This window comes from Myxine glutinosa, chromosome 6 (genome assembly GCF_964187855.1).
Source record: "Myxine glutinosa chromosome 6, kmMyxGlut1.1, whole genome shotgun sequence".
NCBI lineage: Eukaryota > Metazoa > Chordata > Myxini > Myxiniformes > Myxinidae > Myxine > Myxine glutinosa.
In genome coordinates, this window is record NC_136266.1 from 59235112 (window position 1) to 59307200 (window position 72089).

The window sequence follows — 72089 nt, forward strand, 5'->3', positions numbered from 1 at the left end:
ACTGTTCAAAAGTGAGTACATCTATGAATTATGCACTATTGTAAAATGAGTAGGTCTATTACTTTCGTACAATTAGAACACGAGTATGTGTATTAGTTGCGTACTATTGAAACGCAAGTATGGCGATTACGTGACATTTAAATGTCTACATACAGTCGTGGCCAAAAATATTGGCACCTTGCACTTTTTTCAAGTAATGCACCATTTCCTCCAGAAAATTGTTGAAATTTAAAAATATTTTAGTATCCACATATGTATTTTCTTGGTTTGCAGTGGAACAAAAAAAAACAACTGAAAATATTACTAAATCTTAGCTTATTCCACACAGAAATCCTGAAATGGCCCGGACAATATTATTGGCACCTTTTAGAAGTTGTTAGAAATAATAATTAGATTTCAAGCAGGGGATTCTCCTTTACTTTGGAATTGAAATCCCCTATGGTGAGTTGCAGATGCCTGCAATATAAAAATCACTCATTCAACCAGTTTGAATAGAGAAAAGGAGTCATTCTGTTGTTTTGTGTCACTGTGTGTACCACAATGAGAATGGAGAAAAGAAAGAAAACCAGAGAATTGTCTGAGGAGGTCAGACACAAGATTGTAGCTAAGCATGGACAATCTCAAGGCTACAAGTCCATCTCCAGAGACCTTGATGTTCATGTATCCACCGTATGCAATGTTATCAGGCAGTTTAAGGCCCATGGCACTGGAGCCAACCTCCCTGGATGTGGCCGCAAGAGAAAACTTGATCGAAGATTGCAGTGAAGGATTGTTTGAATGGTAGAGAAAGCACCTCGCTCAACTGTCAAACAGATTCAAGCTGACCTCCAGACACAAGGTACGACAGTTTCAACTTGCACCATCCGTCGCCAACTCAATGAAAGGGGATTCTGTGGTAGGAGACCCAGGAGGACTCCACTGCTGAGAGAGAGACATAAGAAAGCCCGACTGGAGTTTTCCAAAACACACCTGAACAAGCCAAAATCCTTCTGGGAGAACGTCCTGTGGACAGATGAGACCAACTTACAGCTTTTTTGCATAGCACATCATCTCTATGTTTACAGAAAACAAAATGAAACCTTCAAAGTAAAGAACACCTTCCCTACAGTCAAATATGAAGGAGGTTGTGATGTTTTGGGGTTGCTGTGCTGCACATCATCTCTATGTTTACAGAAAACAAAATGAAGCCTTGAAAGAAAATAACACCTTCCCGACTGTCAAATATGGAGGAGGTTCAGTGATGGTTTGGGGTTGCTGTGCTGCCTCTGGCACTGGGTGCCTTGAACGTGTGCATGGCATCATGAAATCAGGAGATTACCAAGGCATTTTGGAGCGCAATGTTCAACCCTGTGTCAGAAAGCCGGGTCTCTGTCGAAGGTCATGGGTCTTGCAGCAGGACAATGACCCCAAACACACTTCAAAAATCACCCAGGAATGGTTCAATGCAAAATGCTGGACTGTTCAGAAGTGGCCAGCAATGAGTCCAGATCTAAATCTCATTGAACACCTGTGTGGAGATCTGAAAACAGCAGTTGGGAGAAGGCACCATTCAAATCTGGGAGAACTGGAGCAGTTTGTACAAGAAGAGTGGGCCAAACTGCCAGTAGAGAGGTGCAGGAAACTCATTCATGGCTATAGGAAGCGCTCAACTGCAGTTATTTTGTCCAAAGACTGTGATACCAAATATTGTCTCGAGTGTCAATAATTTTGTTCATGACAGTATATTGATTGCATGTTGTAACGTATGACTTGTGCAACACCGATACACAAACACCACACAAAATTCCTAGCAAGGGTCTGCATTCTTTCTACCTCAACTTTCTACCCGATTCAAATATGATTGTTCTTTCTACCTCAACTCGGTCATTACCTCCACCACTGAAGGTGGATGGAGGTTATGTTTTCACTCTTGTCTGTCTGTGAGCAGGATATCTCAAAAAGTTGTGGATGGATTCGGACGAAATTTGGTGGACAGGTTCGGTGTGTGATGAGGATTAATTGATCAGATTTTGGTGAAGATTCAAATCTAAGATTTTTAAAAAGTGATTCTTTATCATTGAGAGATAGGGCCTTTCAAAAACTTATGAATGGGTTATGAAAAAACTTGGTGGATGCGTTGGGTCTGTGATGAGAACAAACCGATTAGAGGTCCCGATGCAGATCCGGCCTATTGGTGGGATACAAAACAAAGTATTCAGTCTGGTGGAGGTATGCGTTCTTCCACATACCGTTCTAATGTTCTTTCTGATTTGTTCACTTCAAGTTAATCAATGACCTTGACTGGTGAGCTGGTGTTTGTTGCATTTGCTGTACGAGTGAAGCTATTCATGCGAGTCTGCTCTTGTTTACCATTTCATCTACACATTCAACATACTGTAACTTGCACATCTTTGCGAAATATTGTCGATTCCAAAATTTCACTTTTTAAATGATTCAACTCGAGACTCCAGAACATGCGATTTGAGACGCGGTATAATCTATCTTTTTCTGTTCCCCTGTGCCGGCGAAGGAAATCCAAGAGGTAAAAATCTTACACCTGCTCTGAGAAAACTTTTCCCCACTACCTCACATGATACGAGTTTCCTTGGTGTGTTTTTGCATGTGGAGATTGTTCATGCAATGCATCTGCAATGTGTTGTCATAAAATCTATGCTATTCCATCAAATTTTGATGTGCAAATACCACCATAATAATCAAGGTCACATGACTGCTTTAATGTAAATTACGTTTCTTTCGTTTTTGTCCTCGACCAACAGTGGCAATGCAAGGTGCACCAGGGAGAGCAGGATTTTGAAGCAATCTCCAAAACCCTCCGCAAAGAGGTAGCCCGTATTGAGGTCAGGACTCCAATCCATCTCCAAGACTATCGTTATGCATTGCTTGCTTCAACTCTCAAACCAAGCTACGTTTCTCCATGTAAGCCATGCCAAAGGCTCACAATGAGCTGGGGTTGTACCCGCAGGTGGAGCGTGTGACAGATTTCAAGACTGCGGTGGTTAAGTACCTGGAGTCGCTGATCCACACTCATCAGCAGGTTTGTGTGGGACATTGGCTCGTTATGGGACTGGAATCTTGGGAAGGATATATTGACTGAAGGAATACTACTTTAAGCTTGATGTTAGTATGAGAGTTGCCTTAAAAAAAAAAAAATTGAGGCTCATGAGAGGTGTTCGTACGAGAGGGAGAGAGAAAGATATATAGATATATATATATATATATATATATATATAATGTATATATGTATATATATATGTATATATATATATATATATATATATATAAATGTATATAGGTAGGTATATAGGTATAGATATATAGGTATATCAGTCACTATGCGACCTTCACATGAAATTCAGATTACAGATACCATATAGGTATATATACACAAAGAATTAAGTTAAGCACCCCCCCCGTTTTTTTACAACCTCGCACATTACAAGTTTGTTGTCGTCAAAACAGTGTAATATACCCATGATATTGCTATATTTTCTGGAGAAGTGATATTATGGTCACATAAAAACATAACAATCATGCCGTTTTCATTATTTTATTCTGAATAATTTCAGGTGAAATTTTTTGGGAATTTTAGGCATATTTTCACCTCAATTTAAGTATGGAGCTATAGGTCCATCACGGACAGTGTGGATGACGTATATGTTTTCTAACGTACAGTCATTGTTCTGAGAAGACCTCTAGCGATCTTTGCGTCAATAACGTGTGTAGGACCCACGTGATCGGATCACTACTCAACCCAACTCAACCCTACGAGTGCACTCCTCTGCATTTCATCAATGGATAATTGCTAATGTCATACCAATCATTATTTGATCTCACATACCTTAGAATATATGCCAATGTATACATATACACAAAGAATATATATTAGGGGGTGCTTACCTTAATTCGTTGTGTAGGGGTGCTTAACTTAATTCTTTGTGTATATATACAGTCACATGAAAAAGTAAGTACACCCCATGTAAAGTTTAGACTTTTTCAACACATTTCAACATACAGCTATTTGATCTTCATTTCAACAATATTGATAGATAATGGTGATATAATATAACAAATATCATGAAACATTTACATTTTCTAGTCCATTGTATAATTTAAATAAACATAAATGCAAATGTCGCAAGTGGAAAAAGTAAGTACACCCTTGGCTCTAAGAGGTGGTATTGCCCCCTTTGGCAGAAACAACCTCAAGTAGGCGTTTCTTATAACTGTCGACCAGTCTCTGACATCGACTGGGAGAAATATTAGCCCACTCCTTCATGCAGAATTCTTTCATCTGTGCGATGTTTGAAGGGTTTCTTGCATGCACAGCTCGTTTCAAATCCCCCCACAACATCTCGATGGGATTTAGATCCGGGCTTTGACTTGGCCATTCCAGAACCCTCCATTTCTTTCTTTTCAGCCATTCCTTGGTGGATTTACTGGTATGTTTAGGGCCATTGTTATGTTGCAAGGTCCACTTTTGGTTGAGCTTCAACTTTCCGACAGATGGCCTCACATTATCCTCAAGCACCCTCTGGTACAATGAAGAATTCATAGTGGATTCTATGATGATGAGCTGCCCAGGCCCTGATGCAGCAAAGCTGCCCCAAACCATAATATTTCCACCACCATGCTTTACAGTTGGTATCAGGTTCTTGTGGTCAAATGCTGTCCTTGGTTTTCGCCAAACATGTCTTCTGGTACTGTGGCCAAATAGCTCTACCTTTGACTCATCTGTCCAGAGCACATTGTTCCAGAAGTGCTGGTCTTTGCCAAGGTGTTCATTGGCAAACTTTAGTCTTGCCCTGATGTTCTTTCTGGACAGCAAAGGTTTCCTCCCGGCACACCTCCCATGTAGATCAAATTTGTGCAGCCTCTTTCGAATGGTAGACTCGTACACTTTGACATCAACAGTGGCAAGAGCTACCTGTAGGTCCCATGATGACATTCTGGGGTTCTTGGAGACTTCTTTCAGCATCTTGCGGTCTGCTCTCAGGCTGAACTTGCTGGGGTGGCCTGGCCTGAACAAGTTGGCAGTTGTTTGGAATCTTCTCCACTTGGAGATGATCTTCCGGACAGTCGAATGATTGATTTCAAATTGTTTGGAGATCTCTTTAAATCCCTTCCCAGACTCGTAGGCATCTATAGCCTTCTTTCCGAAGGCCTCAGAGAGCTCTTTTGATCTAGGCATGGTGATGCCGCACACTTCAACAACAACTAGAACGGGCACTCGGTAGAGCGCATACCTTCGCCGCAGCTACTGTTCTGTACTTGGCATGGGAGTGTAGGGAACAGAACAACAAAAATACGATTTTGACCTTTTCGTGACCTTGACCTTGACCTTTGACCCGATTGCTCCCAAAATCTAATCAAATGTGTCCCGTATAATAACCAATCATCCCACCAAATTTCATGCAATTCGGTTGAATACTTTTTGAGTTATGCGAATAACATACACACACACACACACACAGACATACAAATAAATACACAGCGATCAAAACATAACCTTCCGCTTTTGCGAAGGTAAAAACGCACATTTTGCAAGGTCGTGACCCCCCTGACCTTTGACCCCCAACCGCTAACAAGGGTAATGTCTTCACTGGGTCATGTCGTATATCACAAGATCGGGCATTGAATTCTGAACATTTTGGCATTAGTTGCATGCCAATTGGATAAAAATTGACCGTGCTATGGTAAAAATACGATTTTGACCTTTTCGTGACCTTGACCTTGACCTTTGACCCGATTGCTCCCAAAATCTAATCAAATGTGTCCCGTATAATAACCAATCATCCCACCAAATTTCATGCAATTCGGTTGAATACTTTTTGAGTTATGCGAATAACATACACACACACACACACACACAGACATACAAATAAATACACAGCGATCAAAACATAACCTTCCACTTTTGCGAAGGTAAAGAGCAAACCAAACGAAATGTCTGAGGTTTAAATAAGACAGGTTCCTCCAAGATCCTCTCTAACTATGTTCTAATCATTTGCACCTGAGCTGGTGTACCTGATTCTAATTTTAGGTATTTGAAGTAGTGATAAATGTAGGGGTGTACTTACTTTTTCCACATGCGAAATTTGCAGTTATGTTTATTTAAATTATACAATGGACTAGAAAATGTAAATGTTTCATGATATTTGTTATATTATATCACCTTTATCAATATTGTTGAAATGAAGATCAAATAGCTGCATGTTGAAATATGTTGAAAAAGTCAATACTTTACATGGGGTGTAATTACTTTTTCACGTGACTGTATATATATATGTATATAGATATATGAAAGATTGCATGAAGATTTGAGCAGAGTTGAGATAAGTAGTTCATGTACGACTCTGGAAAGCAAATTTTGATCCATATTTTTAACTTGCTCTCCACTGTGGGCAAGGCCTTCAAACAATCACTATGTGGTGGTATGTCCAGGTCTAACGTTTCCCGAAACCGATTGACCTTTTAAATTTTTAATCAAAATGTAGGCTGACAGTTGCTTTGATTCAATCACTTATCCATTACATTTAATGCAAATGTGTTTTAACAATCCCCTGTGTTGTTCCCACTCGTCTCGCTTTTCTCTTTCCTTTAATTCACCCCCTCCCTCACCCCCCTGCCCCGCCCACTCGCTGGGCCTCTTTCAGGTACTCACATGCTGGGAGATTTTTCTACCTGAAGCAAAAGCCATTGCCTGATCGTGTTGCAGATTGCGATTTAGTGATTCGTTTGAGGTTCGTGTTGTGATGGTTATGGAATGAGTGTTGGAGTTATAACTACGGAAGTTCCAAAGGAAACCAACCCCACTTTAGTAAGGGTAGTGTGCACTCCGATCATGAACCAAAAATGGATCGTTTTACATATTAAATAAAGTGGCATCATGATGACACGTTATTGCTGCAGCGTTTTTATTTTTAGTGGTTTCACTGAATTGTGTTTCAGCTGGACTGGAGTCCCAAATGGATAATGTATTGGCTTTAGTTAAATTTGGACTTGAGGGCCACTCCACTAACAGTGGGACTGGCAAGGCTCAGGTCACTACCTTTTGTAGCTTCAAAGTTGGTTCCATTTTTATTTTTATTTTGTTTATAGGGAGGCAATCACATCCCTGCCTATGAAAATCAATGTTTTCTTTGCTTTTCAGATGGATCCGTTGGGTTGGCTGGAGACCCTGTGCATAAAACTGCTGGTACTCATGATAACCTCCATCACTGAAAGTGGACGGAGGTTATGTTTTCACACCGGTCTGTTTGTTTGGCTGTCTGTCTGTCTCTCTGAGTGGGATGTCTCAAAGTTAAATTGATTCGTTTGAAACTTGGTGGACAGGTTGGGAATGTGACAAGGATGAATCGATTAGATTAGTGAGGTACCCGTGCTACGCATGGGTGGGAGGCCAGAAGCAAACAGATAATGCAGAAATGGCGAATGCTAAAGCATGAAACCAATACATTCCACATTCCCGTAACACCTTCAGTCGCATGTCAAACATGGACAGCAAGTTCGTGAAGGACTTCCATGAAAAACGTACCCGTTCACAAACAAATGGGTACGTTTGTTCCATACACAGTCAATGGCGAATCTGCATATGGCGATCCGCGAATTCACGTTTAGAAAGTAGAAACCATCATGGCATTTTATCATTCACTTGAACTCAATATCTTTTTTCATTCCAAACAGCATAATTCCAATCACAAATTAAATAACATTAATATAAAAAAATTAACTTTTAACAATATTCGTGACATAAACAAATATTTAAATCCTGATGTGAAGTTCCATAAGGTTGGGTGAACACAATTACGAATTCAAAATCGTAATTGTATTCACTCAATTCCAATTGTTAATTGATACTTTAACAAAACGATTAACACGATTAACGTTTAACGATTTAACATTATGATTGAATGACGGTTGTATTGGGATATTAATCAAACCCGCGCATTGCGTAGTCTGTCCACTTCCGGATTTGCTGCAGGTTCGTAATTCTCATCAAAATCTAAACAGTATTTGTAGAATTTCAATAAAAGCCACATCACTGTTCATATCGGTAAATATTATTCCATTGTGTTTGGAAAAACTAGAAAATTGGAAAACTTGGAAAAACAATATAGCCTATTTTACTCCAGGGCATCCCAGGATTGCCCACCCAAAATATCGTTGCGATCGGTTGAGCCGTTTTTGCGGTACCTGCGAACGTACAGACGGACAGACATTTCGTGAATTATAGTAAGATTTTGGTTCAGGTCCTAATCCAAATCCGACCTATCAGTGGGATACAAAACAAACTGTTCAGCCTGGCAAATGTATGCTCTCGACCGAATCCCGTTTTAGTTTATTATGTAAGTGACTCAATATTAATGGTCCTTTTCTTCATTCCAGGAGGCCTGATGACTGAGACTGAACTACAGTAATGGGAAGAAATCTAGTTAATAAGGAGAGAAAGTTTGAATCTCACTCGTCAACATAGGCTGGGCAAAATGTCTCGAACATGGAACGGATGATGGCACATTAAAATGTCCTGTATTTGGGTTATAATTTGAGCAAAAAATAATGAAAGAAAAAAAACGCACCACATTAAAAAATCTGCACACACTGTCAAAGCTCAACATTCACTTTTGAAATGATGGGAGAACTGACATGAATAACGTTGATGCAAAATTTTATTTTAAGGCAAATCCAACCTCTGCCGTCCGATGTTGCACCACCATTTTGTGGTGCGTGGTATTATAAGTAGCTCAGAGCCATTGGCTGAGTGAAACCAGAAATGCAACACAATTAACCTTTAAAGTCCATTAAACCATTTAAAATTTAACCTTTCCCGTAACTAGGGACGGGTAGTTTTGCTAGTTATTGATAAAGACCAAATGTTTATCAATACAAATTGAGCAACAAGTTGTTACTTTTTGTCAACACAACATTGCAGTCTTGTCAGCCATACAATGGAAACTCAGCTCTAAACTTTGACGCGAAGAGCCAAAGGTTGCATCTTAGTAGGAAGTGCCATTCATTCCCATAATTGTGTTCATAAAACGTGTAAAAGCTACAATGGCGTCCTGAAAAGAAAAAACAAGTTCACACTAATAAGTTATTGAAAAAAAAATATTAAGTGTTCAAGCAAACAATTTAATGTCAAATTGAGAACAGTGTTAGTCTAACATCTCTGAATGTTAGTCTAACATTACAAAATAGATATAGGTTCATGTCTTTGATAACATTAATATTCTTATTTGCAATAACTCACATACAATCCCTGATAAATCTATACATATGCTTTTAACAATAGCCCTTTTGTATACATGTAAATCTATAGAAATATCACAAAGTTTTTTTGTGGTAAAGGCACTGGAACATCTACCTATTGCTTTTTCACCTCCCCCACCTCTACCTTCATTTTTGTTTTCAAAGCAATATCAGAAATAATGAAATAACTCAAATGCGGTAGAGCAACATTAATTAGGAACAAAATAGAGTGACAAGGTGCATGTGAGTGCAACAACAGAACTAATAGAAATGTCAGATGATCAAAATCGAGATGTATAGATTTACACGATAAGTACTCAAAGTGGTGGCATACACCTCCGATGGATGTAGCTTTGGAGGTAGATGGAGACTTTGACTCGTAGTTTAAAACCCTGGTCCTTAACCGCAGCACTCGTGGCTACCAATCTGGAATTGGAGCTATGAAGGGTTGGGTGAGATGCACATGTCCACTGGCCGATATGACGATTTCCTTGGATGGGGAGTTGTTTTTGTCCGTCGGCACGTGTTCTATAGCGTGAACTACAAACTGGAGGAAACAACAGAAATATGCCATTACGCAGGGGAAGAATATTGAGAGAAAGAAACGGAGGAAATTGGGGAAAATTCTCACCATTCCCTCAAGCACCCGCCCAAAGACAACGTGCTTCTCATCGAGCCAGGAGGTGCGCACGGTTGTGATGAAGAATTGGGATCCATTGGTATCGGGACCAGCATTGGCCATGCTCACCCAGCCTGCCCCAGTATGCTTCAGGACAAAATTCTCGTCTTCAAAATGCCCACCATAGATACTCTTGACTACAAAGGGTTAGGAGATAAACATTGAGGGAGATGGTGAGCGGCTGCTGAACGGCGCACCACTATGCTTCGTTAAACTCACTCCAATAAGGGTTATCTCATACTGGTTCTCAAAATATCATTAGAAGAGGACAATTACACTTCACACTTACCCAAAATTATTAATCCATGATCTGCACCCCCTGGGAATATACCCTCATCTCATTCCTCTCCCCAACCAAAAAGAAATGAATAAAAACAGACATGACACGTGTTCTCCAAGCTTTTTTTAGAAGCAATCTGAAAAACATTTTTAAATTCATTGTTTTTCCACGAGTTTAGATTTTGCATATAAAATCGACTTGTGGAAGAAGAGAGATTTATATTTTGTTCAGGGTGTCGGTGATAGCTCACCTCATCTTTGCAGATACCATGGGATCGAACGGCAGACAGGACACCAACTAATGCTCAGGTAGATGGGATGCCAATTTAACGTACATCCAAGGGACGGCACACACATTGCTGCTTCACCGTACTTGCGAAACGCCAGGATGATGGTTTATAGTTGGGCCGAAATTCGAAGTTAGGCTAGACAGCTCAAATTGCATACCTCTCGGGCCTATGCTATCCTGCCAGTCCTTTAGAAGCACTGATTTAATGTGTGAGAACAGCATGCAATGAGTGTGACTGTGATTGTGTCTCTAAGGATGGCATAAATCAACTTTCAAGTTTTGCATTCCCTTATTTACGATGCTGTGCAAGATGTCAAATTTGACAAACAGAATCGGTTTTCTAGGCACACAATTTTAACCACATAAGAGTAGCTCGACTGTTTTTAAAAACTGAGGAAGAAGAAAAAATATTTAAGGCTTTTCATTACAACAAGCATTCTGAATATTGCGCTGCAATACATGTCCCCTACCGGCAGTCTGTCGTCCGGAAAACTGTTGGGGAAATTACCAAGGGTTATTCACCCACAGGTTCTGAATCGTTCCCAATCGCTAATTACCTCAGGACGGGCTCACCTCCGATTCGCACTCGGGACTTCGATTTATACACCTTGCAGACAGGTCAGCAGAAGCACGAGAAAATAAGTTGTTGATAAAGAACCTTTCGAGTCGCTAAATATCAGTAATTTATTATATTTCCGGTTCATGATCAATGATCGATGTATATACTACTGTGTTCAAAAAGTATCCGACCTTTATTTTTCGTGCGTAAAAAAAAAGAAGCTAGGGAGGCGTTGATTGGTGCACGTATGTAGGCGATCCTAATGCGCACGCGTGAATTTTTTCCCACCTGCAGAAGCTGTCATTTGACGGCAGACCGCCGATGAGTGAGGACATGTAAGTGAGCGCCGTCGGATTTTCGTTTTTGACAAAATGACGGAAAAACTTGAACAACGCTACTGCATCAAATTTTGTGTAAAGCTTGGCGATTCCCAAGTGGAAACGATCCGCAAGATTCAACACCGTTCATTCCATTATGAAGGAGGATTTGGGCTTCAGGAGAATCTCAGCGATGTTCGTACCAAAGCTGCTAACGATTGAGCAGAAGCAACTCTATTTGGAGATCGCACAGGACATGCTGGAGACTGTGAACAGCGATCCCAGCTTCCTCAACACAGTGATCACTGGCGATGAGTCCTGGGTTTATGGGTACGACCCAGAAACCAAGTTGCAGTCATCACAATGGAAGCATCCAACATCCCCGAGGCCAAAAAAAGTTGTTACACAAAGTTACCCAAAATTTGATGCAGTGGCGTTGTTCAAGTTTTTCCGTCATTTTATCAAAAACGAAAATCCGACGGCGCTCACTTACATGTCCTCACTCATCGGCGGTCTGCCGTCGAATGACAGCTTCTGCAGGTGGGAAAAAATTCACGCGTGCGCATTAGGATCGCCTACATACGTGCACCAATCAACGCCTCCCTAGCTTCTTTTTTTTTTACGCACGAAAAATAAAGGTCGGATACTTTTTGAACACACGACGTATATATATGTTGCCTGGCTTGGCTCCGCCCCTCCCGAAAGCGCGCGCTGTGTCGCGCTTTTGACGTTCACAGACGAGGCTGAGGGCGCGCAGTGCGGCTTGAGGAGAACTCGAGAATAAACAAGAGATATCCATTTTAAAAAATATTTTCGTTTAATTAATGATATCTGCCAAACCACGTGACCTATCGCAAATTCCAAAATGACATTTTAGTAGACTGACATGCTGAACAGATGTGTGAAGTTCCCCTCGATTGGATCAAAAATGAGGGAGGGGCTCGGTTTTAAAGGTTCATGCTTAAAAACGTCATAACTCTGAAACCATGTGACACATGATGTCATGCTCGCTGACTTTTTTGTTCGTCATGGGTATGCGATTCTGTCTGCAAAGTTTGGCCTCGATCTGTTCAGCCGTTGCAGAGAAAAAGGGGTTTTCGTGTTTTCACGAAAAATAATATGGCGGCCGAACCACGTGACCTGTGACGTCATAATTACCATTAAAATCTTCTACAGACCGAGTCCCCCCTACGGTGAAAATTTGATCTCAATCGGTCCTATTATTGCAGAGAAAATCTTTTTTAAAGGAAATTAAAACTTAAAATGGCACTGAGTTAAGGATCATCAGAATTATCAGAATTCCCAAAGTTCAAAGTGCCATAACTTTGTCAAAAATGATCGAAACGTCGTGAAGTTCGAACTCGATCTGTAACTTATCATGAGGAAACCATGTGCCAAGTTTGAAATCATTAGCATTAAGAGTTTAGAAAAAAAAGTCCGGAAAACTGTTCTTTGCATGACGGACAGACGGCGTGCAAACCTATAGTCCCCTCCGGTGTACACCGGTAGGGGACTAATAACAAGCAAGATGTGTTACATGGTAATAAACAAGAAAGAGCAATCGGATTGCAAACCCTCGCCAGGATGTATTTTCAGTGGTTTTAAGGCTTTTGTGTTAAAACAAATATGGCGGCCGAACCACGTGACGGATGACATCATTTTTTTTTTCTCCACTAGTTTTATTTTTAGATTATGCTCAAGAAATTTCATCTTGATCGGATAAAGTTTTGTACTTGTCAAATTATGACATCATAATAGAGGCACCTATAACATCATTTAAAAAACCACCTTTAGAGGCCATTTTTCCCCGCAAGCGGGGGTTGGCCTTTTTCGGGGACCGTGGTAGTTGTTGTTTTTTTGGTCCCCTTTTTGAAGCAATGTTTTACGGCCGAATGCCCTTCCTGACGCCAACCCTTTTTGCCGCCTTTAACGACAAACAGGGAATTACCAGTGAACTGGTCCTCAATTAGCCGACCTCGGAAGGATGACAGGCTGAGTCAACCCCCCTGGCGTTAATTCAGCGATCGACCGGGATTCGAACCCAGGATCCTAGGATCCTAGGATCCTAAGCTGACACCCTAGCTGCTAGCCCAACACCAGGGTTCTTAACATCATCATTAACAGATGTTATTCCACATGGAGAGTTCTTTACAATGAGCCATGTCTCAATTTTTTTTCTATGCAGCGTTTGAGATATAAAGGTGCAAATGTTTTTGGTTTTTCCAAGATGGCGGCCGAACCACGTGACCGATGACGTCATCATTTTTTCTCTTCACCAATTTATGCCTACATGACGCTCAAGAAATTTCATCTTGATCGGATGAAGTTTTGTACTTGTCGAATTATGACGTCATAATGGAGGCACCGATGACATCATTAACATATTTTATTCCCCATGGAGAGTTCTTTACAATGAGCCATGTCTACATTTTTTCTATTCAGCACTTTCCGAGATATAGAGGTGCAAAGTTTTTCGGTTTTTCCAAGATGGCGGCCATACCACGTGACCTACGACGCCATGATTAACATGCAAAAAATTCTTCAGGTGGAGTTGCACCTATGGTGAAAATTTCCTGTCAATCGGACCAATGGTTGCATATTTATTCTGTGCAAACAAACAGACAGACAGACAAACGGATTCAAATGCAATACACTCTCCTCAGGCGAGGGTAATAAATATAAGAGCCATTGGTCTGTGTCGCCATTTTTCTCAGAGATGGCTGAACAGATCTTCGTCAAACTTTCAGAGGTTCATCAGTGGGTGCCTGGGAGTGTTTTACACAAAATAATAATAATAAATAAAAATAAATAAACGTTTTTTGGGATTAAAATAAAAAATATACAGAATTCATAGAACACCTTACCCTACCCAATATTAAATATATAATTAAATTGAAATAAAATAAACATTTTAAAGGTCGTATAAAAAATAATTCCTGAAGGTTACCACCATTGATTCAGCGTTTTTTACCCCACCTAATAAAACGCGTCACATTAGTTATTTGTGCCTGTTCTTTGTGTCCTTCATGACGTCCTTAAAACAGCAAGTCTCCTATTTGGAATGATTTTCAATTCTGTTTGACTGCCAGACAAAAAAAAGTATCTCGCTCCTCAAGTGCAACCAGGATGAATCCAGAGACAAAATTCTGTATAACGGCAGGCTCGTTTTCCGATTTGTGTTCAAAGTACAACATTCAATTAGAATAGAGTTGTTCCTCGATCAGAAACTAACTTTTGTGGACAGACATAAGTGAACCTATAGCTAAACCCCGCTTTTTACTTAGTGTGGGCGAGGTAATTAAAGTGATCGTACATCGTGATCAACAACTGCATACAATACCCTTTAAGTAAGTAAGACATTGTTCCAACTGTTAGCCAATAAGAGCCAAGGATACCTCACCTCCGGTCCCATCACCAGCTGTGATGTCGCCTCCTTGTACCATGAAATCTTTTATGACGCGGTGGAACTTGCTTCCCTTGTAACCATATCCTTTCTAGAGGGGAAAAAGGAGCCATTGCTCCTAATTATATCAGCACAGGCCTTAATTCCCAATTGTTATTCAAGAAGACATCTATTTATTATGTATGGAAATATGGCAAATTTTGACCCCCACCAAAAATACTGGTCTGAACCCCTCCACACTTTCCGCCACCCGCAACTAAACTCCTGCTACACAAACTATGCATTAACACAATGTCACATGAACAGAGCATCACTTGCAATAATTGTTAAAACTTTGGCCAAAAAAGTACGGCATTTGTTTCCAATAATAGAGCAGAGCACCAAGCGGTTTGGGTGTTCTTCTTCTTCTCTTTTTATAGGGGGTGAAGTCCAATGGTATTAATCTTCTGCCTTACATTGACCATGATACTCCTTCCTCTACTACCCTTGTCCTCAACCAACTCTCTCTGTCCTCAAAAAAACTCTCTCCACTTTCAAACCACCCCCACCTTATTGATATCCCTTCTCACACAATCCTCTCATCTCAACTGTAGTCTACCTCTTTTCCTCCTACCTAGTTCCTTCAACCTACTCACTCTCTCCTCTCCCATGACAAGCCAACCTCAGCCAGCCATTCATTCATCAATCTCTCTTTACACCAATCTCCTCCCTTGGTTCATCCATCCATCCACCCTCCACTCCAGCAAACCCTCCCAGACAGGCAACCTCCATTTTGGTCTCTGTCAGTGCCACCTTTTCCAGACCGCAAAGGTAAGCCAGCATTACATAAGACACCAGAACTTTCCCTTTCAAGTTCCTGGATATTTTTCTGTCTTTAGCAATCCCTTCCACCCTCATCCACACATTCACACCCACCTGGATCCTTCTCTGCCTCTAACGTACCATCCCCGGTCACTTCCCACCAGATATTCAACCGACAGTCTCTTCAGAAAGTATTCATACCCCTTGACTTTTTCACATTTTGTTGTTACAAACTGAATTTAAAATGGATTTAATTGAGATTTTTTTTTGTCCCTGATCTACACAAAATACCCCATAATGTCAAAGTGGAATTTTTTTATTTTTTACTGTTTATCTTTATATAATTATACATACTTGTACCAAGTTTGACTAACTTCCCTTCAGCCATTCTTAAGTTATTGCAGTAACGAAGACCAATTACAGACTCTGACCTTTGACCTCTTGACCCCAAAATCAAATCAGTTCATCTTTGCATCATAACACATACTTGTACCAACTTTGGTCAAAATCCCATTGATGGTTAACAAGTTATCACGGTAACGAAGACCTATCAAGGACAGACAACACAAAAACATAATGCCTCCAGTGACAGTCGGCGGAGACATAAAAACTTGACGCCAATCTTTATCCCTCCCTCACCCCCCAACCCTCCTCCCAACATACATGGTAGATGATCCTAAGTTATGTGTACATTGATCCCCCTAACCTCCCCTTTCCTCCCATATGCATGTGCTCAAACCTAGCAGCCCCCCCACCCCCATCCCACCTCCTACCCACCCCTCCCTCTCCCACCCCCACACCACACAACCCCTTCCCTCTCCACCTCCAAATGTATGTGATGAGTAGATTATCCCTCAAATAAATCATTGCCACATACCTCTCCAGTAGCCAGGACAATGAAGTTCTGCACGGTCAGTGGAACAACCTTGCTAAACAGCCCAATTACAATCCTCCCTACAGGTTCATCACCGATCGTGATATCAAAATATACCTACAGACACAGGCACGAGATGGCAGATTATTTCACAATAACATTAGCATCAACAGTGCCTGGAAAGTCATCTTTCGCACTATAAATGATGCGCCACAAATGTGCTTCAGAGTTCAGGGTAAAGGAGTAAAATGAGAGAGGGGGATTCTGTTCGAAGCAGCAATAAAATCATCGATGAGAAAAATTCAAACCTTTGTACCAGTAATCAAGGGCAAAATGGAGAAGATTGTCATGGGGACCGCAAGGCTAACCCCCGCTCTAGCAGGGAAAATGGCCTTTAAAATGCATGTTGTGTTGTATGTTGTACCAGTAATCAAATGCTGGGTAATAATTTCAAAGCAATTCCAGTTGGTCTGGTGAAATGGTGTAAAATAAGGTGAGAATTTGAAAATATGAGAAGTTTACAGTTTTCAAACAAACAATGAGCATAAGTCATGTGGCCTGCAAAGACATTGTGTACGGTCTAGCTCCCATCCAACACTTTAAAATTCCTACTATTCTCTTAGAAAACAATTTTTCACTCGGAGAAATACGAATAGATCGTGGACTTAATGATACAAGCATCAAATTTGGCACTGAGCTAGGACACGTCCAAAGAAAGGTTTTTAGCGACAGGGTCATCACACATTTTTCCTGTACCAGCAATGGCGGCCATTTGCCAAGATGGCCACCAATCCGACCTATTCTGCCATGTTCTATTGTTGCAGTGATTCTTTCATAGACAGGTTAGGTTTGTGCACATTCTCCACAACATTTACAAAGAGCAATGCACGGAAGAGCTGCTTTGAGGCATTTGCAACGTCCCTTGCAGTCCTTCTTGCAGCTGCACCGCACGAGTTCCCGATATGCTTATGAAGCTTCTGGAAGAGTTGTCCGGCCAATTTCCCACATTTGTCAACCTTCTACCACTGCCAAGCACTTGGAGATGGAACTCTCTCCTCAAACACTACTCCATCCCCACCAAGTTGCTTGGGCTTGGTTCAACGAGGGCCGAATTGGCAGGGACATCCCGTATGTGAACTGATATGCAGATTGGAGTGTTGCGAGACTCCGCCCCACGAGTGGTGCGAGACTCTGTACAGACGCCGCCTGCAGGCAGAATCTCACATCCGTCATCTCATCGAGCATTTTCAGTCCGTTTTTCTGCTAGTTCTATGGCGTGTTTTTGGACGGAATGTAAAATGTACTATCGCACATTTTATTACCTCCGCCACCAAAGATGGATGGAGGTTATGTTTTCACCCCTGTCTGTCTGTCTGTCTGTCTGTCCGTTTGTGAAAAAAAATCTCAAAAAGTTGTGGACGGATTTGGACGAAATTTGGCAGAGATGTAGCGTACGTGACAAGGACGAAATGAATAGATTTTGGTGAAGATTCGGATCCGGATACTATAATTTTTCAAGTGATTCTTCACCTTTGGGAGATAGGGCCAAAAATGATACATAGCAGGATATCTCAAAAAGTTATGGATGGGTTTGGACGAAACTTGTTGAACAGGTTGTGTATGTCACAAGGAAGAATCGATTCAATTTTGTTGAAGATCTGGATCCGGATCCAGCTTGTAGAATTTTTAAAGTGATTCTTCACCATTTAGCGATATGGCCAACCAGGCGGAGGTGTGCTCTCAACTGAGTGCCGTTCTAGGTTATGACTGTGATTGGCTACATATGTAGGGAATGTGGTTTCTGACACTCTTTAAGCCCTGAAAAATGTGATCAATGGATTTGATCAAGCCTGTTGCCATCCCATAGACACCTTCAACCAATAATTAAATATATAGATTTGAATTAAATATACATATTGTTGCGGATATGAGGATTGAGTTTTTTTTGATTGTGTTGTATTGTATAGTAAATGGTTGTGAATTATTGGTTTAGTCTGAGCCCTCCTTGCTCCAGTGTGTATAAAGGTCAAAGGGCGTTCCGGTAGTTAATTCCATAAAGCATACATTGAAGGACACTATAATACCCTTGTTCAGTAGCTTATATCCTTATTATGTGTGTTAGGGTAAGGCTGTGTCTCCCATTAATTTAAATACTCCATTGCACCAAGTGAAATAAGAATAGACCCCCTTTCATTTCATTTCAATGGCCAACTGCATTTTGGGCGGTTTTCTTCAACCACCATTGGCCACGAGGCAAGGTTGGGGAAGAAAGGCGTGCCCGCCCGTCGTCATCAAGGGCGGAGCCAGAGGGTCGCGCGACCAACCAGGGCCGAGGTGAGCACACCGATGGGCGTGTCCTGAAGGCCGGCGGCTTGATAGCCGGGGCGTTATAAAAGCGCGCGCGCAAGAGTGGTCAGTGGTTGCGTAAAGAGGTCCATGACAAGAGTTGCGGCGAAGAGATCACCGAGAAGAGAGTTGAGTAAGGGATCCCTGAAGAGAGCAGCTTGAGCCACCGCGGCTGCATCAACAGCAGCTTGAGCCACCGAAACTGCAGCCACAGCAGCTTGGGGCCTGGACGGACGTTTTGAGCAGGACCGAAAAGGAACGGCGGCTGCCAAACGCGCCGATCGTGCTGCGGTATCCGTGGACCGGCCTCCCCCCCCTCCAAGCCATCCACCTCCACCATTCCTATCATCATTCCCCGTGTGAGTCGTCTTCGTTTGTTCTGTCCTGGGTATTAATTAAGTCTGTTTAGATAAGCTAGCGATTTTCACTGTGTCTCTAAAATCTTCTGTATATTATTTTCTTATCTTTCCTTCTCCTTGGTTATTTTGAGCCTGTAAAATGTAAATAGTAAATAAATTAGATTCGTATTTCCAACCTTTTTGTCTGCTTCTTCTTCACATCCGTGTCGCCTTAGTCTTTTCCCTATTGAATATCTGTGGCACGATCCGGCCAACATTCGGGAATCGGGTTAGTCGGGGTAACTGTACGACCGTGGGGCCATCCGCTCGGCAAACACAACATCTTATCCGCGGGCCGTAACAATATAAATACATAGATACATATATACACATATCTAAATATATATACATTATATACACATAAGCCTGGTGTTGGCTTAGTGGTTAGGGTGACGGCTTGGGATCTTAGGATCCTGAGTTCGAATCCCGGTCGATCACTGAATTAACGCCAGGGGGGTTGACTCAGCATGTCATCCTTCCAAGGTCAGCAAATTGAGTACCAGCTTGCTGGGATGAATGATCCTGGTGTGTACCCTGATTTAGAATCGATACACCATATCCTTGCGCATCGTAGGAGGTGACTAAGGGTTGGCGGCCCGCTCACTCCTGGCTCCGTGCGTGAAGCGAACGGCCTTGGCGTGCAGCTCGCTCTTCCATAAAAACATTGCCTGAAAAAGTGAACCATGAAGTCATAGGGCCCCCACAAGGCTAATCCCCACTCTAGCGGGGAAAATGGCTAATCCCCAACACCAGGCAACACCAACAAAGTCCGGACCCAAGAGATCAAATTGCTGCCGCTGCAATTGTTTTGAACGCGAGGCTCTGACGTCATCCCACGATGTCTCCATCTCCACTCCTATCAGTGAGCCTCATCTTACCAGTCCTTGTGTCAATCAAATCCCGGACCAATCACAGGCTCCTCGAGGTGTGGCCTCATGAACCTGTCTGGGCTTGTGTGTTCACCAAGTCGGTGTTATCAGCAATAGTGCTTGATGCCTGGTCCCCAGTTGGTTTTTAATTAGTGTAGTTAATGGCCAATTTCTTACTAGGTGTCTGTAGTGTAGTGTCATGAGGAACACAGGAAAAGCTAACAGCGGCATTTACATACAGGGGATTAATTACCCGTGTGTAATTGTTCGGGAAACGGCAGTTCTTCTGATTTGAAAAGAGTTCTTTGGAACCGCATGAAGCCACGCCTCGAAGAGCAAAACCGCATAAATTACCCATAATCCCTTGCTCAATAACAAACCCCACCCCTCTCATGGGGACGAAGATACACTTACACGACATCCGGTCGACACAAATTTCCTACTTATGATACATCGAGGTTTTTTCTTCTTCTTCACGGCAGTCGGAGCACACTACCTATGCATTCTACCTGGACTAAGGTATCCCTACCCCCCCAAACGTAACAATATATACACATATATAAATATATATATATACTACAACAACAACAACAACAACAACAACAACAACAACAACAACAACAGGCATTTTAAAGGCCATTTTTCCTGCAAGAGCGGGGGTTAGCCCCACCCGTTTTATATAAATATATATATACACATATAAAACTATTGCTATCTTCAAATAACTATACCCAGACTATTTAGACAAGAGAGTACACGTACGTGTGTACGCACACACACACACACACACACACACACACACACACACACACACACACACACACACACGTGTGTGTATATATATATATATATATATATATATATATATATATATATATATATATATATATAGCATGGTGTTGGCTTAACGGTTAACGTGGCTGGCTTAAGATCACAAGGTCCTGAGGTCAAGCCCATGTCACGCTGTTGAATTAACACCAGCTGTGTTGACTCAGTCTGTCATCCTTCCGAGGTCGAAAAAATGAGTAGTACCAGCTTTCTGGGATGAATGAGCCAATCGAGTATCCTGGTCAGAGTGGAGATCCGTCCAGGATCATGCCCAATAGCCAAGAAACTGCTTCGGCAGCCCTATGCACCTGAAGATGCAAAAATGGTGTGTGTGTGTGTGTGTGTGTGTGTGTGTGTTTTGAAGAATCAGTGCAAGTTTACTGTAAATGCCAAATATCAACTACACAGGAGTATACGGATCACGGACGTCTGTGCTCTTTCAATGCAGATCGGGCAGTGTTGGTGAGATATGTGACAACAAATTACAACAAACAACACCTCACCAACTAATGTCCAAGAAAATGGAGACGTGTCCAAGGAGCACGAGGGACAAAACATGACATGTTAATGGCTTGGAGCCGTTTAATAACACGTCACACACCCAGAACCAATCCGTGATCTGTGGGCACGACTTCGCACCCACAAACGTGTACTCACAACACCTGCGAAACTTTATATTTTAAAATAATAATAATAAAATAACCTGGCTACCTGGGCGCCAGGAATACCGGTATCTTGGGAGTTGGGAAGAGACCTATTACCTTGTCCGTAACCAGGGGTCCTCGCTGCGTCTTGTCCCCCGCAGCAGAGTGTTTGGGCATTAGCAGGAACACCACGAGGGACACGAACAGCGCAGCCACAAACAACAAACGCATGGTGCTTCCGGCAAGTCGAGGCGGCCACATCGTGCCACGTATTCCTCACACAACCGAACGGGAATGCGAGTCTAGAACGTCCGGCTGACCGTTTCCCTCTTTCGACAACGACGCCGCCAGTCTTGTCGATTACTGTCGATGATCGTCATTAAAAAGTTGGGAAACACGCCCCCCGACCGGACACCTGCCTTCACAACGTTTCAGTAAAGCGGGAGAACGGGGTGACGTCACACGTGTCGTCATCATCATCATAATAATCAGAATCATTCATCATCATAATAATCAGAATCATTCATCATCATAATCATTCATCATCATAATAATCATAATCATTCATCATCATCATCATTATCTGTACGGAAGCGAAGCTAGTCCTGTACATCTTCCGGTCTGAAAATATAAATGCCACACATCTTATATTATAATAGCCGTAGATGATTCTGTCTGTCTGTCTGTCTGTCTATCTGTTGGGTGTCTGTCCGGGGTGTGGCTTACTCGGTTTGCAGAGTAGCTCCACCCATAGCTCCACCCATTCTGGGAGTGGCTATAAACAAATATCCACCATTTTATTAACTCGCATAGCTTTGAGATTGAGTCCTGTTTTGTAGGCCCGTGGTGTCTTGCTCTCCCCCAGTTTTATTTCAAATCAAATTCGATAAATCATTTCATTTTTCACAGTCGCTAACATAGTTTTAGACTCGGTTGAAAAAAAACGGGAAGAAAATCCAATGAAAGTTGCCGTTTATAGAACGAAATGAATTCTCAAAGGCCTGTAACTTCAAGGCCATTGAGTCTCTCTCACGCCTTTATCTCCAATCTAACTCACCATATGATTTCATTTTTATCGATGGTTTTACTTTTAGACTCGGTGTCAGCAATAATTGAGAACAATCCACACACGCGGGAAAATGCAGAGATATATTTTTTTAAATCGCGTCATGGTGTATCATACACCGCCCAACATGACACCGCCGGCAATGTGTCGATATATATTAAAAATTCGCTTTTGCTTTTCCGTTATGATATATTACTATTTCGTTTGATGATAGTCGTCACAAAAACGTCAACAATGATGCCGACATATATTTCTTCGTTTTTATTTCATTCAACATATTAGCCGGAAGTAAAATATGTTTCAGGAAATTACCGAGAGATATTTCTTCGTTTTTTTTATTAGTTATGTGCGCATACACTTTAAATAGGTTTATTTGAAATCTTTAATTTTCCACAAACATTCCACACACGCGGGAAAATGCAGAGATATATTTTTTAAAATCGCGTCATGGTGTATCATACACCGCCCAACATGACACCGACGGCAATGTGTCGATATCTATTTTAAATTCGATATATCATTTCATTTTTCACAGTCGCTAACATAGTTTTAGACTCGGTTGAAAAAAAACGAGAAGAAAATCCGATGAAAGTTGCCGTTTATAGAACGAAATGAATTCTCAAATGCCTGTAACTTCAAGGCCATTGAGTCTCTCTCACGCCTTTATCTCCAATCTAACTCACCATATGATTTCATTTTTATCGATGGTTTTAGAGTCGGTGTCAGCAATAATTGAGAACATTCCACACACGCGGGAAAATGCAGATATATTTTTTAAAATCGCGTCATGGTGTATCATACACCGCCTAACATGACACCGACGGCAACGTGTCGATACATATTAAAAATTCGATTCCACAATATAATTTACTTGCCATTTATCATTTGATGATTACGAGACAAATTCCTCTTGAGGATCGTGACAATTCATGCGCTGCGTGGAAACTTCTATTTCCAAAATGAATGAGACGATCGATGAAGAACGCAGACTTGAACAGGATGCAGCAAGAAAACGAATGAGACGGGCGAACGAGTCCATCGACGAACGTCAATGCAAACTTGCGGGGTCACCCGTGGGAATCCCACGGGCATGGATGTGTGTGACATTTCGACATATTGAGTTAGATGCTGCACATTCATTTTTACAAAATGGTTACTGGCAAGTCATCAGATCCAGAAATGGTGTAAAAACCACCGTTTAGAGGCCATTTTTCCCCGCAAAGCGGGGGTTGGCCTTTTCGGGGACCGTGGTAGTTGTTGTTTTTTTGTCCCCTTTTTGAAGCAATGTTTTACGGCCGGATGCCCTTCCTGACGCCAACCCTTTTTGCCGCCTTCAACGACAAACAGGGAATTACCAGTGAACTGGTACTCAATTAGCCGACCTCGGAAGGATGACAGGCTGAGTCAACCCCCCTGGCATTAATTCGGCGATCGACCGAGATTCGAACCCAGGATCCTAAGCCGGCACCCTAGCCGCTAGCCCAACACCAGAAATGGTGTCATGAACACAATTTATTTACGCACAAGCACAAAAGCAAGACGGGCCGATTTCCGATTCCGACGGGCCGACGGGCGAGACGGGCCGATTTCCGATTCCGACGGGCCGATTTGGAGCAAGAAAAAGAACGAGACGGGAGAAAAAGGAGAGAAACGAGACGGGGAAAGCCGATTGGAGAGGCGAGTGAGGCGCGATTGGAGAGGAGTGTGAGGCGCGATTAGAGAGGAGTGTGAGGCACGATTGGAGAGGAGTGTGAGGCGTGATTGGAGGGGAGTGTGAGGCACGATTGGAGAGGAGTGTGAGGCACGATTGGAGAGGAGTGTGAGGCGCGATTGGAGAGGAGTGTGAGGCGCGATTGGAGAGGAGTGTGAGGCGCGATTGGAGAGGAGTGTGAGGCGCGATTGGAGAGGCGTGTGAAGGATTGGAGAGGAGAGGAGTGTGAGGGATTGGAGAGGTGAGGGATTGGAAAGGAGAGGGATGTGAGGGTTTGGAGAGGAGAGGAGTGCTAGGTGGAGAGAGGAGAGTGTCAGGTGGAGACAGGAGAGTGTCAGGTGGAGACAGGAGAGTGTCAGGTGGAGAGGAGTGAGGGGTCACATATTATGTGAAATAAATAAATTGTGTTCATCACACCATTTCTGGATCTGATGACTTGCCAGTAACCATTTTGTAAAAATGAATGTGCAGCATATAACTCAATATGTCGAAATGTCACACACATCCATGCCCGTGGGATTCCCACGGGTGACCCCGCTAGTTGTATTATAATAATAATAACATAGTACACATTAATATAAAATCTAATTAATTTTGTCAATTTATCACAGAGACGTTAAAGTCTTGATAAACCCCGAATTCGTTTCGATACTTCACTTGAGCCGTGTGAACATTGTTCCTATGTTAGACTTCAAGACTTGTTCATAAATCAGTCCGGACGGACCAGTGGGACACGGACACCCAATTAGGGGTTAGGATTAGGATGACGGGAACCGGCCAAAGAACTTGGTGCGTCACGTGACTATCGATGGCTGTCTGAATAAACCGTTTCCTGTCGAAGTGTCGAAGAATATATATAGTAAGGGAAACATATGAAAATCTGTTAACTAAATTGTTACCAAAAAATTTCTTCACCAATATGTTTGTAAAGGTGTGTAATAACATGTGTTAAAATGTTGAAGGTCAACTCCCGTGGGAAACCCAGAAAAAAAGCTGTTGAATTCGGGTACCGAAAAATTATTTTCGAGAATTTTTATTTTTTTTAATCGGCCCTTAAGTAACTTATGAGGGGTCAAATAAGGGTTTTTCATGATTCTGAGTTGATTGTTAACATTTATATTTCACCACAGACACTCCTTTGTGGAAAAATAATTTCTAAATATATCTCATTTTCTACTTTGCAGGACATGGAGTCTAGCAATATGGATGAAGACGTTACTCCACCTGTGCTCAATTGCTTCATCTGTGCACGCTCGGATACACCAGCTGAAAGGCTCATACAGGCAACTCCAAAGGGATACTCAACTTTATTGAAACAAGCAGAAACTGTCGAAAATGTTACTGTTGTGGAACGTATGAAGGAGGCTCAAAAGGAAGGAAAACTGAGGTACCACCAGAAGTGTAAAAATGGTCTGTACAACAACTTTGTTGCAACCACCAAGAAGTCAGCTCAAGCATCAAAGGCAGAGAAAGAGTCATCAAAGTTGAAGAGAAGACGCACTACTTGTGAGTTCAGTTCATCAACTGGCTGCAGTTCTAGAAGATCACAGTCAGTTGACCTCCTGTATAAGGATGTATGCATTCTTTGCAACCAACCAGCCCAGCTCTACAAAAATAATCCAGCACAAGCTAGAAAGAAATAGAGTGCCAGATAATTTGACTGCAGATACACTGAAGGCAAGCTTGCTGAAGACAGCACGGAGTCGCGGGGATGACTGGGGCACTGAAGTCACTGGATGCCTGGAAGGGATCAACGACTTGGTAGCAGAAGAAACACTGTACCATTTGCGATGCAAACTTATGTTTGCGAGAGGTGACAGTTTGTCCAAGACTGATGAGGAAGGAAAAAGGAAGAGAGGACAGAGGAGTATTGATGAGGAGCGAGAGGCAGTTTTTATTGAATTCTGCGAATGGTTAGACTCAGAATTAGAGCATGGGGTAATGAACATGGACCAAGTCCATGAAAAGCTGCAGGAGTTTGATCAGTCACCAGAGAAGAGCCTTTCTTATTCAAAGCATTGGCTAAAGATAAAACTTCTAGAGAAATACGAAGACACCTTGTATTTCACAACACAGGAAAGAAGGGCAGATGTACTCTGTCTCAAAGATGGCACCGACAATATTCTGCGAGCGCATCATGCTAATCTTGACCATGGAGATGAGAAGACTCAGATCATAAAGACGGCACTCAAGTTCATATCCAATGATATTGCCTTGATTGATTTAGGTCCAAAGTCATACCCCACCACACACAGTATGACTGACATCGATAGTCAGCTGACACTTGTTCCTGCAAGCCTTCAGATGTTCTTGAGACCGATTGTCAAGACAGACGAAAGAGTTGCCGTTTGGGGGCAGAATTTTATTAAGGCCTGTCGACCTCGGTCTGGAGTATTGCCACACCAAATGGGGCTTGCCATACAACTTGATCATAGATTTGGGTCAAAATGGATGCTCAACAAGTTCCACCGGCTGGGATACGCTGAGTCTTACACGGAGACACAAAACTACAAATACTGCTTCCTTAATAGTAGGAGTGGAGATGATGTTCCAGATACTTCTGGCACTCTTGACACCATTGTGGAGGAAACCGATGAACAGATCAATGATGAGGTTGCGGTTGATGCTGCGCTTGAGGATCCATTAGTGATGACAGCCAAAGTGCCAGCCAGTGAAAGTGAATTGTCAAGTAATGATCAGGTGGTCTTTATGGAGGTTGGGGAAACAAACAATGCAGTCACTCAGTTTGTTGGAGACAATATAGATTTAAACATCGTCTCTATTCACAGAAACACTCCCTTTCACTCAATGGGTTGGATCGAAGTCACCTCTCCGGCACCACCTTTGCCAGATCCACAGACAACAGCAGCTTTCCCCCGGGTGAAGTTGAAGGCACTCGACAAAGCTAAGATCCTGAGAGGAACTGAAGTAAAGATTATTCCATTTACGAACAGGAAACAGATAGGAACGAACGCGATCATGTTTCTCCCCCTCGCTGAGCTTTCCTCCTCCCTGGCTCATGATCAGCCACTCCTCACTCCAGGTGACACACTGTGGGCAGCGGGGTGGGTGATCAAAGCCAACGATCCTGAGTTCCCACACTCCAACTGGAATGGCTGGATGAAGAGAATCCATGCTAATGATGCAAAGCAGAGCACACAGATCGAGTTCCTCCCAGTTATTGAAGGAGACCCTAATGACCTCAACACCATCTTCACCACTCTGAAAGAGTGCATACGGCGCGCTGGGGTCGCTATAGTGACCTTTGATCTTCCGATTTGGCTGAAGGCTGTGAATATAATAAAGCAGGCAAATCTACCCGTCATTCCAAGGTTGGGTGGTTTTCACCTGCTGAAGTCTTATCTTGGATCAATGGGTAACATCATGGAAGATTCTGGACTACTAGATGTGATCCAGTTGATCTATCCTGGAAGTACGACAGCCAACCACATCATGGATGGAGGATGTTTTGACAAGGCAATCCGTGTTCACCTCCTCATCGATGCAGCCATCTATCAACACATCATGAAACTTGCCTTCACTGAGGAGGAGCGTGAATGAGAAATAACTCTTGAGTATTATATATGTATGTGAAATAAAAGCTACTTTGTGTGTAAATGTAAAAGTGAAAATATAAATGTTAACAATCAACTCAGAATCATGAAAAACCCTTATTTGACCCCTCATAAGTTACTTAAGGGCCGATTAAAAAAAATAAAAATTCTCGAAAATAATTTTTCGGTACCCGAATTCAACAGCTTTTTTTCTGGGTTTCCCACGTGAGTTGAACTTCAACATTTTAACACATGTTATTACACACCTTTGCAAACATATTGGTGAAGAAATTTTTTGGTAACAATTTAGTTAACAGATTTGTGAAATATCTCATAAAATGCCCTTACTAATATAGATATACTAGCTTGGCTCGGCAGAGGAACGGGCTTATTTTAGCTGAGGCTAATGACTGTACCTGAGTTGCTATGTTGACATGATTTACACCAATCATAATACTAAAGCGTGGCGTTACGCGCGCTGCTTGCGAGCAAGGAGGAGCGGACAAGCGGTAACTTATAAGCGTCTTTATTTCAGGAGGTCACTGTAACACTAGCGCGCTCCGGGCTGCGCACCCCGTGTATATCCTCAGGCCACGCCTACCCCTCGGGCGTGGCCGCCGCCCACTTGGTGCGCGGAATGATGTCACCACGCCAGTGGGCTTTCGTGTCCGCCACACGCGCCCCCCAAGAATTCCCGCGCACCTGGAGGGCCAGTTTGCGGGGCAAACGGATGACCCGGCCGAAGCGCCCCCTGGCGATCGGCGGTGTCCGGGGTGCAGGGATGCCAGGTGGGATGCCCCTGGCTGCCCCTGGGATGGGTGCAGGACCGGGGGGCGGCGTGTTGGCGGGGCTGGGTGGTGCCGGGGGTCCGCCCGCAGGGGGCGGCCCCGACGCGGGGGTCGGGCCACTGGCGGTGGATGGTCCACTTCGAGGTGGGCCGGCTTGAGGCGGTCTACAGAAACGCGGTCAGGAGTACCGCCGATGTCCAGGGTGAAGTGCTTCTCCCCGGTCTCCAGCACGCGGAAAGGCCCGTCGTACGGGGGCCGCAGTGGTGTCCGGTGGGCATCGTGGCGGACGAAGACGTACTCCGCCGTGCGAAGCTCCGGGGCGACGTGCGTCGGTGGGTGCCCGTGCCATGCCGTTGGCACCGGGGCGAACCTCTGGGCGGTCTCTTGCAGAGCGGAGCGCTGCTGTGCCGTGGAGTCGTGTGACCATGGTGCCGTGGAGTCGGGGAGGAACTCGCCCGGCACCCGCAGCGGTTGCCTGAAGACCAACTCCGCCGCGGATGCGCGCAGGTCCTCCTTGGGCGCCGTCCGGAGGCCCAGCAGGACCCAGGGGAGCCTGTCGACCCAGCCGCCGTCGCGGAGGGTGGCCCGGAGCGCGGCCTTCAATGAGCGGTGAAATCGCTCACACAAGCCGTTAGCCTGGGGATGGTAGGCCGTGGTTCGGTGCAGCCGGACCCCGAGCCCCTGCGCGACCGCCCCCCAGAGCTCCGAGGTGAACTGGGGGCCGCGGTCGGACGAGATGTCTGAGGGGGCTCCGAACCGGGCGACCCAGGTGGCGATGAAAGCCTGCGCGATGTCCGCCGCCATCGTCGACGCCAAGGGCACGGCCTCCAGCCACCGGGTGGTGCGGTCCACCATGGTGAGGATGTGGGTGAAACCCTGCGAGGGGGGCAGAGGTCCCACCAGGTCCACATGGACGTGGTCAAACCGGTGTTCCGGCACCGTGAATGGGGCGAACGGGGCCTGGGTGTGCCGGTGCACCTTGGCGCGCTGGCACGCGAGGCACGTGAGGTACGTCCTGGCCCAGCCGCGGACGGCCTTCCGGAGGCCATGCCAGACGAACTTGTCGGCGATCAACCTTTGGGAGGCCCTCGCGCCCGGGTGGGACAGGCCGTGGATGGCGTCAAACACCTGACTCTGCCAGCCCGCGGGCACGATGGGGCGAGGCCGCCCGAGGGAGACGTCGCACAAGAGGGCCGTGCCCGCGCCGTCGAACGGCACCTCGGTGACGCGGAGGCCCGTGACGGCGGTCCGCAAGGCCTGGACGTCGGGGTCAGCGGCCTGGTCCGCTGCCACCCGGGCATAGTCGATGCCGAGGTGGGCTGCGTGGGCGACGGCCCGGGAAAGGCAATCCGCCACCGGGTTGTCCTTCCCCGCGACGTGCTGGATGTCCGTCGTGTACTCGGACACGGCCGAGAGGTGACGCTGCTGCCGGGCCGACCACGGCTCGGTGACCTTGCCCATTGCGAAGATCAGCGGCTTGTGGTCGACGAAGGCCGTGAACGCACGGCCCTCGAGCAGATGGCAGAAGTGCCTGACCGCCAAGTGAAGCCCGAGCAACTCGCGGTCGAAGGTACTGTAACGGCGTTCGGGCGGGCGAAGCTGCCGGCTAAAGAACGCCAGCGGTTGCCAAGCTCCACGCACCCATTGCTCGTGCACCGCGCCCACCGCGTAGTCCGAGGCGTCGGTGGTGAGGGCGATCAGTGCATCGGGCGCCGTGTGCGCGAGCATGGTGGCGTTAGCCAAGGCGAGCTTCGCGCCCGTGAACGCCGTGTCCATCTGCTCGGTCCAGGTAACGTCGCCTTTGCCCGGCTTACCTCGGAGAGCTTCGTGCAGGGGGCGCAGGAGCTGGGCGATATGGGGCAGGAACCGATGGTAAAAGTTCACCATGCCCAGGAACTCCTGCAGCCCTCTGATCGTGCGGGGGCGCGGAAACCCCTTCACCGCCTCCACCTTGGCCGGCAGGGGGACGGCTCCGTGCCTGGTGACACGGTGCCCCAGAAAATCGATTACGGCGACGCCGAACCAGCACTTTGAGGGGTTCACAATCAGGCCATGCTGGCCCAGGCGTTCAAAGAGCGTGCGGAGGTGGCGTAGGTGCTCTTCGCGGGACGAGCTGGCGACGAGGATATCGTCCAGGTAGACGTAGACAAAATCCAAGTCGCGCAGGACGCTGTCCATCAGTCGCTGGAACGCCTGAGCCGCATTCTTCAGACCGAAGGGCATCCGCAGGAACTCGAAGAGTCCAAATGGCGTGATGACCACCGTCTTCGGGACGTCCTCCGGCCTGACGGGGACCTGATGGTAGCCGTGTATGAGGTCCACCTTCGAGAAGAAGGACATGCCCGCCAAACGGGCGGAAAAGTCCTGAATGTGGGGGACGGGGTAGCGGTCGGGAGTGGTGGCGTCATTGAGACGGCGATAGTCCCCGCACGGTCGCCATCCCCTGCCGGGCTTCGACACGATGTGCAGCGGCGATGCCCAAGCACTCTCCGAGCGCCGAACGATGCCGAGTCGCTCCAGGGTAGCGAACCCCGCTTTTGCCACTGCCAGCTTTGTCGGCTCGAGGCGGCGTGCCCGGGCGTAGACCGGTGGCCCGACGGTGGGGATGTGATGGGCCACCCCGTGCTTGACAGCCCCTGCCGAGAAGGTGGGCCGCGTGAGGGCCGGGAAGCCGGCGAGGAGGCGGGTGAATTCGTCCGCTGCCGGAAGCGTACAGATCAACGTGGCCGGAACCGAACCGTTCGGCAAGCCGCTTGGCAAGCCGCTCGCTCGTTGAGCTGCTCGACGAGCTGGGCAGCGCACAAGCGAGCGAGCTGAACGTCTCGGCCTGGACAAGACGTCTGCACTTTACGTCGACCAGGAGCCCATTAGCGCCCAGGAAGTCCGCGCCAAGCAGTGCCATGGGCACGTCGGCGGTGACGAACGTCCATCGGAAAACCTGCCCTCCGAACCGCAGAGAGAGGCAGCATTTTCCGTACGTGCGGATGGGCGTCCCGTTTGCGGCAAGCAGCGCGGGGCTCCCGCCCACCGCGTGCTTGTCTGACGTACCGGCGGGAACGACACTCACCTGCGCTCCCGTGTCGCACAGGTAACGCCGCCCGGATAAGGTGTCCGTTATGAACAGCAGGCTGCTCGAACGGCCAGCGCTCATCGCCACTATTGAGCGCCGGCCCGGGCGTTTCCCGACCTGTTGAAGGAGCATGGCGGATGACACTGCCGAGCCTCGTGGCCGAACTTGGCGTGGAACCAGCACCAGGTGGTGGAGCTGGAGGAGTGTGGCTGGCTCCGCCAGGCCGGTGGAGTTGGCGGTGTTCCCCGTGGTGGTGGTTTTCGCCGCGGCGGTGGGCGGGGTGTGGCGGCGGTCACGAGGTGCGTATCAGCATGCTGCGTATGCTGTGTAAGCTGATGCTGTGGATCAGCATCATCAGCAGCATCAGCCTCGAGGTCCGTGACGGCCGCAACGACTCTCGCCCGTGTGTCCGCAGCCGCGAAGTACCTGTCCGCCTCGGCTGCCAATGCTCGGGGTTCCGTTAGCACGGTCCCGGCCAACGCGAGGCGAACCTGCGCTGGAAGTTGGCGACGGAAAAGCACCCGGAATAGAGAACCGGGGGCTTCTTCTTCCAACAGTGACAGCATATGGTCCATTCGGACCGACGGGCGCGTGTCGCCGAGCTCGGGGAGATCCAGGAGGCGGTCGGCCCGTGCGTCGTCCGTGAGGCCGAACGTGGCTAGGAGTAGCCGCTTGAGTGCCTCGTACTTGTGGCCGTCTGGTGGGTGGCGAAGGACGGACACAACTCGAGCGGCCGTGCCGGGCCCGAGGGAGGCGACGACGTGGCAGTAGCGCGTGTCGTCGCCGGTGAGGCGCCGAAGCTGAAATTGGGCTTCGGCTTGGACGAACCAGACTTCGGCCTGGGCCTCCCAAAATTCGGGAAGTTTGATGAAGTTGGCCATGGCAATGGCGTCGTGTGTGGAAGGATCGCTCCGGCAGATCCAACGTCGAGGGTCACCAGGAAAGCGCGGCGTTACGCGCGCTGCTTGCGAGCAAGGAGGAAGCGGACAAGCGGTAACTTATAAGCGTCTTTATTTCAGGAGCTCACTGTAACACTAGCGCGCTCCGGGCTGCGCGCCCCGTGTATATCCTCAGGCCACGCCTACCCCTCGGGCGTGGCCGCCGCCCACTTGGTGCGCGGAATGATGTCACCACGCCAGGGGGCTTTCGTGTCCGCCACAATACAAACAATTATTTTGCACAAATGTATTTGTTGTGTTTGTGATATTATATTTTTATTGGCAATTTAGGTTGAAGATTTAGGTTGAATGTTTTTTTTTCAAGAAAGAACCCCTCTGCACATACATAGGGGAGGACTAGGTGCAGACTGGAAATTTGGGACGATTACACCTCACCACCACGTAATTCAAAACACCTCGCCACCACGTAATTCAAAACACCTCACCACCACGTAATTCAAAACACCTCACCACCACATAATTCAAAACACCTCGCCACCACGTAATTCAAAACACCTCACAACCACATAATTCAAAACACCTCACCACCACGTAATTCAAAACACCTCACCACCATGTAATTCAAAACACCTCACCACCACGTAATTCAAAACACCTCACCACCACGTAATTCAAAACACCTCGCCACCACGTAATTCAAAACACCTCACCACCAAATAATTCAAAACACCTCACCACCACGTAATTCAAAACACCTCACCACCACGTAATTCAAAACACCTCACCACCACATAATTCAAAACACCTCGCCACCACGTAATTCAAAACACCTCACCACCAAGTAATTCAAAACACCTCACCACCACGTAATTCAAAACACCTCACCACCACGTAATTCAAAACACCTCACCACCACGTAATTCAAAACACCTCACCACCACGTAATTCAAAACACCTCACCACCACGTAATTCAAAACACCTCACCACCACGTAATTCAAAACACCTCACCACCACGTAATTCAAAACACCTCACCACCACGTAATTCAAAACACCTCGCCACCACGTAATTCAAAACACCTCACCACCACGTAATTCAAAACACCTCACCACCACGTAATTCAAAACACCTCACCACCAAGTAATTCAAAACACCTCACCACCACGTAATTCAAAACACGTCACCACCATGTAATTCAAAACACCACACCACCATGTAATTCAAAACACCTCACCACCATGTAATTCAAAACACCTCACCACCAAATAATTCAAAACACCTCACCACCACGTAATTCAAAACACGTCACCACCATGTAATTCAAAACACCACACCACCATGTAATTCAAAACACCTCACCACCACGTAATTCAAAACACCTCACCACCAAATAATTCAAAACACCTTACCACCACATAATTCAAAACACCTCACCACCACGTAATTCAAAACACCTCACCACCACGTAATTCAAAACACCTCACCACCACGTAATTCAAAACACCTCACCACCAAGTAATTCAAAACACCTCGCCACCACGTAATTCAAAACACCTCGCCACCACGTAATTCAAAACACCTCGCCACCACGTAATTCAAAACACCTCACCACCACGTAATTCAAAACACCTCGCCACCACGTAATTCAAAACACCTCACCACCACGTAATTCAAAACACCTCACCACCACGTAATTCAAAACACCTCACCACCACGTAATTCAAAACACCTCACCACCACGTAATTCAAAACACCTCACCACCGCGTAATTCAAAACACCTCACCACCAAGTAATTCAAAACACCTCACCACCACGTAATTCAAAACACCTCACCACCACGTAATTCAAAACACCTCACCACCACGTAATTCAAAACACCTCACCACCACGTAATTCAAAACACCTCACCACCACGTAATTCAAAACACCTCACCACCAAATAATTCAAAACACCTCACCACCACATAATTCAAAACACCTCACCACCACGTAATTCAAAACACCTCACTACCACGTAATTCAAAACACCTCACCACCACGTAATTCAAAACACCTCACCACCAAGTAATTCAAACCACCTCACTACCACGTAATTCAAAACACCTCACCACCACGTAATTCAAAACACCTCACCACCACGTAATTCAAAACACCTAACCACCACGTAATTCAAAACACCTCACCACCACGTAATTCAAAACACCTCACCACCATGTAATTCAAAACACCTCACCACCACGTAATTCAAAACACCTCACCACCACGTAATTCAAAACACCTCACCACCACGTAATTCAAAACACCTCACCACCACGTAATTCAAAACACCTCACCACCACGTAATTCAAAACACCTCACAACCACGTAATTCAAAACACCTCACCACCACATAATTCAAAACACCTCACCACCACGTAATTCAAAACACCACACCACCAAGTAATTCAAAACACCTCATCACCAAATAATTCAAAACACCTCACCACCACATAATTAAAAACACCTCACCACCACGTAGTTATAAATACCTCACCACCACGTGATTTAAAAACACCTCACCACCACGTCATTTAAAAACACCTCACCACCACATAATTCAAAATACCTCACCACCACGTGATTCAAAACACCTCACCACCACATGATTTAGAACACCTCACCACCACGTAATTTAAAAATAACTCACCACCACATAATTAAAAATACCTCACCACCATGTGATTCAAAACCACCACCACGTTATTAAAAACACTTCACAACCACGGAAACAAAAGTTTGAGGGAGTCGTTAAGTGACAACACAGACACTGCCCAGATGTGTAGATATATAGATAAATGACTACCCGAGTTGCCGTTTTGTCATGGTTTACACCAATCATAATTCAAACAATTATTTTGCACAAATGTATTTGTAATATACGTGATATTACCTTCAAACAATTGAAGTTGAAAAGTTAAGTTGGAAATAAAACATTCCCGAAAAAATTCCCCAATAAAAAAAAAGAAAATTGGAAAAAATTTCAAAAAACATACCCTTAGGACATACCGACGAGAGAGATATGTGTATACCAGAAGTTTGGTACGATTTCACAAAAGTTTGAGGGAGTAGTTCAGTGACAACACAGACACTGCACAGATATATATATATATATATATATATATATTGTAACGATTTTGAGAAGTGTAACGGGTTTTGAGAAGTGTAACGGGTTTTGAGAAGTGTAACGGGTTTTGAGGAGTGTAACAATTTTGGAGGAAGGGTAACGGATGTGAAGAGTATGGTTTTGGTATGGTAACATCCTGGTAATGTAAATAATGGTCGCAGCCGTCCTCCTAATTAATTTCATAGAACATACACGCAGGTCACGATATATCTTTTAAATAGTGTATTTCCTTATTCCATGTAGGCTAAGTATGTGTTTTCCACTAGATTGACTTTGCATTGTATCAAACAAAATAAGCGTAGGCCCTTCCAATTTCCCCAAAACCTCCCTTCCATTTGCCTTCCGCATTTTGGTCGGTTTTTCTCTTCAACCACCATTGGCCACGAGGTAAGGTTGGAGAAGAAAGGCGTGTCTCCACCTCGTCAGAAGAGGGCAGGAGTGAACCGGCCCTAACAGCCAATCAACACCGCGGTGAGTGACCCGGTAGGCGTGCCCTCGGAGCCGGCGGCTTAATTCCGCCGGAGGTGATAAAAGCGACTGCAGGGGACTGCTTTACGAGTCCAGATGAGAGATGACTGGAGAGGCCTTGAGAGATACGCTGGGGGATGACCTGGAAGAGGAGCGCAATCCATCGCAAGCCCTACCTACCTACCTGCCTGCAATATCCCCTGTCGTTGGAGAGACGCGCTGAACGGAGGGAGACGGCTCCACCCCAGGAAGAGGAGCAGGTGTGCCGAGCCAGCGCGTGACGGCCGCGGATACGCGACGGAGGTTTTCCCGCCAAAACCGCGAGGGGTTGAAAGCTGCTGCCTCCGACCTTGCCTTCCTCTCAAGCAATCAACCTCGAGCCATTACCTGCCTGCAATATCCACCGTGTGAGTGTGAACGTCCTGTCCTACTCGTTTGTCTTGGGGATTAAGTAAATGAAATAGAATAAGTTAACAATGCACTGTGTGACTGCTCTTTTCCATCTATTGCTGTAAATAATATTGGTCGCTCTAAAATATTGCTTGTGTGTGTATAATAAATCTGTTCTTCCTCCAAACTCTGTCTTTCTTCTCTCTTCTTCTCTTTCGGTCGCTTTAGAGGTTTCCCAATTGAATATCTGTAGCGCGATTAGTCAACGTTCGGTTGGAATCGGGTTCTAATCGGGGAGTAACTGTTCGGACGCGGTTAAATACACCACCGCTCGGTCAATATAACATCTAAAAGCCGCGTCCGTAACAATTGGTGTCGAGGAGTTGGATTCGAACCTGGGACTAAATTTGTTAGGCCCAAATTTTGGAACACCAATTGTACTATTAGAGTAACAATTGGTGTCGAGGAGTTGGATTCGAACCTGGGACTAAATTTGTTAGGCCCAAATTTTGGAACACCAATTGTACTATTAGAGTAACAATTGGTGTCGAGGAGTTGGATTCGAACCTGGGACTAAATTTGTTAGGCCCAAATTTTGGAACACCAATTGTACTATTAGAGTAACAATTGGTGTCGAGGAGGGAGATCGGACCCGAAATCGGACCCGAAGCGCGCTTAACGCGCTCAAAATTACAAGCTGCCGAAATTTATTTTGTTTTATAAAGCAAAACCCGAATTTTGAGATCGCGCCATGGACAATCAAGGCGATCGGATGTCGGTGGGAGAGATAGACAGGGTGGAATCGACCCAGGACCTCGGGGAAATGTAAGTGGGGAAAATGGTGGAGGAGAGTAAAGAAGGTGTGGTTGAGGGGGTATCAGGTGCACAAAATGGCGCTCTCGCGCACGTGGTTGAGGGGGCCACGGCGGCGGAACCAATGAGCGCGGCCCAAATGCAAGCCTTCATGACCCAATTGATGGCAAAAATGGATGCAATGAGGGACGAAGAGAGGGCTCGGAGAGAAAAATTGGGAAACCAAATTGAAGCAATAACCAACAGAATGGGTGACCGCATGCAAAAATGGGGGGAGACCATGGATCGCATGGTGGGCGAAAGGGTCCCAGGGGTGCACGAGGAGGTAACGCGAGTCGAAAAGCGCTGGTTGAGCGAAGCGGAGAAAAGCACGGGTACAATGACGGGGGTAGAAATCGCGACACGGGGTTTGAAAAAGCCGGCGACCGCTGAGGTAGAGGAGGGTGTTTTGTTAAAGCCAACGGTCGCCGAGGTTAATAAAGAAAAAGCAGTAGCGGGAATAATTAAAATTGAAGAGATGACGGAGGTAGCCCGAGAATTGCAGGGAGAAATGGATTATGTACAAAGTCCCTGCTCACATCACGATGCTGTGCTTAACCCGAATGGAAGTTTGCAGGTTCGCGTGGAGAAAAGGATCCCCCAGGTGAGTCGTGCTGTATATTGTGCGGGTAGATTTTGCAGGAGGATGTTTAGCGACAAAAGAATTTTCGCGCGCTTGGGATCGAGGAAGCACCCGGGCGTTGGTGAAGGGTCCCGTGTGAGTGGAAATGGCACGCGTGTGAGGAAAAAGTGTGCGTCGGCGAGTGGGTGTGTTATAAAGTGTGGGAGTGAAACCGAGTGCGAGCGAGAATGCACGTCGGGGTGTACGGAGTGTGACACGGAGAGTAAGGTGGTGGTGGCGCAGGTGCGAGGGGGTACATGGAAGCGCGGTGTGGTGAGTGTTACGGAGGAAGTAACGAGAGAGTGTACACCTGTGGTGAGTGTTACAGAGGATGTAACGAGAAAGTGTACGTCTGTGGTGAGTGTTACGGAGGAAGTAACGAGAGAGTGTACACCTGTGGTGAGTGTTACGGAGGAAGTAACGAGAGAGTGTACACCTGTGGTGAGTGTTACGGAGGAAGTAACGAGAGAGTGTATACCTGTGGTGAGTGTTACAGAGGATGTAACGAGAAAGTGTACGTCTGTGGTGAGTGTTACAGAGGGTGTAACGGGAGAGTGTGCGCGAGAGGTATGGTGTGTAACAGGGAGAGCGTTGGTGGAATGTACGGACGGCGTTGGAACGCCAGGTTTTGTGAGGGTGAAAGGGGTAGCGTATGCTTGTAAGCATGCAAGTAAAGCATCGATGGTAACCAGGTTAGCGGTTAGGGCGACGGATAGCCGATGCGAGCACTCGGGGCGTGGGGTGCTTTGTTGGGTGCGAGGCCCGGCGCGGGTCGATGCTGCGTCGCTTCTCTTCGAAGCGTCGTTGCCGATTCGGGCTTGGCCCCGCCCCGCACGGTCGAGTCCGGGCTTTGCCGGGCGAGGCGACCGGTCCGGTTCGAGGGCGAGTGGGAGGAGGCGGAACGGTGCCCCCTCGTGGGGACGGGGTTCCGACCGGGGGAGATTGAGCCATCGGGCCCGGGACCGCAAGGTGCCGCGCCGAGATGGTGCGTGGAGCCTCGGTCCAACCAAACCACCTCCCTTGAACCGAAAGCCGGACGGATTCAACCTGCAGGCAACCAAACCACCCGAATTCATTGCTCGGCTTTACGAAGCCGAGTTTAATGATGTCATGACGCACCGAGGCTAGGATATAGCGGACTGTGATGATGGTGATCGTGATAGTGATAGTGAATTGATACGAAATTTCGAAAAGTGAGTAGAATTGGCAGTAAATGAAATTTTTTTGAATTGGTTGGAATCTGGACGAACAAAATTGATAGTGAAAGACCCCCGATGTGGTGGGATGGCAAATCCACCATCCCTCACAGGTGGGGGCAAAGGAGCAATAGCTTATGGGGTGATGGCAGTGAAAACTAGCCCGGGTGGGTTAGGTTATATTGATAGGGCCCTAGAAGATGACATTAGGTGACGTTAAGGTTAGTTAGTGACTGATACCTGTAGTGGGGACGCAGGTAGATTAGTGTGGATTATAATGACGTGGGAGCGCAATAGTTTAAAGGGACGACTGGGAAGCGCAAGTTTCAGAGGGGAGTAGTTAGCTGAGATGATGCCGTGTGTGTGAGGATTGAACAGGTGAGAATGGAACAGGTGTGATTGCACAGGTGTGCAACTGAACAGGTGTGTGGAGCAGTGTATGAGGGAGTAGTGGTGATTGCGTGTTGTGTTGACCAAATGGTCCAGGAAGAAAGGAGGGTGCAGGTGGCACCAGGTATGATTGCACAGGTGTGCAACGACAGGTGAATGAAGAACAGGTGTATGTGGCTGTGTGGAATAAATGGTAGTGTGGAATATCTGGAGTATTGGAATGGATGGTCGTGGAGTGAGTATGGTGGAAATTGTGGAGTGGAGTGGATGGTGCGAAGGTGTGAATGGGGGAAGAGTGGACCCCCATCACGGATACCCGAGGCGGGTAGTGTAAGTGTTAGGTAGAGGGCACAGGTAAATTGTGGTTGGATATTGGCATCTGTGGTGCGGTTGGAAGAATGATGTTTGGATGGGTGCATTCGTGTTGTGGAAATGGCTGGGCGTGTAGCCTGTTAGTGTGTGTAGTTGGTTTGGGCACTCCACCACTGTAAGGATGTCGGCCAGGTGAGGCCGCAGGTGGGCTCTGGGAGCCGGTAGTAGTTGTTGTGGATGGGGCCCGAGGATCCGGAGGACGGACCCGGGTAGCCCAGTGCCAGAGGGCACCATGGGGTGACAGAGCCAGGAGAGGGGCTGTCCCCAGGTAGTTAGGTTAGGGTGAGGAGCTAGGTAAGCTCGGGTGGCAACTACAGTGGTGGAGGTGTGCAGGTGGGTAGACCTGTTGGGAGAGGTACACGTCGCAGCCCAGAAATTGTGCTAGAGCACCGGGAGATGAATCGGGGGAGTGAGACCCCAAATTGAGAAGCACCACAGTTTGGTCAATGGGAATTGGTTTTTAAAACCACATAGAGTAAGATTGCCAATGGATTGGCAGGGAAAGACCCCGGGTAGTGTAAAGTGTGTTAAAATCATTTAGAGGATAGTTAGGATGAAGGATCTCCTCACACCATCTGCATCCACTCACCTGAGGTGACAGGTACTCCACACCATGCCATGTTTGATTATTTTTTACTGTGCAAATGTTTGGGTTGTGAGACGCATCATGACGTGGGTGTGACATTGTGCTTTGTGATTCCATCTCTTCCTCCTTATGAGGATTGATGATGAATTTGGTGATGGCAAATTTTGAAGTAGAGGGATAGTGGAGACGAATTTGGTATAAGGGAAATATGGGGAAGACGTGACAGTAGTGACGAATTTGTAAATGGGTAGATTTTGTAAATATGGGGTAAGAGCAAGGGTAGTGTAGGTGACAGGGGGGTGACGTACGGTAGGGACGAGCTTTCTCACTTCGCCCTCCGTACGCATTTCACCTTGCATTGCCTTGTTTGACGTGTACCCTTGTGACCTTACCCCTCGCTCAATTGTCTTTCTTTTGTCTCCCACATGACCTGTGCGCCATTGGGTGCCGAGGGGAGCGTGCGTGAGGTGGCCATTGTGCGCCCGAGATTCCCAGAACCAGCACGCATTGCGTTGATGTACCACTTTATGGACCGCTGTTCGGCGGCCAAGTACCACTTGATGGACCCCAGGTTCTGGGGCAGAGCACCTCTGTTGGAGACCGGCCATAGTGGCCAGGGAATCTTGCTTGCGGACCTCGGTAAGGTGGCACCTATGCCAAACAGGTGGACCACCCTTAGTTGGCCCCTGAGGCCCTAAATAATAATAAAAAACGAACACAAGTTGTGCTTTTTATTATGTCCAAATAGGCCGCATGAAGCCAGAAGACGTCAGGAAGAACATCGGCCCAGCAGACAAGGAGAAGACCACCACCAGTTGTTTTGTTGTGTTTATTATGAACCATGGTGACTGCGCACCGAGTGGTGCTTTGTGGTGCTTTTGGGTGCTTTGGTGGTATTGGTACTGGTGCATCGATGCAATGCGTGCTGTCTCCTCCCTCCCAACAGGAATTTCTTTCTCTTGTTCCCTAAAAAAGAAAAGAAAAAAACACACAGGTCCTGGGTTGCGTTGTAAATAAGAAATCACGTCATTGTAAATAATGCTCCCCACCGTAAATGTATAGTTTCAGAATAATTCCGTAATTCGGTTAGCTGTGGGCTTGAGTCTGTTAGACAGGATGCAATGCAATAGGGGGACATACTTATTTGTGTTTTAAAATTGTCACACTCAGGGTCAGGTTAATTGTAGAGGGAATTACACCTACATGTCACACTCAGTTAAGTCTAGTAGGCCCGAGGACGTGCCTGAAGAAAGGAGGGTGCAGTGTAACGATTTTGAGAAGTGTAACGGGTTTTGAGAAGTGTAACGGGTTTTGAGGAGTGTAACAATTTTGGAGGAAGGGTAACGGATGTGAAGAGTATGGTTTTGGTATGGTAACATCCTGGTAATGTAAATAATGGTCGCAGCCGTCCTCCTAATTAATTTCATAGAACATACATGCAGGTCACGATATATCTTTTAAATAGTGTATTTCCTTATTCCATGTAGGCTAAGTATGTGTTTTCCACTAGATTGACTTTGCATTGTATCAAACAAAATAAGCGTAGGCCCTTCCAATTTCCCCAAAACCTCCCTTCCATTTGCCTTCCGCATTTTGGTCGGTTTTTCTCTTCAACCACCATTGGCCACGAGGTAAGGTTGGAGAAGAAAGGCGTGTCTCCACCTCGTCAGAAGAGGGCAGGAGTGAACCGGCCTTAACAGCCAATCAACACCGCGGTGAGTGACCCGGTAGGCGTGCCCTCGGAGCCGGCGGCTTAATTCCGCCGGAGGTGATAAAAGCGACTGCAGGGGACTGCTTTACGAGTCCAGATGAGAGATGACTGGAGAGGCCTTGAGAGATACGCTGGGGGATGACCTGGAAGAGGAGCGCAATCCATCGCAAGCCCTACCTACCTACCTGCCTGCAATATCCCCTGTCGTTGGAGAGACGCGCTGAACGGAGGGAGACGGCTCCACCCCAGGAAGAGGAGCAGGTGTGCCGAGCCAGCGCGTGACGGCCGCGGATACGCGACGGAGGTTTTCCCGCCAAAACCGCGAGGGGTTGAAAGCTGCTGCCTCCGACCTTGCCTTCCTCTCAAGCAATCAACCTCGAGCCATTACCTGCCTGCAATATCCACCGTGTGAGTGTGAACGTCCTGTCCTACTCGTTTGTCTTGGGGATTAAGTAAATGAAATAGAATAAGTTAACAATGCACTGTGTGACTGCTCTTTTCCATCTATTGCTGTAAATAATATTGGTCGCTCTAAAATATTGCTTGTGTGTGTATAATAAATCTGTTCTTCCTCCAAACTCTGTCTTTCTTCTCTCTTCTTCTCTTTCGGTCGCTTTAGAGGTTTCCCAATTGAATATCTGTAGCGCGATTAGTCAACGTTCGGTTGGAATCGGGTTCTAATCGGGGAGTAACTGTTCGGACGCGGTTAAATACACCACCGCTCGGTCAATATAACATCTAAAAGCCGCGTCCGTAACAATATATATATATATATATATATATATATATATATATATATATTTGTTTACTGAATCGAGGCTCGTGAAAGAGCTAACATTTACTTCACAAACAAATCAACCAGACAAACAAAATACCCAAAAAGAGGGAGCGGAAGACAAGATGGGGAGAAGGAGAAGCACACAAACACAACATCCGAGAGCAGGGAGATGTGTGGAAGGGAGAGGGCCCGGGGGGGAGGAGGCATGGGAAGGGGGGGGGGAGGAGGCATGGGAATGGGGGGGAGATAGATATATATGTATATATATATATATATATATATATATATATATATATATACACATACATACATATATATATATATATATATATATATATATATATATATATATATATGTATATATATATATATATATATATATATATATGTATATATATATATATATATATATATATATATATATATATATATATTGTTGCGGTTTTGAGAACCCACACTTGTGTAAATATGACATTATTAAATGGTTAAAGGTAGCACCCCATAGTTAGTCCACAAGCAACACGTAGGCCACCATAGGACTTCAGTTATTTCATTAGTATGTGTTAGATAAGGCCGTGTTTCCAATAGTTGAATCTGCGTTGTGTCAATCAAATAAGAAGTAGGCCCATTCCGTTCATTTTGTCAGCCTCCCTCTCCAAGCGACGCCATTACGCGCCCTCCAGTCTGCCCATGGCCCTCCCAAATTGTTCCGCGCCTCTGCCAGCAGCGTTTGCAGCCTCGCTGGGCTTCCGTCCAAACGCTGCCATAAGCCACGCGGTGAGGCCCGAGAAAGGGGGCGGAGTGCCAGGAAGAAGGTGTGGCCACATCACCCAGCCGTCAAAGGCGGAGCCAGTAAGCCCTCACCAGCCAACCAGGGCTGAAGTGACATCGCCGACAGGCGTGGTTTTGGGCTCGCGGAGCGTTTTGCTGGTGGAGATATATAAGCGAGCGCAAAGCCCTTTCACAGGACTTGTTGGAGGCACGCACGTTGTAAGAGGACTTACGCGGAGAAGGATTGGTGCGCATTACAGAGGACTGCGCGGGGGACTTGCCAGCGAGCACATTTACCAGGAGACTCATGCGCCGGCATTTGTTAAAGAGGACATGTTGGAAGGGTGGCTTGGAGAAGGACTGAGAAGAAGAAGGGCACGCTTGTTACAGAGGACATTGGGGAGAGAGAGGGCGTTTGGCACAAGTGTGCACATATTACATACTCAGGACACGAGCTTCCCCCCGCTATATAATTGTCTGGTCGCGTTCAACTACACGTGGAGCTGCCTGCCGGGTTTCGCTCGCTGGACCGGAGCCTGGACCCCATCGCCGGACCCTCTACCTGTTCCATGAACCATCTACAATCCCCGTGTGAGTGTGCATGTTTGTCCTGGGTATTAAGGATAAGACTGTTTTACGACTGCCCTGTGTTCTGCTTCTTCCTCTTCCTATCCTGTACATTCTTTCGTTTCCTCTTCTTTCTGTATATTTGTAATAAATTGCCTTGTTCTTGCTTGGTTTCCTCTAATCCGATCGCATCCGTCCTTTCTCTCATTGGGTAAACGTGGCACGATCGTAACCGCTTAGAATCGGGTTTAGTCACTTTGTTAATGGCTCGGATCGCGGATTGCTATCCGCTCGGCATTTTCCATCATATCCGTGGTTTGAGCGGGAGTTATTTCCCTGCTTCACGGTCGGTGTTTGTAATTAGGTATTTGGGACTAAATTGACCAATAACCCTACCTAATACTGACCGGAAGGAGCGTATAACCCCCAGGAATCGGGTCGGCCAGATAACAAGACAAGGGGATTAACCCCCCCTTGATAAGGGGAGAGCCGACGACCGAGATCCGTAACAATATATATGTATATATATTGTTACGGATCTCGGGGGTCAGCGCTCCCCTTATCAAGGGGGGGTTAATCCCCTTGTCTTTTTAGATGGCCGTCCCAAGTCCTGGAGGTTATAACGTCCTTCCCGGCATGGCGTTAGATAGGGTTTGTTAGGCCTAGGGGTTCACTACTACCTAAGTACCAACGCTGGCCGGAAACGAGGGAATAACTCCCGCTCGAACCACGGATATGTTGGAAAATGCCGAGCGGTTAGCAATCCGCAATTCGAGCTGTTAACAATGAGACTAAACCCGATTCTGAGCGGTTCCTAATCGTGCCACAGGTACTCAATTGAGAAAAGACGAAAGTGAAGGGATTAAGACGAAACCAGAAAGAACAGGTGAATTTATTACAAACAAAAAGAGGAAAGGAAAGAATGTACAAGGAAGGAAGAGGAAGAAGCAGGACACAGGGCAGTCTTAAAGCAGTCTTATTCTATACTCCAGACAAACATACACACTCACATGGGGATTGTAGCTGGTAGGTGGTCAGGTAGAGGGTCCGGTGTTGGGGTCCAGGCTCCGGTTTAGCGGGCGAAAACCCGGCAGGCAGCTCCGCGTATCTTGGAAACGCGGCCGGACCTTACATATAGCGGGGGGGGGGGGGGGGGGGGGGGGGGGGAGGCTGGTGTCCCGTACGTGTGCGCTCCTGGACAAGTCCGTTAATAAGTGCGTCTCCAACCAAACTCGTGCACATTTCCCAATCAGACTCGTATGAGCGCGTCTCCAACCAACTCGTATAAGCGCGTCTCCATCCCCAGTCCTTTTTACCGCCAACCTTCCACTCGAGTGCTGCCGTATCTCTCTCTTGCAACAACCAGCGCTCCCGACAAGTAGTCCCTTTTCAATGCACTCTCCCGACCAAGTCCGTGAAAGGGCTTTGCGTTCGCGCTTATATAACGCGCCACGCGATCACTACGCGGGCCTCAAGGCCACACCTGTCGGTGATGTTACATCAGCCCTGGTTGGCTGGTGAGGGCTTACCGGCCACGCCTTTGACGGCTGGTTGACAGGCCACACCTTCTTCTTGGCGTTCCGCCCCCTTTTTCCTCGGGCCTGACCGCATGGTTTATGGCGGCGCTTGACGAACGCTAAGGCACCGACTGTAGGGGCGCGTAATGGCGTCGCTTGGAGAGGGCGGTCGCAAAATGGACGGAATGGGCCTAATCTTATTTGATTGACGCAACGCAGATTCAACTATTGGAAACACGGCCTTATCTAAAACACATAATAATGAAATAACTAAAGTCCTATGGTGGCCTACGTGTTGCTTGTGGACTAACTATGGGGTGCAACCTCTAACCTTTTAATAATGGGATATTTACAAGTAATTATTTACAAGTGAGGGTTCTAAAACCGCAACAATATATATATATATATATATATATATATATATATATATATATATATATATAAATATGTATATATATATATATATATATATATATATATATATATATATATATATGTATATATATGTATATATATATATATATATATATATATATATATATATATATATATATATATATTGTAGTAGAAACTCCACAGTACGAGCAGGGCGTCTCATTTACATTAAATAAATAATCGGGAGATTAAATCAGACGCGGACGTAGCTTCAGGACGTCGATCTTTAATTTGACAAGCTTTCGACCAACAAAGGTCTTCTTCTTAGTTGTCCCCAAGTTCAACGGAAGTTCAACGGACAAACACGTTTGATTTGTTGTTTTTTAAATAAGTATATTTTTGTAGGTATATTAATATAACTATCAATTAATACCATGAAAGTATATCTCACAAAAATGTTAGTCAATAAAAAAATGGGTACGTAAAAACAAAAAGGGAGCTCTGTCTACTGTAACGCCATGGCTTGCAAAAGCAGCCTGAATAGCGTTCACCAAGTGGTGGTTAATCATATTCAAAAAAGGCGTTATAACACACCCAAGCTTCCCCGGCCTTGTGACTAATTAATTAAGAGCCCTCGCGAAGCGGCTTAAGCACTCCAGGAAGCACTCCAACAAAATGGGTGATACGGAATGGCTGGCTTGGCAAGCGATAGCAAGCTGGTTGCTTCTAATTTAAATGGTCGAGGAATTTTAAAAACAGATAGCAGGTTCAGTGGAGTGACACCATATCCTTTGGAAGTATGAATTAAGTTGAAATTATCAAATGCAATAAAAAAAACTAAACCCAGAATGAGAATCACAGCTTCGCTTAAATAAACGCATATATACACTTTGTTATAAAATCGCTAGCTATGGTAAATTGTCAGATTTCACTCCAGATTTGGACATCTATTTAGTCTACAGCATCCACTCCTCATATCCGAATCCAGATTTTGATGATATGCTTCAATTATGTTATGATAAATCAATCGTGTTTCCAAGGCAAGGCAGGTTTGAGTAGGCCGAAACAAAATGGTGGCTTAATAACCCAGCGAGTGGCAGTGGGCTGACCAAGATGGGGGACCGCCATATTGGAAAGGCATTTTCAGATTTTTTTCTGATGAGCACCTCGTTAATCATCTTCAAAAAGGGTGTTCTAACACACCCATACACAAACACCTTGTATTCATCATTGCAGTCTGTTGGAGATCCAGGTGTATACATGCCGCAAAGTTTCAAGTTTGGGGCCGCTAGGTTTCATGGTTTTGGAGTTATGGAGGAGACAGATGGACGGACGGACACTGCCTTTTATTATTATTATAGATTAGGACGCCATAGGTCATGTGGTATGGACGCCATCTTGGAAAAACGTTTCACCTCGAAATCTCCGAAACCGCTCAATCAATAAAAATTGAAACATGGCTCATTGTCAAGTACTCCCCACAGGGAATAAGAGCTGGACAGTTCATAGCTAAACACCATCCATCATAGAGCTGGGCAGTTCACAGCTGGGCACCGTCCATCATAGAGCTGGGCAGTTCACCAGACCAGACCATGTGACTGATAACATCATATATTTACATTCTGTAATATAATTGTTGCGTTGATCACTCAAGAAATTTCAAACTGATCGGACTAAGCGCTGTACTTGTCGAAATATGAAGTCATAATTAAGGCACCAATGACGTCATTGTTAACAACGCTTATTCCACATGTGCATTTATTTACAATGAGCCACGTTTCAATTTCTTCCATGGAGCAGTTTTGGCGTTATGGAGGTGCATCATTATTCGTTTTTTTTCCAAGATGGCGCCTGAACCACGTGACCTATGACGTCATAATTAACATTTAAAATGCTGCAGGACGCTCCTATGGTGAAAAATTAGTGTCGATCGGATGGAATTTTAACGAGTGCATATGTACGCACGTACGTATGTATGCACACGATCGCTTAACCCCGCTTTTCGCTTGGCGAGCGCAGGGTAAATATAAACTGTACATACCAGTGCATGTAAATGTGTTTGTAAATTGTATTCACAAAATGCTGGTAATACCCCGCAGGTTCTTGGAGGAGGGCAGGTTATATCAAGCCACGCTCGCAAGCTTGCACTCAATGACAACGGGACACACCTTGGAGGAGGTTAAACAGGCAATTTAAATGCAGCTTTCCCCGTTTGCTTCACATGTGCCTCTTACCCACTTTGTTTTCCTCTCTACAAGAACGAGGCTCATGGAAGAGACCTTCCTGTATTACTTGTTGACGACGTACAAGTCTTTCTTTCTTAGTCTATACTAGTCTATAGGTTCACTTTCTGTCTGTCTGTCTGTCCTGTGGTTTATCAGACTTTCAGACTGAAACTTGGGCCAGGCTTCATTATGAGGATAAGTTACCGTTTCAGGCCGTTTCGTCATTTTTCACAGAGTTATATGGGCTTTGTGCAGGCTCTCATCCATAACTGACAAACGACGAAGGTCAGTTAAAACTGATGAGTATACCTTGTTGTCCAGACTGTCTCAGTTACGTCCTTCAGGTTCAATCTGGTCTCGGTGACACCATCAGAATGAGCAATGACTCGTCTCATCCCGATGATGTAATAAGGTAACAAGATAGATAGCTAAGTGACTGGGAGCACCCCGCATTTTTGTTGGTGGAGGTTAATACACCTTGACTGCCTTGAGGCCAGGTTAAAACTTTGGAATGGCTTGGGCTGGCTTGAAAAGACGAGTTCGGTTTTTAAACAAGGAGGAAAAGCCATAAAATGTCATAGCCCTCCACCTCCTCCTCCTCTCCAACCCCCCCTCCCCCCCCACCCCATGTGGTTTTAGTAATTTTGTTGTATGGAGTTAAAGGCCTCCAGTCCGCCATCTTTGGTCCGATTACAAAACAAAATCTTCTGCATATGTATACTCTCATGTGTTGTTTTTTGTCAAGTTTGAACAAAATCAGTCCATGCATGTCCAAGAAATGGCCGGGGACACGTTTAAGTAACGAAATGGCCACCAGTCGGCCATCTTGGATGTTATCGCGAAACAAAATGACGTGCATATGTAGGCCATCATTCCTTATCTGTGTGCCAACTTTGAACAAGATCGCTAAATGCATGTCCGAGAAATGGTTGAGGACGTGTTCAACATCGGGGGTTTTTAAACAATTAAAATGGCCGCCAGTCGGCCATCTTTAATCGCATCGGGAAACAAAATCATGTGCATATGTACATCATCATGTATTGTCTTTGTGCCAGCTATGAAGAAAATCATTCCGTACATGGCCGAGATATGGTTGTGGACGCACTCATGGCCAGAGGGACGGACGAGACACAATCCATAAGCCCCAGTTTCGGACTAAGTATATATACAGTGCATTCAGAAAGTATTCAGTCCCCTTCACTTTTTTCACATTTTGTTATGTTGCAGCCTTATGCTGAAATCGTTTAAATTCATTTTTTCCCTCATCAATCTACACTCCGTGTGGAATCTACCCCGTGTGCTGTCTTTCCCTCGCGGTTCCCGTGTGCTGTATTTCCCTCGCGGTCCCCGTGTGCTGTCTTTCCCTCGCGGTCCTCATGTGCTGTCTTTCCCTCGCGGTCCCCATGTGCTGTCTTTCCCTCACGGTCCCCGTGTGCTGTTTTTCCCTCACGGTCCCCGTGTGCTGTTTTTCCCTCACGGTCCCCCTGTACTGTCTTTCCCTCGCGGTCCCCGTGTGCTGTCTTTCCCTCGCGGTCCCCCTGTGCTGTCTTTCCCTCGCGGTCCCCATGTGCTGTCTTTCCCTCGTGGTCCCCCTGTGCTGTCTTTCCCTCGCGGTCCCCATGTGCTGTCTTTCCCTTGCGGTCCCCGTGTGCTGTCTTTCCCTCGCGGTCCCCGTGTGCTGTCTTTCCCTCGCGGTCCCCGTGTACTGTCTTTCCCTCGCGGTCCCCGTGTGCTGTCTTTCCCTCGCGGTCCCCGTGTGCTGTCTTTCCCTCGTGGTCCCCGTGTGCTGTCTTTCCCTCGTGGTCCCCCTGTACTGTCTTTCCCTCGCGGTCCCCATGTGCTGTCTTTCCCTCGTGGTCCCCCTGTACTGTCTTTCCCTCGTGGTCCCTGTGTGCTGTCTTTCCCTCGTGGTCCCCCTGTACTGTTTCTCCCTCGTGGTCCCCGTGTGCTGTCTTTCCCTCGTGGTCCCCCTGTACTGTCTTTCCCTCGCGGTCCCCGTGTGCTGTCTTTCCCTCGTGGTCCCCCTGTACTGTCTTTCCCTCGCGGTCCCCGTGTGCTGTCTTTCCCTCACGGTCCCCGTGTGCTGTCTTTCCCTCGCGGTCCCCGTGTGCTGTCTTTCCCTCGTGGTCCCCGTGTGCTGTCTTTCCCTCGCGGTCCCCGTGTGCTGTCTTTCCCTCGTGGTCCCCGTGTACTGTCTTTCCCTCGTGGTCCCCGTGTGCTGTCTTTCCCTCGTGGTCCCCCTGTGCTGTCTTTCCCTCGCGGTCCCCCTGTGCTGTCTTTCCCTCATGGTCCCCCTGTACTGTCTTTCCCTCGCGGTCCCCGTGTGCTGTCTTTCCCTCGCGGTCCCCCTGTGCTGTCTTTCCCTCGTGGTCCCCCTGTACTGTCTTTCCCTCGTGGTCCCCGTGTACTGTCTTTCCCTCGCAGTCCCCGTGTGCTGTCTTTCCCTCGCAGTCCCCCTGTACTGTCTTTCCCTCACGGTCCCCCTGTGCTGTCTTTCCCTCGTGGTCCCCCTGTGCTGTCTTTCCCTCGCGGTCCCCCTGTGCTGTCTTTCCCTCGTGGTTGTCAGCTCTTTCACGAGCCTCGATTCAGTATACAAAAAAAAAAACAACAAACAAACCAAAAAAAATCTACACTTAATACCCCATAATGACAAAGAGAAAACAGGATTTTAGAAAGTTTTGCAAATTTATTAAAAAGAAAAAAGTGAAATACACATTTACATAAGTATTCATACCCTTTGCTATGACACTTGAAATTTAGCGCAGGTGCCTCCCATTTCTCTTGATCATCTTTGAGATGTTTCTACACCTTTATGGGAGTCCACCTGTGGTAAATTCAATTGATTGGACATGATTTGGAAAGGCACACACCTGTCTATAATATGAAAATACGCATTGCGTAGAGTGCGAGCTTCGTCGACAATGGTCAGTAAATGCAAATGTCGGTGATGAAAGGTGTATCGTATAAGGTCTCACAGCTGACAATGCGTATCAGAGCAAAAACCAAGCCATGAGCTCGAAGGATCTGCCTGCAGAGCTCAGAGACAGGATTGTGTCGAGGCACACATTTGGGGAAGCCTACAAAAAAATTCTGCTGCATTGAAGGTTCCCAAGAGCACAGTGGCCTCCATAATTCTTAAATGGAAAAAGTTTGGATCAACCAGTACTCTTCCCAGAGCTGGCCGCCCGGCCAAACTGAGCAATCGGAGAAGAAGGGCCTTGGTAAGAGAGGTGACCAAGAACCCGATGGTCACTCTGGCTGAACTCCAGAGATCATGTGTGGAGATGGGAGAAACTTCCAGAAGGACAACCATCACTGCAACACTCCACCAATCTGTTCTTTATGGCAGAGTGGCCAGACGGAAGCCTCTCCTCAGTGAAAGACACATGAAAGCCCACTTGGAGTTTGCAAAAAAGCACCTAAAGGACTCTCAGACTGTGAGAAACAAGATTCTGTGATCTGATGAAACCAAGATCTCAGACTGTGGGAAACAAGATTCTGTGGTCTGATGAAACCAAGATTGAACTGTTTGGCTTCAATTCTAAGCATCATGTCTGGAGGAAACCAGGCACCGCTCATCACCTGCCCAATACCATCCCAACGGTGAAGCATGGTGGTGGCAGCATCATGCTGTGGGGGTGTTTTTCAGCAGCAGGGACTGGGGGACTGGTCAGGGTTGAGGGAACAATGAACGGAGCCAAGTACAGAGATATCCTTAATGAAAACCTGAAACAGAGCACTCAAGACTTCAGACTGGGCCAAAGGTTCACCTTCCAACAGGACAATGACCCTAAGCACACAACTAAGACAACACAGGAGTGGCTTAGGGACAATGCCAAACAGGAAATTAGAGCTGTCTCCCTCGACATATCACGTGCCTTCGACACGGTCTGGCACCCCGCTCTGCTCACCAAACTCTCCTCCTTTGGTATCCATGGAAATCTCCACGCATGGCTGGCGGACTTCCTCTCTAGTCGTCGTCAACGTGTGGCCCTGAATGGGTTTCTCTCATCTCCTCTTCCTGTTCAGGCTGGAGTTCCCCAAGGCAGTGTTCTGGGCCCCGTGCTTTTTCTGGTCTTCATCAATGATCTCTCTGACTCTCTCGAAAATCCTCTCTATCTCTTTGCTGATGACTCCACTCTCTGCCGCTCCATTCCTCTTCCCTCAGATCGGCAGTCTGCTGCCTCCTCACTCTCTGAAGACCTGGACAAAATCACAGACTGGTCAAACAAGTGGAACATGTCTTTCAATCCTGACAAATCTCACACTCTTACTATGTCTCTCCGAAAAGATCGACTGGACAACCCTCCCATCTACTTTCTCAACAATCCTCTCCAAGAAGTTCTGTCGCTCAAGATTTTGGGTCTCACTATCTGCCATGATCTTTCTTGGGAAAACCACATTTCCAAGCTGGCCTCCAAAGCCAGTCGCCGACTGGGCATCCTCCGTCGTGCGAAGTCCTTCCTCGGCACACCTGAGCTCCTCACCACATACAAGGCTTTCATCCGCAGCTCAATGGAATACTGTTCTCCCCTATGGGCCGGTGCTCCTGCCTCACACCTAGCTCGGCTTCACGCTGTTGAAACCAAAGCTTTCAGAATTATTGGAATCTCCCGCGATGAAGCTATCTCTGAGGGCCTTTCACTCACTCACCGCAGGCAGGTAGGTGGTCTTTCTGTCTTCTACCGACTCCTCTCCGGCCTTGCACCCCCAGCTCTCTCTGTGCTCTGTCCCCCAAATATTCCTACAGGTCGCACAAGATCTGCCAGCAACCCTCTGATGGTTAAACTGCCGAAATCTCGGCTCTCCGCTCACCTTCACTCTTTCATTCCTCTTTTCTCCCGCCTCTGGAACAAACTCCCTCACTCCCTTCAATCCCACTCCTCCCTCCAGGTCTTTAAAACAGCTGTTCACCACCATCTCTTATCTTCCCCCATCCAAAACCTTGATCTTTTCTACCCCCGCTAATTCACCCCAGATCCACCTTGTTTGAAATTCCAACTTCTTTCCTGGAAGTCCTGGCAGTGTCCATATGTTTTATACCTCTCCCACTGCCCCCTTCCCACGCCCCCCCCCCCCCCCAAAGCCCTCGCCCTCTCTCAGATCTCTCGATGTCTCCATGTCTCTCGGTCCCTGCTCTCAAATGTTGTGTTTGTGTCCTTCCCCCTCTCTCCCCATCTTGTCTACCGCTCCCTATGTTATATGTTTTATGTGTCGGTTTGTCTTTCTGTGTGATTAATGTTCGCTCGTTCACGAGCCTCGATATTGTATACAAAAATAAAAAATAAAAAATAAAAATAAAAACTCTGTGAAGGTCGTTGAGTGGCCCAGCCAGAGCCCTGACTTGAACCCAATCGAACATCTCTGGAGAGACCTGAAAATGGCTGTCCACCGACGGTCCCCATCCAACCTGACAGAGCTTGAGAGGATCTGCAGAGAATATTGGCAGAAAATCCCCAAATCCAGGTGTGCAAAGCTTGTCACATCATACCCAAGAAGACTCGAGGCTGTAATCGCTGCCAAAGGTGCTTCAACGAAGTACTGAGTTAAGGGTCTGAATACTTATGTCAATGTGATATTTCAGTTTTCACCCCTCAGCCCAAATTGGGCTAATGAGATTGGGCTAGTCCAGTCAAACTGCAGAAACACCCACCACAAATTGCAACAGAAATGAAACCTGGTGTATTTTGTTGCTTGAAGGTATCTTAATGACATACTAAAAGTATAAGAAACTATTTGGAGTGGAACTTTTTTTTTTTTAGGGTTCAACATATGACCCGTCCAGTAGCCTTGATCACTATATAAAAAATTCACAAAATTACATAACTCCTCAACCATTCATCAGAAATGGACAAATCTGGTGTCTTTACCCATGTTTTCAGGGTCACTCTTTCAAATGAAAACACCATTTAGGCCGTAACGTGGCCCTAAGTACCCATATATGGTTTCAAGCTTCATTCTTATATACGGAATACATGCAAACAACCGCCGAGTCAACATAGCATATAGTCGAACATTATATGAGGAACATTATGTATGGTCAACATGTTTGGCAAGTTGCATTTAACTGTCACTGTCCTCATTATCATCTACGTTATCATTTGACATGTTTTGGCAAATGCCTCTGCATCCCGAACAAGCCGATGAACATTCCAGTCCCTGTCGGCGGCACCCACAGCGTAGTGTACCACAGCCTGACGTGCAGGTGCAACTGACCAATCTCAGCAATGACTGAGGGGCAGGATCCAAGTCTGAGGTCACGGGTGTCAAGCACCCATCCAAAACCTTCCATCCCCACTCTTCAGCATCCAATGTGTTACCCTTCCATTGTTGGATCTGATGGAACACTCGGAGGCTGTGATACTTTGTTGCCGCAGCTGTTGCCGGCAACATGTTGGGGTGGATGGCTTTTTTGCGTGTAGTGACCAGCTCCTGAAACCGTAGATATCTCATGGCATTAAGGTGGTCATTCTCCTTCCCTTTGTATAAAGTGGCCATGGCCTTCTCTCCAGCTTTGATGACCTGATCCTTTGATGACTGTCTATTTCCGAATAGTTCAGCCTGTTCACAGAATTTTGTGTTGTCATTGACCAGTTTCAAAGCAACTGCTTTTCCAACCCCGAATATCCTCGATGTCGTGTCACACCCCAGGAAAGCATGCACAAAAAGAATATTCTCACAGATGTTCTGCCCTAGTGTGTCCCTGATGACATTGACCCCCATACATTTGACACCTGCTCCTTTCTTTGCTTCGGGTCGAAAGTAGATATTGTGCTTGTTTCTGCCAGCAAGATGAATTAGCAGAACAAGCAGGTCAGTGTCATCACCCACTAGTACTGCTTCGCATGTTTCTGAGATGTCCACTGCTGTTTGGACAATAGGTAAGTCAGCGTCCCCTGCAGCAAATGCTATTTCACAGCCACACCTGACTAGACTTTCCCCCAAAAGGTCAAGGAACCGTACCTTGTTTTCTTGATTTGAGAGGAACTCATTCTTTTTAAACTGCAACTTCATGGATGGATTGAACATCACTTTCTGCACTTCAAACCCCCCTCGGCGCTGATGTGTGCTGTCCTTTGTTGAAGGCCCTGCCTTATACCCATCAAATATGACCACTGCCTGACCATAGTGTTTTGTCACATATTTGCTATAATCCTCCAATATCTTGCCATATGTGTCACCCACTTGCCAAGCAATACGATGCAGGAGAGCCCCTCCATCAAGAACATACTTGAAATTCTGACTTGGTGGTGGTTGTGATGGTGGTGGTTGTGATGTGATGGTACAGCAGTCCAGATGGCTTTCGCAAGTTGCGCTTTCACGGCTTCTAAGAGTCTGTCCTTCCCTTCAAACAATGCAGGGGGGTAGTTACAGAGTTCATAGGTCAGGGCATTCGCAAGATCATTAGCTTGAGATCCAGTGATGATTAGCCTTTGGAATAGGTGTAGAGGGTCTATTTGGACCAAGTCATTACCTATCTTGACTGCTGCCTTAGAATCAAACGTTACAGCTGGGTTCTTTCTCTTGAAAGAATACTGAAGCACAGTTTTTCCATCCATTTCATTTAGAATGGCCTCTCCGATCTGTTTTGCACAATCAACATTAACCTTTGGTCCAGCTGTGATGCCACTAACTACGTTCCAAAGTGAGAGCTTTGCCTCAAATGGGGACCTCCATTCAATGAATGACATGAGCTTTTCTGAATCCGCAGTGTCCCTTGTTTGCCTAGATCTTGATTGGTCCTTGTGTTGTTCACTTGTCTCATATGTGACTGACGTCAGCTGCTGCATGGCAATGTTCACTTCTGCGCAAGCAGGTCTTGACAGACACCAAACGAGTCGTTGGATTTCTGTCATGCCCCTCCCTCTCGTAAGACCACCACACGTCTTTAGGCTTCTCATTAGTACCTGCTCAATAACAAGGTCCGGGGACAACCCTCCCCAAAAACGATCACACCTCCTGACAACGTGTAGTCCCTGGGTGAACTGCCTGTGAACATCGGGATGTGCGGTTGCCAACTGCGTCATCTTCTGCAGGTACAAGTGTAAGGACTTTGTGTAGAGGTTATGACCAGATGCTGCAAGGTATGGTAACATGGCTTGCAATGTCCCTAGGTGGAGAAACCAATCGCCTGTTCGTTCAGATCTGATAAATGTCATCATGATATTAACCATTTCCATATACTGCAGCCACAGTTTGGCAGTGATGTATTTTGCCTCCAGTAGACTTTTTGTGCTTGCTTCAAGTTTCCTTTGCAGAGAGTTCAGCTCTGAAGATAATTTCACTTCCTCCACTGTGGTTTTACCAGAAACGAGATCATCGTAGAGGTTTCCTATTGCTTCAAGTTCCTCAGAATTGATGTCTTGGGGTGATATGGACAGCTTTGTTTGGAAAATATCACACAGCAAAAGTGTATGAAGCACAGAATCGATAAGAAAGTGACCGCGAATGGCACGGGCAACAGCTTTACCACTGAGTATAATATAGTATAATGTGGATTATGTAAAACCGTGTTGCCAGCAAAGATCACTTCCAGGAGCTCTTGAAGGCCTGTCCCCGCCATTAAGTGTCCTATGCTTCCAAGAAAACTCATCAAAGTATGGAACCCCCCTAGTCGTAACACCACCGAATGCAATGGACTGTCCTCTGGAGCACTTTCAACAATTGTCATTGCCTTGAACCACAAAGGCAGGCTGGTCGAATGTAAGTACTGGTGTCACTCCATGGTGCCTGGCATGTTCAGATACAAAATGTAACGTTGAGTTCACACACGTCATGTCGCTGGGATTCATGTCGATCATCGGGAGGAACATCACAGATGCTTGTCCTGGGTGGCTTTCTTGGTATATCATTTGCATATAACCTGACCATGCAGGTCTGGGCGACCGAAGTGACAGAGATGTCATCCATAAGATATCTATCAATGAGTTGTGCTTGTCTCTGGATGATTTTGGCAGACTTTCATACTTGAGACCACCCAGGCCATCACCATCTGATGTGGACTGCTTTATGCTAATACGTCCAACAGCAGCTATCTCATCTGTACTCACAGAAACACGTTTTATGACTGAAGCCACATCTCTTTTGGGTGTTACAGCTGCTATGATTCCCATGCCATGAAATGTGCCAGATCCATCAAGTGTTCTAATATCATGATCAACATTGTCTGCTACGTATTGCATAAATTGCCCAGGAAAAAATCCTGATATGTCCAATCCCTGATTCATTGCTGCACACCATTCATACCTCTGTACCTCGGAATATGAACTGCAAAAGCCATGTGCATTCAATGTATCAATGAGGAATCGAGAGGCAAAATGGGAATGTAGTTGCACACCAAGACCTAATTGCAAGGGAGCAATGAGAATTCTGGGGCGTGTGGCTTGCATTATGGCTTGGCCTAATGAGCAGATCTTTGAGTTCTTTCTGTCCTTTCCAACAAGTAAATGATCCAGCAACAATTGCAATGACTGTGGAAGAAAGCTAGTTGCCTCTGGGATGGCAGACATAGAAAGACTAGTTGGATAAACATCCTTCGACTGAACAACTGACTTAATATCACTCTTGATGAGATTAGACGCAGCTTCTATCAGTCTCAACTTCTCAGTCACCGGATCACTATCCTTGGGTCGCCGGTGAAAGTCATTTAGAATAGCTGAAGCTGTGCGTCTAAATGTCACTACATTTTGAGTGCCGTTTAATTCTGTCACTATGATTTCATCTCCAAAATGCTTAAGAAGTTTAGCTTTCATGTATGTGAAACCATATGGCTCCAGACCTGAACCACGTAAAACCTCAGCCATTTTTTGGATGAGATCTCCAATAGTTGTCTGCTCTTCATCATTTGCCTCTAAGTATTCTGTAACCTTTCTGAAAGCATCTGCTCTATTGGAATCCTCTGGCCTGCCTATTTTCTGTTTCTTTGAGCAATGATCACTTTCCTTCTTGTCGTATGAATGTGGGATATGTTTACCAGTTCTAAAGTTCACACTACAGGTTTGGTGATACACTGCATCCGCTGCATGAATGTCCTGGACGAAGACAATTCGTCCTTTTACTTTTTCTGACCATTCATCCTTGCGTTCATCACAAGCTTGTAGTACCGCTTTATCAAACTCCACTGTTCTTACAGGAATTAGCTCATATAGTTTTTTCTTACCCTCATGCTTGCCAGGATTTCCACAAAACAAGCAATGGTCCTGATATGAAAAGATAGGTTCATCTGAGCGGAGAGAGTGTGTTGTGTTAGTAGAATTTGATGTACCTTCTCCTGCACGCTTTCGTTTGAAAGTTTGTATCTCCAAAGAGTTGCAAAATTTTCTTCGGCACTTCACATGGACAATGTCTCCAGGTTTCACAAAGACCTCAGTGTCACGTTCTAGACTTGCTTTGGAAATGGTATCACAACCTTTTGTGCCCAAAGTAACTGTTGGTTCATCTGATAACGGCTTCTCACAAAACACACATCCGGGCGTCCGTCAACTTTTGGTTTCCGTCAATTTCAAGGAGAACGGCTTGTCCGATTAAATCCATTTTTTCAGTGTGTGTTGGGGTTGAGTAGAGGAAGGTTCCTTTCGAAAATGGGCGCGCTGCGATTTTCAATATGGCCGCCACGGCAGCCATCCTGAAATTGGTTTCCGTCAATTTCGAGCAGAATGGCTAGTCCGATTAAATTCATTTTTGCAGTGTGTGTTGGGGTTGGGTAGAGGAAGAGTCTTTTCGAAAATGGGCGCGCTGCGATTTTCAATATGGCCGCCACGGTAGCCATCTTGAAATGGGTTTCCGTCAATTTCGAGCAGAATGGCTAGTCCGATTAAATCCATTTTTGCAGTGTGTGTTGGGGTTGAGTAGAGGAAGGTTCATGGGCGCGCTGCGATTTTCAATATGCTCGCCACGGCAGCCATCTTGAAATTGGTTTCCACCATGCATGGGCTGAGGGGTTACGCCCGCTTTGCAGTGCTATTTATTTCTTTTTAATAAATTTGCAAAACTTTCTAAAAGCCTGTTTTCTCTTTGTCATTATGGGGTATTGAGTGTAGATTGATGAGGGAAAAAAATGAATTTAAACGATTTCACCATATGGCTGCAACATAACAAAATGTGAAAAAAGTGAAGGGGTCTGAATACTTTCTGAATGCACTGTATATACATCCCTAAAACATACATTTTAACTATTTATTGAGAACAAAGATGGTAATGCAGACATTATCGAGTGGGAGAGATATAAATAAGGGGACTAAGGTAATATGCAATGGAATGGGTGATGGGAGGTACAAGAGGGAGAAATAGGGAGAGAAGAAGATAATGGAGAGTGGGCATAAATAAATTGTGGGAGGAGGGAGGGATCGAGTGCGGTGGATGTAATTGTACAAAGGTGGAGAGGCAAACATGGCATAACGATAGAGGTGTTTCATATTAAAGAGGTACCCCATCATTTCACATCAATTCCATACAAATTGATCTCACCACCCAAAACCCTGATTCTTTCAAACCCGATTTAATCCAAACCTAATATTAAACAAAATCGAAAATTTCATTTGTATTATTAGTGCCCAAGTCAGGCTCTAGCCTTAACCACAAGTCCAACCCTGAGCTTTACTGCAATTTTAACAATGACTTCATATTCGAGAAACACGTCTGCAAATGATCTTTGAAGATGAGAGACTTATAAACTAGCACTACTGTGTTTGAGAAGATAAAGTATAGAAATATGTGAGGCAATGGGGGACAACGGAGCTCAAAGGTAGGTTTGGAACACAGACAATCGAGACTAGATAGCTCAAAGGTAGGTTTGGAACCCAGACAACCTAGACTAGATAGCTCAAAGGTAGGTTTGGAACCCAGACAACCTAGACTAGATAGCTCAAAGGTAGGTTTGGAACCCAGACAACCTAGACTTGATAGCTCAAAGGTAAGTGTGGTACCCAGCCAACCGAGACTAGATAGCTCAAAGGTAGGTTTGGAACCCAGACAACTTAGACTAGATAGCTCAAAGGTAGGTTTGGAACCCAGACAACCTAGACTAGATAGCTCAAAGGTAAGTGTGGTACCCAGCCAACCTAGACTAGATAGCTCAAAGGTAAGTGTGGTACCCAGACAACCTAGACTAGATAGCTCAAAGGTAAGTGTGGAACCCAGACAACCTAGACTAGATAGCTCAAAGGTAAGTGTGGAACCCAGACAACCTAGACTAGATAGCTCAAAGGTAAGTGTGGTACCCAGACAACCTAGACTAGATAGCTCTAAGGTAAGTGTGGTACCCAGACAACCTAGAATACACAGCTCCAAGGTAAGTGTGGTACCCAGACTACCTAGACTAGATAGCTCAAATGTAAGTGTGGTACCCAGACAACCTAGAATACACAGCTCCAAGGTAAGTGTGGTACCCAGACTACCTAGACTAGATAGCTCAAAGGTAAGTGTGGTACCCAGACAACCTAGAATACACAGCTCCAAGGTAAGTGTGGTACCCAGACAACCTAGAATACACAGCTCCAAGGTAAGTGTGGTACCCAGACTACCTAGACTAGATAGCTCAAAGGTAAGTGTGGTACCCAGACAACCTAGAATACACAGCTCCAAGGTAAGTGTGGTACCAAGACAACCTAGAATACACAGCTCCAAGGTAAGTGTGGTACCCAGACTACCTAGACTAGATAGCTCCAAGGTAAGCCTGGTACCCAGAATACCTAGACAAGAGACCTAAAGGTAATTGTGGAACCCAGACAACCTAGAAAAGAGAGCTCAAAGGTAAGTGTGGTACCCAGACAACCTAGAATACACAGCTCCAAGGTAAGTGTGGTACCCAGAATACCTAGACTAGAGACCTAAAGGTAATTGTAATACCCAGAATACCTATACTAGAGACCTAAAGGTAAGTGTGGTACCCAGACAACCTAGAATACACAGCTCCAAGGTAAGTGTGGTACCCAGACTACCTAGACTAGAGACCTAAAAGTAATTGTGGTACCCAGAATACCTAGAAAAGAGAGCTCAAAGGTAAGTGTGGTACCTAGACTAGATCGCTCAAAGGTAAGTGTGGTACCCAGGCAACCTAGACTAGAGAGCTGAAAGGTAAGTGTGGTACCCAGACAACCTAGAATACACAGCTCCAAGGTAAGTGTGGTACCCAGACTACCTAGACTAGAGACCTAAAAGTAATTGTGGTACCTAGACTAGAGAGCTGAAAGGTAAGTGTGGTACCCAGACGACCTAGACTAGAGAGCTGAAAGGTAAGTGTGGTACCCAGACTACCTAGACTAGAGAGCTCAAAGTTAAGTAGAACTCATCCTGTTAGGAAGGAGGGAGGGCTTGAGGAAAGAAGGGGAGGGTGTGGAATAGAGAAGGAAAGGGAAAGACCCTGATAATATATGGACAATGGGCTGCACATGGAATGATCATAAAGAGAAAAAAACTCAATACAGTATGCAGTTTAGTCTGGGAGGTGGGAAATAGACAGGAATAATCGGAAGGGATATATACACACAGCCAAGGAAGGATGAACCCACATTGAAGATTCAAGATTCAAGAATCTTTCAAGAATCTCTTGAATCTAGAATCTTGAACAGGTATGTAGTGGAGAACCAGTGTGGACCCACAGCTGTTACTTGATGTGCTGAATCGAGCAGAAGTCATGACACAGTTTGCACTCCAGGGCACACTCAAACAGTTACTTGGTGAAGTGAGGTGTTCCACTCTGCACCACCCCACAGCTGCACCCCACAGTTGCGATGCACTTTTCGCTGGCACAGCCACATCATTGTAGTGCTCTTCTCTTTTAGCTGCCACTGTCAGGCCATTGCTATGCTCTATTAGCTGGCACTGTACTCACTTAGCCAAGTCGTGCTTGGACAGGCCAGGGCCACAGGTGCAGGCTATTTTCCAAATCCCTCATTCCACTGTGCTCGCCACCCCTGGTGCCACGCAGCCACTCGTGGACTTGTCTTTCAGTCACTTTGCCCGGTGGCACGGGCACCGGTTCTCTTCCGAGTCACTTGCTTAGCTGGGCTCGACATTCTAAGCCCCACAAAGCCTTTCACAGATTTGGCAGCCGTTTCTCCTTGGCTGTGTCCTCCCAGAGAATCTTCCTGCGTTGTCAACTTTTTTTGTATACATCGTCGAGGCTCATGGAAGAGCTAGTACACTGAACAGCTCAGGATATAACAGACAAAAAACAGGATGCAAAACACACGCAAAACAGGATGTAAAAGGAATAGTAGAGACGCACGCAAAAGGAGTAGTGGAGAGAGGGGGCATAGTTGAAACATCACAGCATAGTTGAAGGCCAAGATAGAGGGAGACCTGGATAAGCAATGGGTGTGGGGAGGAATGGGGTGCAGGAGAGGATGCATAGGGTGGACATGTTGGATACACATAAGGAAACTCCAAAGAGGGAAAAGTGGAAATTTGGAAGAAGGAGGGATTCTGGTGGGGTTAACGAGGGTAGAAACGATCATGGTTTTGGATTGGGGACGATCTGAGATGGTGGTGAACAGCTGACTTGAAGACCTGGAGGGGAGAATGAGATTGAAGAGGATGTGGAAGTTGTCCCGATCGCGCATGCTCAGAAAGGAGTGAGATAATTGTCTTTGTCTATCTGTCTGCCTGGCAGTCATACAAAATTGAAAATCATTCCAAACAGGAAACTTACCGTTTTTAAAGATGTCATAAAGGACACAAACAATAAGTACGAAAAACTAATGTAATGTGTTTGATAAGGTGATGTAATAGACACTGGGTAAATTGGCGGTAAACCCCGGAATGAATTTATTTATACACCTTTAACCCTATTTTAAACTTTTATTTAAATTGAATCATATATTTGAACACTGTAGAACACAAATCACCTTCATAATACTTCCAATAACCATGCTAGATATCGATATATAGTATGAGAGGGCCTGGCATGTGGGAGGGTGCAATATCGGGATGACGAAGAGGCCGCTGATTTGGCGATGTACGATTCTGATTGGATTCTGATTGATGTTGCGTTCTATGGTGATCAATAAAACCCCCATCTCCGAAACCAAGATTCAACGTCGTCTTATCGCCGTGTATCAGGGTGGTTTCAGTAATGTTAAACGTCCAGATTTTTTAAACGATCTTTCAAATCATCATTTTATGAAAATTGAAGTACAGACTTGAACACTGCGTGGGGTATCCTGTTCTTTGAACTCTCTCGTTGGCACTGGGTTGAGCTCAAATATTTGAATAGCTCTGTGGCAAGGTCTGGGTCCCCAGTCGCTTCATGTTATTGTCGGTGTCCCCGTCTCAGGCAGCCAACATGTTATCATGCTATCCGGTACTCACGGAGGGTGTTATACTTCGCAGTGGACTTGATAATATCTTACTACAATTCACCAAATGTCTGTCTGTCTGTCTGTCTGTTCCCAGGTACCGCAAAAACGGCTGAACCGATCGCAACGATATTTTGGGTGGGTATTCCTGGGACCCCTGGAGTAAAATAGGCTAAATTGTTTTTCCAATTTTTTTTTCAAATTTTTCCAATTTTCCAGTTTTTCCAAACACGATGGAAAGATATTTACCGATATGAACAGTGATGTGGCTTTTATTGAAATTCTACAAATACTGTTTAGATTTTGATGATTTGCGTGCGATACGATTCAACGGATGTTTATATAAATCGTTTAAAATTAAAAAAAAAAAAACCTTCAATTTCTGATATTTGGCCTTTTCATTTGGGCCTCCCAATTGAAGCCCCGCCCGTAGGGCAGGTACCTTTGCTAGTAACTATACCAGAAGCTACTATAGGTTTCTGGAGTGAGATCTAAGCTATTTATCTTGTTTATTTCTGTGGTATAGTTGAGGTAATTTCCTTTTCTGAAGCTCCACCGAGGTCTTTGCTTAGACTCCTAGAGGTAATCAATGGCACCTCATTTCCAATATGGACTATGGCTGGGAAATGTTGGGTACGTGTGAAATCACAAAGGATCTATTGTGATGGGGGCATCCATTTGCATCTGGTGGGCCAAAGCAGAGTTCAGATTGTATTCCTTGTTCCACCTACCGGAGCGGAACGTGCCCGCTTATTTGGGGTCACAAGGGAGCTATCGCTCTTCAAAGGAGGCCCAGAGTGTCATCTGCTTGCACCCTTCATTATTTCCCCTATATGCCTGTTGTATGAGATGACTATTAAAGTCACCGACATGGGCCTATCTGGGTGTTGCTGCTTTGGCAGTGCTGGGAACGGCCACACTAAATGTGGTGGCCTATAGACAGTGGTTATCGTTGGGCTTCCTATTATTACACTGCCCACAGAATTGTGCACACTACGGGCCTCTTTTGAAATTGTGACGTCCATTAGGCTTTGCTTGATGTAGGTATAGCAATGCCATATGCGTAGGGTGGTGGACAGGTGAAACGAGGTTGACACCATCAACATGATGGTAGCAGGTGACATTTAATGAGTCTTTAACGTGAGTTTTTGCACTGAAACGACATCAGCATCGTAGTTTTTAAGGATGTTGAGAGGTAGTCATAGTTCACACGTGACATGTCTTTAATATTCAGGTGATAAAGAGGTAGACTTGCACATATGACATGTCCAGCTTGGCCCTGAAAATGGCCTTTGGTAGTTACAATTTTAATAATTCGAAGACTCCCTCCGTGAGCAGCAGGAAGGGAGAGTGGGAGATATTGGGGCAGTATTGTGTTGTGGCAAAGTAATCCCTTCTGTTTTCAGCAGGGGTCAGTAAACCACAAGCACTGTGCCACATGTACATTATAGGCAAAAATCGTAAGTCGACTTCCTCCCCCTTCGTCGGAGGGTGTGGGGGAAGGAGGCGGTTAATGGGTTTTTTTGCCCATGGCCTGGACCTGGGAACCCCAAACATGTCATCGCATACTTTTTCCCTCCACATTTTGATGAAGACCACCCCTGACCACTGATGAGCCTGGACCTTAATCCAAGGGACCTTTTCTCCCAGGATTGTATACCATGGTAAACCATAGATCCAGCAATACACGTACCATATTAGCCATAAGACACTTTGGGGGAATAGTTATGGACAACACGCATATGGACATGTTATATGATTCATTAGAATGGTGCTTGTATTGAACATATCCTCCTTCTTCTTCTTCTTCAACGGCCACATTCTTGTTGGGTTGACCAGGTGAAGCATGGCCCAAGTCTTCACGAACTGGCTGGCCAGTCCTGCCGTTCGACTAGGATTAGAACAGCAATTTTGAATTTGTTCATGGTGCCGGCGACAGCTCACCTGCTCTTTGCGAAGGTCACAGTGGGATCTTTGCATCCACCAACTACATTCCTCTGTGCAGCACCAAGGACAAACTCGATGTCTATACAATACTATACAGCAGGGTACCAGCTCGCTGCCAGGTGCTGTTATAATCCTGTTGGCAGCTTTCAGACAAGGCTTAGGAACTACAATAGAGCGAATGAAAAAAAAAATCAAACTGTTTTTTTTTAGCCTAAAACACTCTCCGACACTCACTGATTAACCGCTGGACGTTTGACAATCTCTGAGAAAAATGGCGACACACAGACAGAGAGACAGACAAACATCTCTCTTATAGTGCAGATGATGAAAAGTTAGTTTTTACTAAATGTTGTCGTTTCATGTGATTCCGTTTCATCTGGTATCCCTGTGTCTGTCCTGCCTTTCATATAGTACTATAGAAGCACCCCCTCCCTACAGGAGCGGCCATGGGGGTTATGTTATTATCCTTGTTCAAAATACCTCTCGCTGCATAATTCAAAACACTGCCCTGGAAAACGTGGGACCAGGAATAATATACTGTAAAGGGGTGGGACTTGTAATACCCTCTCCCTCCTGGAGGTGGCGATACACGATACACATTTGCATAGAGAATTGTGTCCAGCCCCATCCTCTCCCTCCCTCCAATGCCACCGGCAAAGATAAAAACACCTCCATACATTAACTGGGGTAATGCTGATCCGAGGTTGCAGGTGTGGATGTAATAGGGCCAGAACTGTAGGAGGAGTAGCGCAACAAACAAACGCGTTGCCTCTCATGCTTCAGTTCTGATTGCTCCGCCATCCTCCCCACCTGGTTTCGACGCTGCACTCGCAAGTCACATGGTCTTTGTCTGGTGACCGTTAACCGCATGCACACTGTCCCTTTTACAATAATTGGTTCACGAGTTATCAAGTGACCACTATATTCGTCATGTGTGTGTGTGTGTGTGTGTGTGTGTGTGTGTGTGTGTGTGTGTGTGTGTGTGTGTCTGTCTGTCCGCAGCATAACTACCCGATGATATCATCCGATCTTGATGAAACTTGGGTGGGAGGTTGATATCATGATCTAGTTGTGTCCTGCCTAGAGTGGGCGTATTGCGCCCATTGTGGGCGGAGCCACGCCCGAAAAAGATGTCTTTTTATGGGGTAATCGATTTCAAGCTACATCTTCTCCGAGGGGTTTGGTGGAATCTGACAGGGGTTTCGATATTTGGTTAGGCCAATGTCATGTGTCTAGCCCCATAGAGCTCGAGTTTTCTTCTCTTTTTTTTTCTTTCTTTTTTTTTTTTTCACTTCATTTTTCACCGAATTTTCGGTATTGTGTAGCTAACTAACCCCATAACTGATTATACAATCTTTTCTATCTCATTTCAAGGTCAGTAACCTTCGTTTTGACATTTCCGGGCCTGGCCTGTCCGGGCCTGTTTCGGTTATAGTCCGTCCTTTGTCATTGAATACCGCTCGCTCGTGAACCATCGTCGTCTCCTGACTTGTATAAAATTAACTTTTTATTTGAACTATTTCCCCAAATTTGCTTCCCCAACTTTTAAGTGATTTTCACATTTTTAAATGGACAAGTCTACAATAAACTTAAACCAATTTCACATCTACATCCCTTGTCTAATTGACTTGTGCATTTCTCACTTCATCAATGGTCATGCAGCTTTGTTGTTTCACAACTTGTTCATCCTCCATTCGTCACGATGCACCTGCTTCACTCACGAGATAATGCCAGGTAACCATTTATACCTGCTGGCAAAGGTTGAGAGTTCAAAGGTTAAGCTTTCATTTCGAGTCTGACTTTGTTGTTGTTGTTTTATTACTTGCAAAATCGAAGATTTTTCAAGTACATATATTGTGGTCTGTTCCGTTTGTGGTTCTGTCTGTTTGTTTGTCTGTCTGTTTGTCTGTTTGTCACCGGCCTACAGGTCACAATTCTAAATCGACCGTCACGAAACTTCACCAAGCTGTATAGGTCATCCCAATTGAGAAGCCTATTGCTTTTGGGGTCAAAAGGTCAAAAGGTTAACATAGGCCAAAGGTCACCAAGTTTGCCAAATTTCTAAAATCCTCAATTTTCATCCGATTGACCTGAAATTTGAAGAGGACTTGCATATCTGGTCACTGAATTCAACCACATATTATATTTTAGGTAAACACAGGCCAAAAGGTCAACATAGGCCAAATTTCTAAAATCACCAATTATCATTTGATTGACTTGAACTTCTAAGAGGATTTATATAAATGGTCACTGAATTCAATCACCATCTATTTTTGAGGTCAACATGGGCCAAAAGGTCAACATAGGCCAAATTTTTAATATCCTCAATTTTCATCTGATTGACTTGAAAATTGAACAGCATTTGCAAATTGAGTCACTAAATAGGGAAACTAACTATTTTTGAGGTCAAAAGGTCAACTCAAGGTCAACCTTCCAAAATCATCATTTTTCATCTGAAAAATCGTCAATTTTCATCCGATTGACCTGAAATTTGAAGAGGACTTGCATATCTGGTCACTGAATTCAACCACCAAGTATTTTTGAGGTCAACATAGGCCAAAAGGTCAACATAGGCCAAATTTCTAAAATCCTCAATTTTCATCCAATTGACTTGTAATTTGAAGAGGACTTGCATATCTGGTCACTGAATTCAACCACATATTATATTTTGGGTAAACACAGGCCAAAAGGTCAACATAGGCCAAATTTCTAAAATCACCAATTATCATTTGATTGACTTGAACTTCTAAGAGGATTTATATAAATGGTCACTGAATTCAACCACCATCTATTTTTGAGGTCAACATGGGCCAAAAGGTCAACATAGGCCAAATTTTTAATATCCTCAATTTTCATCTGATTGACTTGAAAATTGAACAGCATTTGCAAATTGAGTCACTAAATAGGGAAACTAACTATTTTTGAGGTCAAAAGGTCAACTCAAGGTCAACCTTCCAAAATCATCATTTTTCATCTGAAAAATCGTCAATTTTCATCCGATTGACCTGAAATTTGAAGAGGACTTGCATATCTGGTCACTGAATTCAACCACCAAGTATTTTTGAGGTCAACATAGGCCAAAAGGTCAACATAGGCCAAATCTCTAAAATCCTCAATTTTCATCCAATTGACTTGTAATTTGAAGAGGACTTGCATATCTGGTCACTGAATTCAACCACAAATTATATTTTAAGTGAACATAGGCCAAAAGGTCAACATAGGCCGAATTTATAAAATCACCAATGTTCATTTGATTGACTTGAAATTCTAAGAGGATTTACATACATGGTCACTGAATTCAACTACTATCTATTTTTGAGGTCAACATAGGCCAAGTTTTTAAAATCCTCAATTTTCATCCGATTGACTTGAAAATTGAACAGCATTTGCACATTGTCACTAAATAGGGAAACGAACTAGTTTTGAGGTCAAAAGGTCAAAGGTGAACTCAAGGTCGACCTTACAAAATCATCATTTTTCATCTGAAAAACCGTCACTTTTCTTCCTATTGACCCGAGCTTTGATCAAGATTGTCAATTTTAATCTTGATGAAATGGACAATTTGCTGTATCAATGGATTTTTTTTTGTTGGGGGTGTGGGGCGGATTTTGCAAGTATCGTGCTCCGCATGACGTCTTCTTGTTTTTTTATTCATGCCGAATACCAAAATCTTAAGTTTGTAAAGCAAAAAAAGGGCGGGGGTAGGAGGAGGCCACCTGTTGGGAGATTCGTGTAATAAGTCTATTTGTGCGTTTTATATTGGATACCTGACTTGTTAAATACCATGATTGTGATTCGGTACAGTTGTAACATTCACAGAACATGCATGTGATGGTGCATGTAGCACTTAATTACAATTAATTAATTACAATCAACTTGATTACATTCTACAATTCATTTATGGCATGCAGTAATTACAATTATCTACTGTCGAGTCTGGTTCCAAGTTCTTACCTTAATTGCCGCTGGGAAGTCAAGGGCAAACCACCCAGTGTAATACTGGCCATAAGGCTGTGGCAGCACCAATATTGTTGCAGAAATGTGAGATCTTTCATCCACCAACTAACTCCGACAGATGGAACTGCACCAAAATTGTTGCACCAAAGTAGAAATTGCACTCAGCTGTTGGAATCTGAATTTTTAACGATCGCTTCTCTCTCGGAGGGAGGATCGATTGTAGTACTGGGGTGTCCGAAAATTTAGTCAATTGTTGTGCGAAAACGCAACATCGCTTTCGAAAATTTAAAAAAAAAAAGAGTTTTTCTTAGGTAAATTCAGCGTGCACGGAGAAGCTCGTCGTCACGTAATGGCAGACGTGTACGAAATGGAGGAGCAGCTAGAAGGTTCCGAAGTGCAAGGAAGCGGGCCGGGGGTAGATTTTTACGAGGGTAGGGCTGGAACCTCCCCCGTCCCGAGCGTTCGAACTCCCTCCCCCGTAATGTCGGAGTCGGCTCCAGACATCTATTCAGAGCGGAATCTGAGACGCGGGGAACAGGTGCGATGCCCGAGCAGAGGCGCGTGCGATTTGGTCTCTTCCGAAGACAGGGGACTCTTCCGGAAGATTGCTTTGCGCCGAACAGGCAGAAGAGAAGCAAGATGGCGGCCAAACATGTATTACTCGCGCTCATGATGGAAGAATTAGACAAAGATGACACTACATCACAAGTTGATGCAAATATCTAGATTGTGTTTTCACTTGCAAGTTTTGCTGCGTAAGTATAACCAGCAGCGTTTCTCCGTGACTGAAATTAGGCGAGGCCATTTTGTTTTCAAAGAGCCCGCGCCTCTTCTGCTGGATGACGGGAAGAGGCAGAAGAGCTTCCGAGAAGAGAAGAGTCCAAATCGAACGACCGGAGAGTCTTCCGGAAGTCTCTTCCTCTTCCAGAAGTGCAAATCGCACGCGCCTCAGGTCTTGGTTCAATTTATTAGTGAACATTGAGGGCCAAATTGAGGGAATGAACGAAAAAACGAATACCCAAACAAATTAAATGTGGGGAATGAGTGAACGAATATATGTCTTGACTGAAGAAATAGAAACCCGAAATAAAAAAATAGAAGCCGAAACTGAAGAAATAAAAGCCCCAACGAAATAAATGAAAGCCCAAAAAGAAATAAAGAATTAATTACGGGCACAGGACAGGAAATGTTTGACTGAAAATGGCCTGGGTGAACATCGGACCTGTGTGGATGCCAGAATGCAGCAACAGACGGAGGAATTGGAAATTGTGAAGCACCAGGGGGCGATGGTTTGGAGCAAGAGGTAAAAGGGTTGGAAGCCCGAATTACAGAACCAGAGTGGGTACTGATAGACAAAGACCTGTTGGAGCCGCAATTGACTGGGGGAAGTATGGAGGAAATGGTACAAGAGCACTTTTCTTTTTTTTCTTTTTTTTGTATACAGACTCGAGGCTCGTGAAAGAGCTAGAACACTGAACGGATCAGGACACACAGAACAAAATAAACAGTAGAGAGACGTGGGAGAACATCAACAGCAGAGTTGAAAGACAAAATTGAGGGAGACAGACAAATAATGTGTGTTGTGAGGAATGAGGAGTAGAGGAGGATGCATAGGGTGGTCAAGATTGATACAGAAGCAAAACCTGTTTATCTATATTGTTACATGGAAGGGGGGGATCCATAGTTGGACTGTGTAAGTGTAGTATGGTCCATGTGTTTCAAGTAGCTGTCAGATTGACATGTAACAGGGACCTGTCAGGTAAAGGTGTTTGTTACACGTGACGCTGAGGAGGCAGAGTATGTAATTTATAGACAGGATAGATGTTAATATGTGGGCGTGAACCTGTCATGTGGTAGTTGGGGCAAGTAGGCGAGAACTTCTCATGAGAGACTTCGAGAACTTCTCATCTGTTTGGCCATCACAATCTGTCTGGCCAGTGTGTGTCAGCCATGGTGGCATAATGTGCTCTGTAGACAGAAGTGCCATCCTGGAATTGTTTTTTTTATAGGCGATGTCCTCGTGGGCCGGATGGCCAGAGCAGGGGACTCCGGCCATGAGTGGGGGGGACAAGAGACACCGATTCCGTTTCAAAAAACGAGGAAGTTGTGGAACCTCTCCAGGACAGGAGATATACGAATGATTTTCCTGCTCAGGTTTATTTCCCATGCCATTCCATTTGGGTACCAAGGCAAAAGGTGTGGACGATCAACCTTTTGTCCATCCACCTCCAGGTTCTGCAGCTCTTGGAAGTGTTTAACCTTGAGGGAACATAGCAGCTCTTCA

The 72089-nt window shown here is 45.5% G+C and overlaps 2 protein-coding genes across 3 annotated transcripts in view; one reads left to right on the plus strand and one right to left on the minus strand.

Moving 5' to 3' along the window:
• Positions 1-6895, plus strand: part of LOC137429828 (sorting nexin-2) — a 20723-nt gene extending 13828 nt beyond the window's left edge. For both annotated transcript variants that reach the window (XM_078779902.1, XM_068120116.2), the window contains exons 13-15: positions 2757-2837; positions 2963-3034; positions 6654-6895. In XM_078779902.1, the coding sequence (XP_078636028.1) occupies positions 2757-2837; positions 2963-3034; positions 6654-6704 (204 nt within the window). In that variant the 3' untranslated portion in view covers positions 6705-6895. The remainder of the gene's footprint in view (positions 1-2756; positions 2838-2962; positions 3035-6653) is intronic.
• Positions 6896-8648: 1753 nt separating this feature from the next.
• LOC137429829 (peptidyl-prolyl cis-trans isomerase B) lies at positions 8649-22015 on the minus strand. Its single transcript, XM_068120117.2, has 5 exons — positions 21650-22015; positions 16451-16564; positions 14770-14863; positions 9878-10062; positions 8649-9793 (listed from the first exon to the last, which is right to left on the minus strand). Exons 1-5 carry the CDS (start codon positions 21791-21793, stop codon positions 9665-9667), a joined length of 666 nt encoding a protein of 221 aa, XP_067976218.1. The 5' UTR covers positions 21794-22015; the 3' UTR covers positions 8649-9664.
• Between the last annotated feature and the right edge of the window lie 50074 nt (positions 22016-72089).

Coding starts and splice junctions, on each gene's coding strand:
- LOC137429829 (XM_068120117.2), bottom strand. CDS start 21,793: ATGTGGCCGCCTCGACTTGCCGGAAGCACCATGCGTTTGTTGTTTGTG. Junction 16,565..21,649: donor GACCCCTGGTTACGGACAAG/GTAATAGGTCTC, acceptor CTGTGTCTGTAG/GTATATTTTGATATCACGAT. Junction 9,794..9,877: donor GGCGGGTGCTTGAGGGAATG/GTGAGAATTTTC, acceptor TGTTTCCTCCAG/TTTGTAGTTCACGCTATAGA.